Genomic DNA, 70,114 nt, shown 5'->3' on the forward strand with positions numbered 1-70,114 from the left:
AAAGTCAAGGAAGTGCACTTCAAAATTTTACATAAGATATATCCAAATAATTCTATGATATCCAAAGTTGTGGCTATTGATGATATATGCGTTTTCTGTGAAAAAGGTGAGAATCTATCCCACTTGTTCTTTTAATGTAAATTTGTGTCAGAATTTTGGGGAAACCTTGCAAAATACTTATTTACCATTATGAACACTACCTATGTTTTTGACATGAAAGATATAATATGTTACTATCGCAATGAGAACAAAACCACTGAAATGACTGTGATTTTTAAAAATTCTTGTTGCAAAATACTTCCTACACAAACAAAAAATCCAAAATTATTTTTTTGGATTGAATTTAAATATTTTATTAAAACATTAACCCTATTGAACAATAACAAGAATAATATTTTCCTAAATCATTATAATAATATATTTTCATAGTGATTACAATTGCACTAGAATTGTTTTTTATTTTTATTTTTTTTTTGTTCCAATATTTTCTCCTTAATTACCAGCGTTCTGTTTTGTATGATGTAAGAATGTAAATTGTTGATCTGCATTTTGAATAAATAATAATAATAAATAAAATAAATAAATAAAAACACACCATCATATATATATTTATATTCTGGACTCTGGACTCAGAGCTAGAAACACAAGCATTTCGCTGCACCTGCGATAACATCTGCAAAATATGCGACCAATAGCATTTGATTTGATATAACGATTCAGGAGTACGTCATCCATTAAATTATTATATCTTGTGTCGTCAAGACACTCTGTACAAAGGTGGCGACAAAGTCTGGGTAAAAGCTGAAACATTTTTACGTAATTAATTTCATTATGCTTTTGGCCAAATTTCATATACACAAATGTACATTTACAAACAGAAAACCACATTTTCGTACCCTACAAAAATAAATTGAACTGTATTTTAAGACGGTTAAATGCTCTACCAACAAAAAAGCTGTTAGAATTGTAAGTATGTGTATGTCCCTGTGGTAATTGTGTAGGTCCTTGTGTAATTGTAATGTGATATTGTACCCCCTAGCTCTATTGCCCATTGTTTGTAATCTATGTATGCTTGTGTTCCCTCATGTGCTTTATGTATTGATTTGTTGTTAATAAAAAATAAAAAAATAATATAATTTAAAAAAAAAGACAAAGTCTGGGTAAATGCCATTTGAGGACCTGATTTGACTGATGTGAAAGGCAACCAACGGTATGTCTTATCTGACCGCATTTCTGTGTTGCACCAATCACAGAGAGAGTTTTGTCCCTGAATCCACGTCATCTGGTAGTAAGACAAAATGGACGCACTCAGCCTGGTACTGTTAGCGCTCTCATAACATGCATTTCATGCTATTTATGTTAATATTTGTGATTTGAATGACACTATGATATTGATGTATCAGGGGTAGTTACCTCTGTTAGCCCAACAATGTAGAAGGACACAGTTTAACTAGCCAGTTCACAGAATTAGTAGCTAGCTAGCCGGCATGTTATGATTGTTGTCAGATTGCAACTGATCAGTCAGCGCTTGTCGTTCAATTTGTTTGGCATCATGTTCACTGAACAAAATACAACATTCTCTTCATCAGGAACCCACTCTGTACACCGTGAAGGCTGTGCTCATCCTGGACAATGACGGGGAAAGACTGTACGCCAAGGTAACTAGCTAATCAACAGCGACGAATGAACTACCAGCACCTGCCCCCACAGTAAATGTGCTTCAAATCAAACCTTATTTGTCACGTGCCGAATACAACAAATGTAGCCCTTACAGTGAAATGCTTAATTACAAGCAGGGGCACGGGTGTCAAGTTAATATGTACATGTAGGTAGAGTTAGTAAAGTGACTATGCATAGATAATAGAGTAACAGCAGCGTAGAAGGGGGAGCAATGCAAACAGTCTGGGTAGCCATTTGATTAGCTGATCAGGAGTCTTATGGCTTGGGGGTAGAAGCTGTTTAGAAGCCTCTTGGACCTAGACTTGGCACTCCAGTACTGCTTGCCGTGCGGTAGCAGAGAGAACAGTCTATGACTGGGTTGGGTGGGGTCTTTGACCATTTTTTGGGCCTTCCTCTGACACCGCCTGGTATAGAGGCCCTGGATGGCAGGAAGCTTGGCTCCCGGTGATATACTGGGCTGTACGCACTACCCTCTGTCGTGCCTTACGGCCGGAGGCGGAGCAGTTACCATACCAATCAGGATGCTCTTGATGGTACAGCTGTAAAACATTTTGAGGATCTGAGGGCCCATGCCAAATCTTTTTAGTCTCCTGAGGGGGAATAGGTTTTGTTGTGCCCTCTTCACGAATGCCTTGGTGTGCTTGGACCATGTTAGTTTGTTGGTGATGTGGACGTCAAGGAACTTGAAGCTCTCAACCTGCTCCACTACAGCCCTGTTGATGAGAATGGGGGCGTGCTCGGTCTTAGTTTTCCTGTAGTCCACAATCATCTCATTTGTCTTGATCACGTTGAGGGAGAGGTTGTTGTCCTTGCACCACACGGTCAGGTCTCTGACCTCCTCCCTATAGGCTGTCTCATCGTTGTCGGTGATTGTGACCACTGTTGTGTTATCAGCAAACTTAATGATGGTGTTGGAGTCGTGCCTGACTGTGCAGTCATGAATGAACAGGGAGTACAGGAGGGGACTGAGCATGCACCCCTGAGGGGCCCTGTGTTGAGTATCAGCGTGGCGGATGTGTTGTTACCTACCCTTACCACCTGGAGGCGAGGGAAAGCTTTGTAAGCGTCTCTGCTTCACAGCATGTCAATATTCATCCAGCTGCATGAGTAGATGCAAAGTAGCCAAAATAGTTTTGTAATTTTACATTCAGCTGACTACCTGGGTAACAAATTGCCTGTGTGCTCAAACTATGACTTATTTTGTGACACTGTCAGTGCTTGACCTGGACTGAAATAGGTTCTGGTACTAATTTTGGGTGCTGGTACTGTTTTATATTTAGGTGCAGGAGCTCTTCAAGCTCAAGCAGTATAACATTTGAGTTTCAAGTACTCTGCTCCGGTGAGCTCCTGCCCAAGTCAAGCACTTGACACACAGTATTCACACCTTGACTTTTTCCACATTTATTGTTACAGCCTGAATTTAAAATGGATACAAATGAGATTTTTAACACATACATTTTCCCTGACACCCAAAAGTACTCGACACATTTTGAATGCTTAGCAGAACAGACAAATTGTCAAATTCACACACTTATTCAGAGAACGTCCCTGGTTACGCCTTCTGCCTCTGTTCTGGCAGACTCACTAAACACACATACTTTGTTTGTAAATTATGTTGGAGTGTGCCCCTGGCTATATGTAAATAAATAAAACATTAAGAAAATGATGCAGTCTAGTTTGCTTAATATAAGGAATTTGAAAGTATGTATGCTTTTTACTTTTGATACTTAAGTTTATTTAAAACCAAATAGTTTTAGACCTTTAGTCAAGTAGTATTTTACTGGTTGACTTACTTGAGTCATTTTCTATTAAGGTATCGTTACTTTTACTCAAGTCTGACAATTGGGTACTTTTTCCACCACTGCCTTTGAGTATGGTGAAGTTATTAATTATGCTTTGGATGGTGTACCATTACACCCAGTCACTACAAAGATACAGGTGTCCCTCCTAACTCAGTTGCCGGAGAGGAAGAAAACCGCTCAGGGATTTCATCATGAGACCAATGGTGATATTAAAACAGTTAAGAATTGAATGGCTGTGATAACTGAGGATGGATCAACAACATTGTAGTTACTCCACAATGCTAACCTAAATGACATAGTAATCGTCATCGGCAAGGACTAGGACATTTTTGTAGGATAAGAAGAAATAGAATAGAGCTAAGCACAGGCAAGATCCTAAAGGAAAACCTGACACTGGGAGACATATTTACCTTTCAGCAGGACAGTAACATAAAACCCAAGGCCAAAAATACATGGGAGTTGCTTACCAAGATGACATTGAATGTTCCTGAGTGGCCTAGTTAGTTGACTTAAATCCGTTTGGAAATCTATGGCAAAACTTTAAAATGGCTGTCTAGCAATGATCAACAGCCAACTTGACAGAGCTTAAGAGTTTACAGAAAGAATAATGGCCAAATATTGTACAATCCAGATGTGCAAACCTCTTAGAGATTTACCCCAAAAGACTGTAATCGATGCTAAAGGTTATTCTAACATGTATTGACTCAGGGGGGTTGAATACTTATCTAATCAATATATATTATTGTTTATTTACATGAATCTAAAAAAATAACATGCATCCCATTTTGTAACAACAAAATGTAGGAGGAGGCAAGGGGTGTAAATACTTTCTGAAGACACTGTATGTGTTCTCCGTTTGACTTCTGCCCCACAGTACTATGATGAAACCTATCCCACTGTGAAAGAGCAGAAAGCTTTTGAGAAGAACATCTTCAACAAGACACACCGCACAGACAGTAAGATGTTTTTTTTCAACCTAATTAATCATATGCGCTTCAGTTTACATTATGGTCACAGGCTTCATTACTTGCTATTCCATCTCTTGCCAAAGGCTTTGAGTGCTGATCTGTTCTCAATTGTATGAAGGCTTCTGTGTATAACTGGTATAATGAAGATGTTGTATCATAGACTGAACTCTCTCCGCTTCTTTACCCAGGTGAGATAGCGCTCCTAGAAGGTCTTACCGTTGTGTACAAAAGCAACATTGACCTCTACTTTTATGTTATTGGCAGTTCACATGAAAATGAGGTAGGCTGGTGGTGGTACTCTAACAAAACACACTGAAACATTGCCTATGTTGGGTTGTTTCTCCCACAAAACATTCATACGTTTTGTTATTTGCTCCCCCAGTTGATGCTTATGTCAGTGCTTAACTGTCTGTTTGATTCGCTCAGCCAGATGCTAAGGTAAGACTGCACTTTATTTACACTGAACAAAAATATAAATGCAACAATTTAAAGATTTGACTGAGATGCATACCATTCATATAAGGAAATCAGTCAATTTAAATAAATTCATTACGCTTTAATCTATTGATTTCACCTGACTGACCTTAAAAATAAAAAGTAGGGGTGTGGATCAGAAAACCTGTCAGTATCTGTTGTCTGCTGTTTGCCTCATTCAGCGCGACACATTTCCTTCGCATAGAGTTGATCAGGCTGTTGATTGTGGCCTGTGGAATGTTGTCCCACTCCTCTTCAAGGTCTGTGCGAAGTTGCCGGATATTTGTGGGAACTGGTCCACGCTGTTGTACACGTCGATCCAGAGCATCCCAAATATGCTCAATGGGTGACATGTCTGTTGAGTATGCAGGCCATGGAAGAACTGGGACATTTTCAGCTTCCAGAAATTGTGTACAGATCCTTGCGACATGGGCCTGTGCATTATCATGCTGAAACATGAGGTGATGGCGGCAGATGAATGGCACGACAATGGGCCTCAGAATCTCATCACGGTATCTCTGTACATTCATTTTCTATCGATAAAATGCAGTTGTGCTCGTTATCCGTAGCTTATGCCTGCCCATACCATAACCCCACCTCCACCATGGGGCGCTCGCCTACATGACGACATACACACTGTCTTCTGTCTGCACGGTACAGTTGAAACTGGGATTCATCCATGAAGAGCACACTTCTCCAGCATGCCAGTGGCCATTGAAGGTGAGCAATTGCCCACTGAAGTCAGTTGTGACGCCAAACTGCAGTAAGGTCAAGACCCTGGTGAGGACGACAAGCATGCATATGAGCTTCCCTGAGATTGATTCTGACAGTGTGTGTAGAAATTCTTCGGTTGTGCAAACCCACAGTTTCATCAGCTGTCCTGGTGGCTTGTCTCAGACGATCCCGCAGCTTAAGAAGCCAGATATGGGTGGTCCTGAGCTGGAGTGGTTACACTTAGTCTGCGGTTGTGAGGCTGGTTGGACGTATTGCCAAATTCTCTAAAGGGATGTTGGAGGCGGCTTATAGTAGAGAAATTACAAGCATTTCACTACACCTTCCATAACATCTGCTAAATGTGTATGTGACCAATAACATTTGATTCGATTTAAATGTAACATTCTATTCTCTGGAAACAGCTCTGGTAGACATTCCTGCAGTCAGCATGCCAATTGCACGCTCCCTCAACTTGAGACATCTGTGGCATTGTTGTGTGACAAAGCTGCACATTTTAAAGTGGCCATTTTATCGTCCCCGGGTTTTAATCAGCTTTTGATGTAACACACCTGTCAGGTGGATGGATTATCTTGGCAAAGGAGAAATGCTCACTAACAGGGATGTAAACAAATTTGTGAACGAAATAAGCTTTTTGTGTGGGGGTTTTTCAGCTCATGAAACATGGGACCAACACTTTACAAATTGCGTTTTACAGTTTTTGTTCAGTGTAGTTGAATAAGCAACTGAATGAGACATTTGTAACACTTTGTTAGTTTCCATAGAGAGGACAGGATGTGTGTTTTAAGCTCCCTTTCTTTGTCCTCCTGCAGGAAAAATGTTGAGCGGCGGGCCTTGCTGGAGAACATGGAGGGCCTGTTCCTGGCAGTGGATGAGATTGTGGATGGGGGGTAGGTAGAGTACTTATCTCACCCCAAAGCAGGGGTCTCTGGAGCTGTGTATTCTCCTCTAGTATGTCCTTTGACTCCCTGACCAAACCAACTTTTCCATCTAGACTGGATGCTTTCAAAAACAGACATCACACCATGGAGTACAGCAAAATTATTCATCCCCCTTGGCGTTTTTCCTATTTTGTTGCATTACCATCTGTAAATTAAATGGACGTTTGTTGGGATTTCATGTAATGGACATAAACAAAATAGTCCAAATTGGTGAAATGGAGAAAAAAAAAGCTGTTTTAAAAATATAAAAAATCAGATTAAAACATTTGTAAAAAATTTCATGGAAAAGTGGTGTGTGCATATGTATTCAGGAGCGGATTAATCAGAGGGGCAACAAAGAGACCAAAGATAACCCTGAAGGAGCTGCAAAGCTCCACAGCGGAGATTGGAGTATCTGTCCATAGGACCACTATAAGCTGTACACTCTACAGAGCTGGGGTTATGGAAGAGTGGCCAGAAAAAAGCCATTGCTTAATGAAAAAATAAGCAAACACGTTTGGTGTTCGCCAAAAGGCATGTGGGAGACTCCCCAAACATATGGAAGAAGGTACTCTGGTCAGATGAGACTAAAATTGAGCTTTTTAGCCATCAAGGAAAACGCTATGTCTGGCACAAACCCAACACCTCATCACCACGAGAACACAGTTTTTCATCAGCAGGGCCTGGGAAACTGGTCAGAATTTAAGGAATGATGGATGGCGCTAAATACAGGGAAATTCTTGAGTGGAAACCTGTTTGCCTTCCAGAGATTTGAGACTGGGATGGAGGTTCACCTTCCAGCAGGACAATGACCCTAAGCACACTGCTAAAAGCAACACTCGAGTGGTTTAAGGGGAAACATTAAAATGTCTTCGAAATGGCCTAGTCAAAGCCCAGAACTCAATCCAATTGAGAATCTATGGTATGACTTAACGATTGCTGTACATGAGCGGAACCCATCCAACTTGAAGGGGTTGGAGCAGTTTTGTCTTGAAGAATGGGCAAAAATCCCAGTGGCTAGATGTGCCAAGTTTATAGAGACATACCCCAAGAGACTTGCAGCTGTAATTGCTGCGAAAGGTGGCTCTACAAAGTATTGACTTTGGGGGGGTGAATAGTTATGCACGCTCAAGTTTTCTGTTTAGTTTGTTTCACAATTTTAAAAAATATTTTGCATCTTCAAAGTGGTAGGCATGTTGTGTAAATCAAACGATTAAAACAATAATTATAATAAATTTCATTCCAGATTGTAAGGCAACAAAATATGGAAAATGCCTAGGGGGGTGAATACTTTCGCAAGCCACTGTAGCCAAGATAAAGAGGAAGACCAGAAGCAATTCTTTGGCAACCTGGGTCGTTCCACAAAATTATTCCCTTTTTGATATTTTAAGTATAAATTGTGCACCAATATTGCCTTTTCAAAGCCTGTTATATTGACCACATCGAAAACATTTTTTTTTTATAAAGGCTTGCTGAAGTGCCACAATTCAGCGTTTTGACATGTCTCTCTGTGACTTCTATGACGAGCTTAACCCACTTAACCCACAACATTTCTCCAGGTTCTCTCCATAGTAAAGCCCTAGTTATTTTGTTGCTTTGAAAAAGTCATTTCTGAAGATTATTATTTATTTCACTTGATTAATGATTAAGGGAAAATAAACCTATCCCTCATTTTTAAGGTCAATCCTGTTACTCTTTTTAATGTAATGAAACAATAAAAATTATAGACAATTAAACATCTAATAGTCAAATCATAGTGTAAAAGCAGGTGAACTGGTTCTAACCCTTTTGGAAATGTCTTGTGTTTTGTGGTGGAAAACTAAGCAGGTCGAGCAGAACATGCCAACCCTGTTACCAATAGCTAGAAATGTTTTTTGAAGCTTGCATTCAATTGCCCCTCCCTGTTGCACACATCATGCTTCCATTCCCCCTGTCACAAGGGGATTTATGGCAGATTTAAGATGAAATCGTCAACCCTGTTCGTTTATTTTACTTTACTATAGTTATTTTATTTATCTAAAACATACCCACAGATGGATTTTACCAGTTAAATACTCTATTACATAATTTAAGGTTTCTGAGACTGGATAGGCTCTCAGTCCAATATAAATCAACCATCCTACTAGTCCATATCTAGGTGATACAATAGTCCCTCGAAGTAAGGTTATTTAGGGTTAGGGAGGATGCCCATTTTGCTTAGCATTTAGATGTCAGCCATTGAGAGTGATCTATGCTCTTCTGTCTTCCAGAGTCATTCTGGAGAGCGACCCTCAGCAGGTGGTGTACCGTGTGGCCCTCAGAGTAAGACCATTGATCCTCCTCAGTCAAACACCATGGTTCTGTTATCATGGAGTACTGTACTGCCCAGTCAACAACATCTTAAATTGATCTGGACTATATTTCTCTCATGTTTACAGGGGGATGATGTTCCTTTAACAGAACAGACTGTGTCTCAGGTAATTGCGCTTCTTATTTACGAGAAAATCTCATATTACCTAGTAAACCTAACCCTAACTTGTTAAAATTGTGTACAATTTATTTTAGTACTACTAATGATTGGGTAGGTGCTTACATGAGTCTTATTTCACACATGTACAAGTGTGTATTATACACATGTGAATTGTAAATATTTTTTGGGCATATCCCACGTGACACCCTTGGAGATTGGGGTCACGGCCAGGGACCAGCCATTATTGACAGCGACCCTGGAGCAATTAGGGTTAAGTGCCTTGCTCAAGGGCACATCAACATATTATTTTCCACCTAGTCGGCTCCGAGATTTGAACCAGCAACCTTTTGGTGACTGGCCCAACTACTTAACCGCTAGGCGACCTGCCACCTAGTGTACTGGAATTTAAACGTGTGTTTGATAGTAATGTGATTTGGATATCAGTGAACAACATGGCTGAGTGATGACTAGGTGGTTTGTCAGGCTAACAATCTTTAGCACATACTGTAGCTTATGCTTCCCAGCTCTTTTTATCCCTAAAATGCCCTCATTGTCTGTTAGCTATTTAATTGTATTTCTCTCCAACAGTATATTAAGCTACTACATTAGCTTTATTGTAATGAAAAGGGAAGAGAACAGAGGGGAGCGTACCCAGTGTAGCTGCTAATGAGGCTCCACTGTTAGCTAGGCGGCGTGTCTCCACACCTGGCAGGCTCTCTGAGCACTACGCTGATGGATGCTCCCATCTGACAGGCATTTTACTGGCTGCAGGTGTCTCCCTCTCCCACTCTGTCCATTAATCGTCATCGCCAACCCTGGGCCCGCACGCCTCATAATGGTTACTGAGAGACTTTAGTCTGCAGAATTAAAATGATTCATTCAATGATGTATCGTTCCTGTGTGTAGTAGTATTACTGGTGTCATCACACCACCACTCTTCCCTCACATCACAGTAGGAAAGTTCTGGAAGCTTCCTTCAGTGTTTTATACTGTATATATTTTTTTCTACCTGTTGTTGGATTTTGAGGTGATGGACATTTACCAAACTATACAGTTCTGCCTTTTGTGGGTTGCTAATGGCTTTTTATCTTCTATAAACAGTATTACAGGGACACTTAACCAAACCGAGTTCTCCTCACTCTGTTTTTCTCTTCTCTATTTCAGGTGCTTCAGTCTGCAAAAGAACAGATCAAGTGGTCCTTACTGCGATAGGAGTGTTGTCTCTGCTGTCACATACACACCTACCAACACTCACTCACCTGATAACATCATTCCTATTCCTGTGTGTCCCAGAGATCAATGCACTGAAGTCTTCTGATTGAGCCACCAATCAGAACCAGCCAGGCCTACTGTGGCATTTTCTATCCTCCATTTCCTGTCTTGATTATCCATTCCCATGTGGTGGGAGATCCAGAGCTCTTATCTCCCAGACAACAGGATTCGTTTTTTGTTGTCTCAACTCCACACACCCTTACTCTCTCTATGGCTGTTGGTGATTCCAACCTTTTCTATTACAGTACCAACAAATGTGATCTGACCAGTATGAATCACCCAGTATTCACCTATTCCTATAGGATTTTGCCTATTTCAGTGGGCATTTTAGTGGGCACAGCTGTTAGCTGTGTTAATAATTATATGGTATATGAAACATGACTATTAGTAAAACACTGAGCCATCTCCTTGCTGTGCTTGTGTCTCTTTGTATACAACCTTTATTAGAGATTCCACTAAATGTGGCAAGTTTTTGCTTGTGTAGTTGTGCATGAAGCATACATTTTGTAATTTAAATGTGATAATTACAATGATATGCAGGCTTTCTTTACATTGCGTTTCTCTTGTCGTTGTGAAAAGAAATTGGATCAAATAAACTTTATTTAAACCAGCAAGCATTTGATTGGTTTCTCTTGTTTGTGGTGCAGTAAAATATTTGTTTGTTGGGGAAAAGTTTGAAGCTATCTTTTGCCGCAGTAGGGCAGATGCTGCAGTTGAAAGGAATTACATCGCCACCTGCTGGGAGACAAAGCCACTACAGTGCACATGTCAGAGTAGTGACAGAGGACATACTAAGATATTTAAACAAATCATTCATACTGACTTGTGTCCAATCCGATGCATGTTGGAAAGTTGCTTAACAGCAGATTCGGACACCGTACGCATGACACCTCAATAGAAAGTAGGCATGACGATCACAACAGATCTATGCTAGAATGTGTTAGATTTTAGGAATCCCTGGTATACTGACAGCAGATACACATTTTCTTCCTGTGTGTGTGTTTCAAAATGTCAAAAGTTGAGACTAAAAGTGTGTATGAGGTTTGCATACTGAGTGTGCAGAGGGTAGGGAAAGGTCACAGGGAAGCGCTGCTGCCATCCTTTTAATTTTCATCAGGGAACGTTAGTGACACCTCCGAGCCGTCAAGGACTCATTTCTCATCGGCTAATTACCCCGGCAGAGCCATAAAGAGGCAGAGAGGTAATTTATATTGATTACACAGAAACCAGGATAATTGACTGAAATGCCACCGTTTGGCATGCTCCTATGTTTTACATACACACAGACCGGCAGCATCTGAGTGTGTGTGTGTGTTCTGCAGGTTGGTGCCTGTATCTAATAACAGGGAATGTTTACAAGTGTGTGAGTTGATGTATGTCAGAGGTCTATAATTAATGCCTATGATATGTGTATTATTGACAACGGGAATGTCCCATGGTTGATGTTCTCGTCTGTCCGTTCAGGTCAGAATGAATATCTTCAGTGTCTACCATGTCTTTATGTTTGCATCTGTCTGTAATTGTCCCACTTTCAAATCTTGACTTGTGCGTGCGTAAACTCAGGGGGAAAAAGCTTGTGCTTATATATATATATTTACCATTTAAACTAGTGTCACCTGCACTATATACTATTAAACAATTCAGTGATCCTACACATTGATTCAGTGATTCTACACATTGATTCAGTGATCCTACACATTGATTCAGTGATTCTACACATTCATTCAGTGATCCTACACTTTGATTCAGTGATTCTACACATTGATTCAGTGATCCTACACCTTGATTCAGTGTCGAACAGTGAAAAGTGTGGCGGCATAGATCTTCGTTAATCTTAGCTCATTTGCAAAGCCAAATAAATCAAGGGTTTTGGTTGACATCATTGGATCCACCACCATTAGTGGAAACGAGATGATTGAATGGCCACACTGTGCTATCAGGGATATTGGAGCAGGAGTCTGCCTGATTGCATTCTGCTCCCATCTGTGTTGCTGTTATTATGGCCCTGGAAGCTGTGCAAACCCAAGGCATGTGATAAAGGGGAGAGAAAGACATTCGTTAGGGGATGTGTTTTGCATAAACAAACCCGGAGGTGCGTGTGTGAAAGCAGGGTGAAATGGGATTCTGGGATTGTGTAGCAGTGTGGGCAATCTTAATGTTCAAAGTCAACGTATAACGGTTGTCGTCAAACAGGGATTTTTGTGTGTGTGTGTGTGTGTGTGTGTGTGTGTGTGTGTGTGTGTGTGTGTGTGTGTGTGTGTGTGTGTGTGTGTGTGTGTGTGTGTGTGTGTGTGAGAGAGAGAGAGAGAGAGAGAGAGAGAGAGAGAGAGAGAGAGAGAGAGAGAGAGAGAGAGAGAGAGAGAGAGAGGAGAGAGAAATGGGATTCTTGGATTGTGTAGCAGTGTGGGCGACCATAATGCCACAGCATAATGGTTGTTGTCACACAGGGATTGCGCGTGTGTGTACCTGTGTAGCTTTTATGAGACGTGGGCCTGGGGCCGATATGCAGCTTCTCCCCACAGTTTAAACTGTGCTTTATGACTGTGGCTGTTTCTTGTTGTTTACAGATTCTCACTGTCAATTCGGGCCCTGGGACGGAGAGACAGCCAAAAACAACACTATCACCACAACGTTCCCCCCTCCCTCAACTCCCTCCCTCCACTCGTTCCACGGCTATAACTTACCACTCGAGCCACCAGGCGCCCCAATTCTACAGAAAAACGTGTAGCAATACCACAAGTAGTAATGTGAACATAAATTACTCTCAAATCTCATCTGTGGTCGCAGTGCATGTAAATGTACTTGCTTGTAATGTTGTGTGGTTGCAGATGTACAAGTTGGTTAGACAAGAGGGAATAGCAAGCAAACTGGCCAGTTGTTCCCTATTCCACCCAGTGTATTGCAGGAGCTGCTGGAGAGACAGAGGGAAAAGTAATTTACTATTAGACAAAGCGGGGCAGGAAAAGATACATTTCCATTAGTTTGAAAGATCGAGAAAGAGAGATCATACATAGACATACGATGACAATGCTACCATGCCTGATGTCTACACATATCAGTCACACACTCAAAATCAACATTTTGGGGGGCATAATGTCAGAGTAATGCTTTCTGAACTCCTGTGGCGATGCATAGCTGCACCACACCCCGAGTCTGGGAACCCAGAGGAAAGGAATTCCCTGCATCAAGTATGACTCCGAGACATGAAACTAGAACATATGGGCCTCAAGGATTAAAGACTGGAATTTATATTCATCATTATGGGATCGGTGTATAAAACTCACGGCTACACTGCCATTATTCCATTGCATTTATACTGTTTTATTGTATAGGGCATTCTTTTATTTACTAACCCAATTGGGATTATGGTTGGTTGGAGTTTGTTATGTCTGTTCACTTACTAAATGATCAAAAAACAGTAGTTCTGTAACTGATTAGGAGATGGTGGCCAACTAATGTTGAACAGAAACTGTTCTTGTTATAGTCATGATCCAGTGAGCTGTATTACATTATCTTTGTGTGATCAAACAGAAAATAGTGATAGGTTTATGGTCACATCTTGTATATGATTGTGGATATGTTCTTGGATGTTATACACGGTGAAGGCTGCCGCTTCGATGTGGCTGGTTTACTGGGTCTTCCTATTCGATGGTCACATGCTCAGGATTGTTTCTGTCATAAATGCCTCCTCTCTCTGGCTCCATGCCCAGAGATCTGTTTTCGTGGGACTCTAACACAGCCAAGGAAAGAAGAGGAAGACAACAAAAAACACTGCCATTTTCCTGTATGTTTCTCCTCTTAAAGCCACTCTCTTTTCTCCACCCCTCCATCCCCCTCATCCTGCTCCCTGTGGATTCCCCAGCAGCAATGCAGTACCCATTAACAGAGCCCACCCCCCACCTCTCAGACAGATTTACTGCCATTGCCACGCTATTGGCCGCCAAGCTGACAGAAGTGATTTAAAGCTTGCCCCTCATTGGTCCTCGCATGACAAGCAAATTTATTGCTGCACTACGATTCGCTGCCGCCTGCCTTTGATGTGAATTACGGCCTTGTCTGTGATAGGACACAGGAGCAGTGTCAAGTTACTGTCGTAAAACCTGAGTCCCTCTGGGGGAGGGGAGCGGGGAGGGTGTCGTGTGGTATGCCTGAGTCAAGACTGAGGACGAGAGGAGAGAAAGAGATGGAGAGAGACAGAAAGGCAGACACCAAGAAAGAGAGAGAGAGGAGCAGCATGGGTTGCTGTATTTTCCAGTCTGTTATTATTTTCTTTTCCTGCAGCCTTTGTTGAAGTCACGCACCACTCAGAATCCCCTAGGACACAACTCAAAACTCATTCCACGGAGGGCTAGATCTGCGTGTTTTCGCACCACCCTTGTACTTGATGGATGAATTAAGGTCACTAATTAATACGGAACTCCCCTTACATGGTTGTCTGGGTCTTAATTGAAAGGAAAAAACAAAAACCCGCAGACACTCGGCTCTCCGTGGAATGAGTTTGACACCTCTGCCCCAGGATGTGGTTTTCATACGGCCTTTATACCTCTTCAAGAGTAGAGTTTTCAGTATAATTTAATATTCTACAGTCAATCCTTGTGCATTAACTGTTTCTGGCCTTACATTACAGGACTTTCCCTTCTATACTAAAATGCCTTTGTTCCTATTTTTAAAAAAAATTAAAAGCTAGAAATTGAAATGAGGGAGAAAAGAAGGCGTGAAACTGCACTGCGTGTTTTATAGAGGTAGAGATGAGCGCCAGGTTTTATGACTCGGGGGAGTGGAGGCGGTACAGTGTGTATTAAAGTGTAATCAAATGCATATCCTTTAGTGGGGTGCAGGGACGAAAAAAGTCGGTATAAAAGAAATAGAGCCCGGCACACTTATAAGCTCCTCCACGCACCTTTAACGTTTCGACCCTGCAAGGATCTTCTTCAGGTCATTGTGTATTACCCATGATGCACTCTGAGTTTGAACGCCTCTGTTCTTCTCCTCTCCTTCCCTCTGATTCCATTATCCAGTTTATCCTCCCACTCCTTTCCTCCCTCCTGCTGCCTTCCAGCCCAGAGCCATCTTTCCGTGGGCAGCCAGGCAGTGTATGACATATCATATGGATGTGGTGCGAGCTGTAAATGACCGTGTCGCATCGCTGATCAACAGGAGAAAACTACCAAACGTCACTTTTACTCCCTTTTCTATCTGTCTGTTGGTCAGATTATCTTTTTGTTCTGTCTCTAACTCTCTTCAGTTTAGCAACGATCCATTTGCCTGTCAGTGTGTATCTTTTCCTCCATTCCTCTGTTTCTGTAGACATACCCCCCCCCCCCTCACAAAAGTTCCCAAAACATTAAGACATTTCATATATCATATTATGTATATATATATACAGTGTTGTAATGATGTGCAAATAGTTAGTACAAAGTACAAACTGAAAAATAAATCAACATAAATATAGGTGCATTTACAATGGTGTTTGTTCTTCACTGGTTGCCCTGATGTAATTGCACACTGGTTTTTCACCCAATAGATATGGGAGTTTATCAAAATTGTATTTGTTTTTTAATTCTTTGTGGGTCTGTGTAATCTGAGGGAAATATGTGTCTCTAATATGGTCATACATTTGGCAGGAGGTTAGGAAGTGCAGCAGTCTCCACCTCATTTTGTGGGCAGTGTGCACATAGCCTGTCTTCTCTTGAGAGCCAGGTCTTTCTTCAGCGGCCTTTCTAAATAGCAAGGCTATGCTCACTGAGTCTGTACATAGTCAAAGATTTCCTTAGTTTAGGCTCAGACAGCGGTCAGGTATTCTGCCACTGTGTACTCTCTGTTTAGGGCCAAATATCATTCTAATTTGCTCTGTTCTTTTTGTAAATTCTTTCCAATGTGTCAAGTAATTCTCTTTTTGTTTTCTCATGATTCTCTCTATTTCTCCTTCCTTCTCGCTGATCACACTAACCACCATGGGCCTTAGTCTATTCATACATTCTGACATGAGGTCCAGTAGACAAACAGTTAGTTCTGTGAATTGCCAATCTTGCTCGAAGGACAAAGTAGGACTTCAATTGGGAGACAATGGGGCCCCTCATTGACCAGGAGCCCTGACTGACGGTAGGAATGACAGAGGCCAAATCAGCTCCAGATTGATACCGGGGCCACAGTGGTAATGGACCTGTCCAAGCCTGAACCCATCATGTCTATTAGTTAAGTGATTTTTACGATGTACCTCCACTTCACATGTGAGTCAAGTATCTCCAACCTGTCAGCAGTGAGGAGGGAGGAAAGGTCCAATGTCTGTAGTTTACCTCTGTCCAACCTTTAGTGGAGAAGATCAAGGAACTTCACAGTAATCAATACATGAAAATATACACCCGCATATACCTACACGTACTGTATGTTCATTGTAAGCTTCAAGTTAACATGGTTTAGGTATGCTAACATTGGATAGACAACTAAAATGACCCAACATCAGCACCATTTTGTGCCTGACGCAGCTGCTGAAATTGAGTAGTCCCACCCGAAATGGCTGTTGTTTTTCACCATCCTATGAGAAGGAAAAGTCTTAACAGAATCCTTGGGATATGCCAACTCTGACATCATCCATTTTACATTGACATTTTAGTCGTTTAGCACAGTGTTTCTCAACCCTGGTCCTCCAGTACACCTTGTTGTTGTAGTCCTGGAAAAACACAACTAATTCAGCTCACTGAGTGCTTGTTGATTAGATGACAAGTTGAATCCAACCTCCAACCTCGACTTCCTCTGCTTCTCAGAGACACGGCTCCATAAAACCTCTCCATGTGCTGCTTTGATTGTGCCTGGCTACAATGTTTTCAGGAGAGACAGGATTGAAGGAAGAGGAGGGGGTGTGATGATTTACATTAAAGAACATATCCGATGTAAACAAATTGAGCGGTCATGTGATAATGAACTAGAATGTATTGGCCTGAACGTTACACTGTCTCCCCAAATGTCTTTTACCCTTATTGGAATGTATAGGCCACCTTCCACCAAAAGTGTGTTTTTTGATCAGTTTAATAACATGCTTAGGGAATGTAATTTTGGGAAAGAGGTCATCTTAATGGGAGATTTTAACATTAATTATGAAGACAAGTCTTGTAGGAAAAACCTCAAATGGATCACTAATACCTTTGACCTTACACAGCTAGTTAAAGGGCCAACCAGGGTGACTTGTTGCTCTAAAACACAGATTGATTTGGTGTTCAGTAATAAACCAGAGAGAGTGACTAAATCATTCAATATGGTTACTGGGCTATCTGATCATAATCTGACACTTATAGCCAGAAAGCTGTCTAAGAGCAGGTTTAACCTCTCTACTGTTAGGAAGCCGGATTGACTAAGAATACCTAAGAGTGAATTAAGCTATTTTGAAAACGCAATTAAGGGAATTAACTGGAATGATCGCTTGTCCTATACAGATGTGAAAGCTGATAGTCAGGTTTTTCTATCCACAATCCAGACTACAATAAATGGTTTCCTATAGAAAATCAAATCCAAACCTGGCCAAAAGAGAACTCTTCCTTGCCTAAATTAAGAAATCTGGAAATTGATGAAAGAACGAGATTATGCTCTAAAAATAGCCCTAAGATCCAAATTGGAGCATGACAGACGTAGGTTTACCATGTTGAGAAATAAAGTGTTGAAAGAAATCAGACAGGCCAAGGCAAACTTTTTTATTAACATAATTGGTGAAGCAAAGGGAAATTCTAAATTGATTTTGGAGAATCTAAAAAAGTGAAAGACCATAGTAACACTGCAAAAAGACTAGAAATCATGGTGAATAACAATCTAACACAGGATGCAATCGAAATAGCAATAGCCTTCAATTCCTACTTTATTGACTCTGTCAGGGTACTGACACAGAACCCCTCCACTGGTTTCTTAGGCTCAGTGCTAGTGAATGACGCTCAACCTGTCTTCATCATAAGGGAGATTTCTGAGTCAAAGGTGAACAAGGTGATTAGCTCACTAAAGAACTCTAAAGCCAAAAATGTGTTTGGACTGGACTCTACCTTTCTTAAAAACTACAAAGAGTCACTCGTTGGCCCCATTGCTAAGGTCACCAACACATCTATTGGTCTCAGGGTGTTTCCAAGAGTATGGAAGTCGGCCATAATAACGGCCATCTTTAAATCGGGCGACCCTGCTGACATGAGTAACTACAGGCCCATTAGTATACTACCTGTGGTGTCAAAGGTTGTTGAAAAGTGTGTAGCAGAACAACTGATTGCCCACCTCAACAATAGCCCCTTCACATTACACTCCATGCAGTTTGGCTTCAGAGTGAAACACTCCACAGAAACGGCCAACTGCTTTCTTCTGGAAAATGTGAAGTCCAAGACGGACAAAGGGGGCGTTGTTGGGGCTGTGTTTCTGGACCTAAGGAAGGCTTTTGATACTGTTAACCATGAGATTCTCATCACAAAATTGTCCAAGTTCAACTTTTCCCCCGATGCCTTGAGATGGATGAAATCATACCTTGAAGGCAGAACTCAGAACTCAGCTGTCGCCCACTCTTAGCTATGATGTGGGCGTGCCCCAAGGGTCAATACTGGGGCCCCTCCTGTTCAGCCTGTACATTAATGATCTGCCTTCTGCCTGTACTGGGTCTGAAGTTCAAATGTATGCAGATGATACAGTGATATATGTGCATGCAAAGAGCAAACAACAAGCTGCACAAGAACTCACTACTGCAAGGGTCCAGGTTACAAAGTGGCTCAGTGACTCGTGTTTGCATCTCAATGTGAAAAAAACTGTTTGCATGTTCTTCACAAAGAGGGCAACAGATGCTACTGAACCAGATGTCTATGTGTCAGGGGAGAAGCTCCAGGTGGTATCTGATTGTAAGTACCTTGGCATCATACTTGATTCCAACCTCTTTAAAAAGCATGTGAAAAAGGTCATTCAGAACCAAATTCAACCTAGCTAATTTCAGATTTATACGAAATTGTTTGACTACAGAGGTAGCAAAACTGTACTTCAAATCTATGATACTCCCCCACTTAACATACTGCTTGACTAGTTGGGCCCAAGCTTGCTGTACAACATTAAAACCTATTCAGTCTGTCTACAATCAGGCTCTCAAAGTGCTTGATAGGAAGCCCAATAGCCATCATCACTGTTACATCCTCAGAAAGCATGAGCTCCTGAGTTGGAAGAATCTTGTGCAATACACCGACGCATGTCTTGTATTCAAGATCCTAAATGGCCTGGCTCCCCCTCCACTCAGTACTTTTGTTAAACAGAAAACCCAAACATATGGCAGCAGATCCACAAGGTCTGCTTTGAGAGGTGACTGTATAGTTCCCTTAAGGAAAAGCACCTTTAGTAAATCCGCTTTCTCTGTGAGAGCTTCCCATGTCTGGAATACACTGCCGTCAGACACACATAACTGCACCACCTATCACACTTTCACAAAATGTATGAATACATGGCTAAAGGTCAATCAGATTTGTGAACATAATCCCTCGCTGTGTATTGCCGCTTTCCATGTTGTCTGTTGTCTGTAGCTTGGTGAGGTGTGGAAACACTTTGTTGTTTTAATGAATTTTGTCTTGCTGCTTATTGTCCTATGTTGCTCTGTCTGTATGCTATGTCTTGCTTGTCCTATGCTGCTCTACGTGTGCTCACTGCTCAATGATTGTCTATATTGTAATTGTTTTTAATAACCTGCCCAGGGACTGCAGATGAAAATTAGCCGGCTGGCTAAAACCGGCACTTTTACTGAAACGTTGATTAATGTGCCATGTCCCTGTAAAAATAAAATACACTCGAATCAGGTGTGCTTGTTCAGGGTTACAATACTGTAAGTCACTTATCCAGAGCAACTTACATTTTAATACTTGTCCTCCATTGGAATCAAACCAACAACCATGGAATTGCAAGCACCATGCTCTTACCAACTATGCCACACAGGACACCCATTAAGATGGCATTTAAAATGGTTAAAGTAAGGGTTAAGGTTAGGGTAACGGTAGGAGTTCACGTTAGGGTTTAGGGTCGTCCCAAGGATCCTTGATTGCTCAAACCATGAGAAGACGACCCTCATTCTCATTCAGAGATTCACCCCGTTTACCATTGATTTATGGTTTAATAACCGATGATGCTGCAGACTATTATTTTTTACAATATTCATTTTGATTTATAACTTTTTATTAGACTAATCTCAGCTGAAAGAATTGCTAAGAGGTCTATCAGTGAAAGTGCCTGCTCGCTTACGTTGTCCTAGTAAATGGCAAATATAACAACATGATAAACATGCATTGGCTATGATATCATGGTTTCAATACTGCAGGGAAGCAATCAGGAACCACAATACAATATGATATAATATATACCATTTAGCAGACACCTTTATCCAAAGAGACTTAGAATCATGCTTGTATACATTTTGGTATGTGTGGGTAATTTAACAACATTTCGTTCCATCTCATGATTAGCCAATCATACAGCAACTAGCCTTAATCACAGACACAATGGGACGAGTAGTTGGGGTAGCAGACAGTATTAGAGGCAATAACATTAGTTCCCCAGTAAGTAGGTGGTGTTATGGCAGTCGTTTTTCAAGCTCTACAACACATGGAAAAAGCAGCAAGGGGAGTCATTTTCCCTTCAGTTAGGAATTTACACAGCTTTTAAAAGCATGTGAAGTTACAGTTCTCCATTAAGCTGACCTCTCTGCTCCCCCTCCATACACTAGTGTTGACCAGTCTAAATCACGGTTGAAGTTGAAGCTAATGCACGCTCACTTTAAGATAACTCAGAGGGTTCTCTCACCAATCCACTATGTCACTGCTGAGTAAACAAGCTGACACTCATAAGTCTTTTCTAGATCAGGCACAGAGTGGTTGGTTGTTGATATACAGTGGGGTCTGACATGATTGACACCCTTGATAAAGATGAGCAAAAATGACTGAATAAAATAAAGAATTCAAATACTGAGCTATGTTGTATGCAAAAAAAAAGAGGGGAAATTACATTATTTTACACTAATACAATTGATCAGAGAAAGATATTTTGGTTAACAAGTAATACTTTTTCTCTCTAAAAGAGGTTGGGGTCAAAATTATTGACACGCCTATTTTCAATACCTCACCCTGCGAAGATAATGACACTGAGCTTTTTTCTAAATGGTTTTATGAGTTGGAGAACACATTGGGAGGGATCTTTTACCATTCCTCCATACATAATCCTACCAGATCATTGATATCCTTTGTCTGCACTTATTGACTGCCATCTTCAATTCAAACCACAGGTTTTCAATGTTTCAATGATGGAGATGGCCATTGCAGAATGTTGATTTTGTGGCCAATAAAAATTGTATTTGTGGATTTTGATGTGTGCTTGGGGTTATTGTCTTGATGAAAGATCTACTTGCGTCCAAGTTTCAGCCTTCTGGCAGAGGCAACCAGGTTTTTGGCTAAAATGTCCTGGTGCTGGGTAAAGGTCATGATGCCGTTGACATAACAAAGGCCCCCCTTACCAGTGGAAGCAAAATAGCCCAATAACATCAAAGATCCACAACCATTCTCATGAATTCTCATTTTGACACCAAACCCACCACTGGTATTGTTGGCCAAAGAACTCTGTTCTCATGTCATCCAACAAATGTAAAAGCCTGTAGTTTGTTTAACGGCATTGGCACATGGAATGGAAAAAGTGCTTTGGTAAGATGACATGAAAAGCGCTCCACCCACCGGTGGTGGGTTTGGCATCAGTTTGGCGTCGAAATGAGAATGCATAAGCAGAGAAGAACCCAATACCTACTGTAAAATATGGTGGTGAAACTTGGCAGCAAGACAATAACCCCAAGCACACATCAAAATCCACAAAGAAATAGTTAATTGACCACAGAATCAAAATGTTGCTGTGGCCATCTCAGTCTCCGGACTTGAAACCCATTGAAAACCTGCGGTTTGAATTGAAGAGTAGCAGTCCATAAGTGCAGACTAATGGTATTAAGAATATTAAGGTAAGTTGACTGACATTCTCATTTAAAGCAACGACCTGGGGAATAGTTACAGAGGAGAAGAGGGGGTATGAATGAGCCAATTGGCAGCTGGGGCCGATTAGGTGGTCATGATGGTATGAGGTCCAGATTGGGAATTTAGTCAGGAGACCGGGGTTAACACCTCTACTGTTACGATAAGTGCCATGGGAACTTTACTGACCACAGAGAGTCAAGACACCCGTTTCACGTCCCAATCCGAAAGACTGCACTCTACACAGGGCAATGTCCCCAATCACTGCCCTGGGGCATTTTTTAGTCCAGAGGAAAGAGTGCTGGCCCTCCAACACCACTTCCAGCAGCATCTGGTCTCCCATCCAGGGACTGACCAGGACCAAACCTGCAGTGGGATGCAGGGTAGTATGCTGCTGGCCTAAGATCCCTCCCAATGTGTTTTCCAACAATTACAACATTTTAGAAAAAGGCTCAGTGCCATTATCCTCGCAAGGTAAGGTATCAAAATGTATTGAAAATAGGGGTGTCAATCATTTTGACCCCTGCCTTGTTAAACTAAATCTCTTTCTCTAAGAAATTGTATTAATATAAAATTATCTAATTTCCCCTTCTTTTTTTTTTTAGCAATATAGCTCAGTAATTTAATGATTTATTTTGTAGCCTAGATCTTCTGGGCCTTTGTGGCTTGACTTTCTCTCTCCTCAAATTCCACAATCTCTTCCTATCTCATTTCACCCATTTGTGAAATGGACCAGATAGCTTTCTACTCTCTCATAATGTTTGGGGAATTTACAACTAACATGTTTTTATCTGTGTCTTTGTGTGAGTGTGTGTAAATGCTGTCATGAAGCCACAGACCCCTCCAGGACATGTATCGACGAGCTTAAATATAATCTTTAATTACCACAGACAGTAACCATGGTGATACCGTGATAGATGACCTAGGGCCAATCACTGTAGTTACAGAGCTTCTGATTCATTTATTAATTAACCACTAAATGAGAGGCCACCCCTGGACCTTATGGTGGGAAGAGGGGTGGGGTGTCTGGGTCTGAGGTGCTTTTAAAGAATGACTCATGATTTATGACAGTGAGGGATCCTGGCTCGACCATTGGGAAAGGAAAGGAGGGTTTAACCCTTTCTAATTTCAGAAACGTCTGAAAGGTCCATGAGAATAGATAAATAAAAGCTTGATCAAAGTTCTAGAATCTTCCCCACGGCAATATGCCAAATGTCCAACCAAACTGTCTGCAACCTTACCAGGTGTCTGTTATTTAGCGAACCTCTAAAAACAATACCCAGACACCTCCCACTGGGCACACACTGGTTGAATCAACATTGTTTCCACATCCTATCAATTAAATTACATTGAACCAACGTGGAATAGACGTTGAATTGACGTCTGTACGCAGTGGGCTGCTTTATGAAAAGACGCACACACCCTTCCCCCCTATCAGCAGACATAGGTCTCCCCTTAATCAGGAAGGCTCTGTGTTAAGTGCTCAGAGCTCCAGGGTGCTGTAAATTACAGTGTATGGCTGAACCCACGAGAAAGGGAGAGACAAAGGGATGGAGAGAGATATAGAGAGAGGGAGTGCCCTCTGTGAGTGATGCCTCAGTGAGCTGGTTTCATTAGAACCCCAAAAGTCTGAAAGCATTGCAGTCAGTGTTGAGGTCACCTGAGGTGGTGAGGCTTAAGATATCCTTGAGAAGGAAACAAAGAAAGGTGTGGCCTCAGGGGTATTCCAGAAAGCAAGATCCTTTTAGTTAGATCTCGAATGAACTCAGAAACCATGGAAACAAATACATTTTCCCCAACTAACCTTCTTTGTTGAAAGTTAACTCAACACTATCCTGAATATTATGGAATTTTCTGGAATAACCCTCTGCACACATACTTTATCACAGCACCGTACAATAAGGACCATTAAATTGGATGTTGGGGGCATTCCCAGGACATAATATACACTATATATACAAAAGTATGTGGACACCCCGTCAAATGAGTTGATTCAGCTATTTCAGCCACACCCATTGCTGACAGGTGTATAAAATCGAGCACACAGCAATTCAATCTCCATAGACAAACATTGGCAGTATAATGCCCTTACTGAAGAGCTCAATGACTTTCAACTTGGCACCGTCATAGGATGCCACCTTTCCAACAAGTCAGTTTGTCAAATTTCTGCCCTGCTAGAGCTGCCCCGGTCAACTGTAAGTGCTGTTATTGTGAAGTGGAAATGTCTAGGAGCAACAACGGCTCAACCGCGAAGTGGTAGGCCACACAAGCTCACAGAGCGGGACCGCCAAGTGCTGAAGCACATAAACATTGTCTGTTGCAACACTCATTAACAAGTTCCAAAATGCCCCCGGAAGCAACGTCAGCACAATAACTGTCCGTCGGTAGTTTTAATGAAATAAGTTTCCATGGCAGAGCAGCCGCACACAAGCATAAGCTCATCATGCGCAATGCCAAGCGTTGGCTGGAGTGGTGTAAAGCTCGCCACCATTGGACTCTAGAGCAGTGGAAACGAGTTCTCTGGAGTGAGGAATCACGCTTCACCATCTGGCAAATCTGGGTTTGGCGGATACCAGGAGAACGCTACTTGCCTGAATTGCCAGTGCCAATTGTATGGTGGAAAAGGAGCAATGGTCTGGGGCTGTTTTTCATGGTTCGGGCTTGGCTCCTTAGTTCCAGTGAAGGGAAATCTTAATGCTACAGCATACAATGACATTGTAGACGATTCTGTGCTTCCACCTTTGTGGCAACAGTTTGGGGAAGGCCCTTTCCTCTTTCAGCAGGACAATGCCCCCATGCACAAAGCGAGGTCCATACAGAAATGCTTTGTCGAGTTCGGTGCAGAAGAACTTGACTGGCCTACAGAACCCTGACCTCAACCCCATCGAAAACCTTTGGGATGAATTGGAATGCAGACTGCGAGCCAGACCTAATCGCCCAACATCAGTGCCGACTTCACTAATGCTCGTGGCTGAATGGAAGCAAGTTCCCGCAGCAATGATCCAACATTTAGTGGAAAGCCTTCCCAGAAGAGTGGAGGCTGTTTTGGCAGCAAAGGAGGGACCAACTCCATATCAATGCGGCAGCGTAGCCTAGTAGTTAGAGCGTTGGACTAGTAATCAAAATGTTGCAAGATTGAATCCCCGAGCTGACAAGGAACAAAATCTGTCATTCTGCCCCTGAACAAGACAGTTAACCCACTGTTCCTAAGGCCGTCATTGAAAACAAGAATTTGTTCTTAACTGACTTGCCTAGTTAAATTTTTTTAAATGCCCATGATTTTGGAATGAGATTTGTATAATTGTACTAGGTCTAAGGCACTGCATCTCGGTGCTAGAGGCATCACCTCAACCCTGGTTCGATCCCAAGCTGTATCACAGCTAGCTGTGATCGGGAGTCCCATAGGGCAGCGCACAATTGGCCGGGGTAGGCTGTCATTGTATATAAGTTGTTCTTAACGGACTTGCCTAGTTAAAGGTTCAATTAGAACAAAAATGAAAAGAAAAACAGGGCTCATCTGGGAGACTATGGTCTCAGCAGTGACTCCCTATCAAAATGAAGGTGAATAAACAGACCTTTGAGTAGGACACCCCTGACTAACTCCCTGCTTCAGTCCTTCTCCTCCTCCCTGCCATCTCATTATGTTCAGCCCTCCTCTGCAGGTGTTGATTGTTTGAGGGGGATGTGGGGTGAAGGACCAAGGTCAGTGTTTCTGGGGAAATACATTCAAAAATAACTTCCTGATCACAAAAACGGTTTAATTGAACCCAAGGCGGGCCATTTAATTTGACAAGAAATGGGTTGCAGTTATATCAACTACGCCTTTCGAATTCATGCCAACACATGAACACCAACTACTGCTTGGTATAGGCTCTCTAGAGGACGCCACAAGTCATCCCAGTTACATTTTAGGATCAGCATCAATGTTTTTTATTTTTATAATCAGGCCCAATGAAGAGTATATAACTAAGCATAGCAATGTTTCAATAAAACCCCCAAGAACAAATGATTCTATCCAGACAGTGGTGCCATATTACCCCAGTCCCAGATCAGGTTTGTGCTCTTGCCAAGTCCATTGCTCATTGTCAAGCCAAACATGCTTGGCATGACACTAAGTGACAAGTTGACATGATAGCACATACCGGCAGTCAGGCTAGTCAGTGTCATATTGTAGATTCCTGATAATCATTCCGTGTTCATTTCATATTTCCTCTCAACTTTGGCACCCTCCTGAGGACACATATGCATACACTCCCCATCACGCCATCGATTCTAGACAGGACTGTCGCGATTAAAACAGACACAAAACCCACGTCTTTTACAAAGTCTTTTTATTTCAGCATAATGGTAAGAAGCCTCTCCCCTTACTCCATACAATTAAAACTAACTGGATCACAAGGTTTATTTTAGTTATTTTTGATGCACTTATTTTGCCTACACAAAAGAATAATCAATATAAGATCCCATCTTAACTGGAGGACCATAACTGCATGCAAGACTAACAGAGAAAAATAAAAGGCTAACCTGTGATAGCTACTGTAGATGCTGTTGCTTACCTCTAGCAATATCATTTACTACAAATAGAAGGGGATTTGTATGAAAACAGTCATTGTCTTGAGGTACTACCACCTCTAATGTTTAAATTACTAGATGCCCTGGGCCCTCAACACAGTACTGATCCAAATGGTTCTGTCCATCTTCTTTGTCAAGTTGAGGAGTAAGAGGCTCTGTCTAAAGACTAAAATCTAGTACTGATTTAAAAAAGAAAAATATCCATATTCCATGTTTTTTTGTCTTTTGTTTTTATCACTCCAGTGTTTACAATACTTTCAGAAATGAAATAAAAAAAGGTCCTTGAAACATTAACAGAATCGTCAAATGCGATGGGGAAGAGAGAAGAGCTCTTCTCTAAATCGCTCCATCCTTTGTCTGATGCTTAGAAGAAAAAAAAACATTTCACTGTATTAACTGATCAGACAAAGAGATTCTATTGCATTTTCACCATAAGATTGATAACAATACTTAAAAAGACAAGAACATAGGGATTTCAAAGTTCATGGCAACCCGCCTTGCCCTATGGCCTCACAGGTGGGCAGTCGTGGTCACTGGTGGCATCTTCCCCACATTTCTTAGGGAAAGGGCTTGCCAAATCATACAGTAAGCTGGAGTCTCTTAACCCTGGTACTAGGAGGCACCTGTGTTTGCTGGATGGCATCCTCTAATCACCAGGCATAATTGAACAGTTCAATCTCTTAACTACTGCCGACTGTACATCGCAACATTTCTGGAATATACATACGGTATTACTAAATTAACAAAGGTACATTGTTTCACTAACAGTAGTAGCATGGTGATATAGAGAAACATTCATTGAATCCAATGATTCGGTTGAAGTGAAATCCAGCACACACAGGGAGTTCTCAGGGCCAAGTTTCAGAGAGCCCCTCCTAGGCTGCTCTACTAGTCCAGACAGGCTGCTGGGGAACACCACCAACAGACCCACTGACTAACCCACATAGAAATAGATAAAATGTCAGAGTAGGTAGACATTAACTAGAGCATCTCCGTGCTCTGTAACCATTACAATTAGAGGGGGTAAACCACAGACATGTTTAAAAGTTTGTTACATGTTACAGAGTCATTCATTACAATATTATTTAGCACTACATTGATTATTTAAGAGTCAGATCTTATTTGGGTTAAGGCTAACCCCAGAAAGAACATAACACAAATCCTTTATACACACACATACCCCACATAACTCAGGGAAAGGCATTTGTTAGTGTGTAGTGAAGCAATTGCTGATTTAGCTATGACAAAATGATCGATATGGCCTGTAGCTGGCCAAAGCACTGCCTGACTGATATTCGCACTATTAGCATCTCACTGGAATTGTCAAACTCCCAGGGTTACTGAATGATTACACAAGGGGTTACATTATTAACAATAATAACCAGCACTATATCAATTATCTCAAAGAACAGAGGAAGGATTTGCCAATGGCACTATAAGCCTATGCCTTATAGTGCCATTGCAGTAAGCAGTGTTCTATAAGGTTGACAGCTTTGGAAAAATATACCCCGCTTGTAAAAGGCAGTGGCTCGTCCTTATAATCGTATAATAATAATTAAACCATTAATTCAAAAAAACAAAAAAGGCAAATGAATAAAATACAAAACATAAAAAAATATGCACGCTCTAAGGCCACAAGATTTTGTATACCTCCTGCTATCCTCTCAACGTGAGGATCTGTACAAACTTGCTGAAGCTGCCATCTTGTGCCGTTGTTTTCCACGTACATCTGTAATGGAACTGACCGTGAAAGAGCCTGCGATCTTCTCACATAGACCTCTGTACATACGTACACCGATAAAGGGTGTAATGGGAAATGGTAACGCCGTCATCCTGCCTGTGCCACTTCCTGAGTCATCAGCACATCCTCTATCCAATAAAACATCCTCTGACCTGACCCTTCACCTTTGACCTGTTAGGACGTCCTCCACTTGCTTATACCGTCCTAAATTAACTATATGGAACCCCTTTTTCTTTAACAGTTCTGACACCTGTACCAGTCTGACAACTTCTCCATGTTTCCCCCTTTCACAAACTACATGTTCTACATTTTCCACAGACATCCTCTGTTGTATACTGTTATATATTCATGTATATATATATATACACACACACACACACACACACATTCATCATTACCATGGTGTAACGACAAACAGTAACCCCACCCTCCCCAAGAGTACCACCAAGTGCACAAACAATAAACCTAAATAATACAAAACTTAACTTTGAGAAAGGATCTGATATATTAAGAACAAAATAGACTAACTATCGAAGGAAACTCGCTCTCAAAAGACGACAAAACACAACAAATAAAACCAGGTAACTGCCAAAATAAAGGAAACACCAACATAAAGTGTCTTAATAGGGCATTGTGCCACCACGAGCCAGAGCAGCTTCAAAACACCGTGGCATGGATTCTACAAGTGTCTGGAACTCTAGCGCAGGGATGCGACACTGTTCTTTCACGCGAAATTCCATCATTTGGTGTTTTGTTGACGGTGGAGGAAAAATCTTTCTCGGGCGCCGCTCCAGAATCTCCCGTAAGTGTTCAATTGGGTTGAGATCTGGTGACTGAGACATACACACACACACACTTTAAACCCCTATGCACATTTGAGACCCGTTTCAAAGTCACAGATCTCTCCTTCTAGTCATAGGAGCTAAAATAAGGGGCAACTGAGCATTTTCACACATGACCCTAAGCATGATGGCATGTTAATTAAGTCAGGAACCAAACCTGTGTGGAAGCACCTGCTTTCAATATACTTTGTATCCCTCATTTACTCAAGTGTTTCCTTTATTTTGGCAGTTACCTGTATTTGTCCCTCTGTCATAGTAACCTCAGGACTGGAGCTGCAGGATCAGTCTTTGCCAGAGTGTGGCCACTGAGCGCAGGGCTGCATGACAAAGACCCCGTGGCAAGTCCTGTCTCTCTGTGGAGGTGGTAGTCGTGTATGTGTGTAAGTGTATGGAGGGACGATGGGGGTGGTGGGAATGTCAGTCAGACAGCCAGCCGACCAGGAGGGGGGTGCAGGGGGCTCCAAGTTGGTGGAGCGGGCGGGGGCTCCTGGGAGTAAGGGCGGGGCTCGCAGCACGGCTGGTTCTCCACCTTGGCCACACCCCTGCCCTGGCACAGCCGTCGATGTCGAAGCAGCCGGTCCGTCCGCGAGAAGTTCTACAACACATACACAGAGGAGGATTTATTCAGCATTCATTTAAAAAATAAAAAAAACAGATGAGTGTGTGGACACATGCCCAATACAACTAAACCCACTGTGTCTGTTTGGTCAAATGGGACTCTCTCATGCATGGAGACTCGTGTGCGCCTGTCAGAGTATGTGCACACATTCTCTTACCTGCTGGCACTGCTCATACGGAGAACACTGACGCGGGCAGGCATCTGTTTGTTTTGGTATGTGTCACTGTGTGCATCACCAGTGAGATACGTTATCTTACGTGATGGCACTGTTCGCCCTCAAAAATTACTTTTCTACCCTGGTAGGGCACATCTTTGCTACAAGTGCTGCATAGGTATGATGCGCGCCTGTATCAGTATCAGTATGTATGTGTGCTTCTGTGATAACAGTCTGCTATGAGCTGGCACTGCTCACCCGGCGACAGATGTTTTGTGACGTAAGAGGACATTTCCATGTGGGTCCACGTGTTCATGCGTTCCTCAGTACCAGCACGTAAGGCGTGTTCTGTTATGTGCTGGCACTGCTCACACTGAGAAGGTATCTTTCCAATGCGGGCGGCCGTGTGTGTGTGTGTGTACGTGCCTGGGTGTGTGTGCCTAAGTGTGTGTGTGTGTGTGTGTGTGTGTGTGTGTGTGCCTGGGTCTGTGTGTGTCTGGGTCTGGGTCTGTGTGTGTGCCTGGGTCTGTGTGTGTGTGTGTGTGTGTGTGTGTGTGTGTGTGTGTGTGTGTGTGTGTGTGTGTGTGCGCAAGTTCTCTTACCTGCTGGCAGCGCTCACACTGATAAGGCTTCTCTCCGCTGTGGACACGCTTGTGTCTCTCCAGATGGTAACGCTGGATAAACCTCATGTCACACATGTCACAAGCAAAAGGCTTCTCCCCTAAAAGAGCACACAAACAGATTCATCACATCAAATCCACAGAGTCCAACCACAACAAACTGTATATGATTTGCTCTTACTAAAGTCTCCTGGTTACATTAACTGCATCTACAAATGTTTGTTAAAGTGATGGGAAACTAGGTTTCTTTAGTTCTCATGACAAAAGTAAGTCCATTTCTGGACAGGAATTAAGCATGATAGGAAACTACACTTCCGGTAACATTTTAAGATGTTTTGTCATCAACTCATTATGTGTAGATTAGAGTGGAATCTCCGTTTTTGTATTTTTAAAAAATGATATTCATCATACCAACTCGATGCCCCTGAAACGTTTTACTTGATAGTTTGAGGCTGGTTCAACATCCCATCAAATGACTTGACAATCCAAACTCGAGTTTGTTGTGGTCGTATGTTTTTTGATTAAAAATAGCCTTTCTTGGGGATAAGGGTATGGTAAATGGGCGCATACCCGTATGAGTGTGGCTGTGTCTCTCCAGGTGGTTACGCTGTATAAACCTCATGTCACACATGGAACAAGCATACGGCTTCACCCCTATACACACACAGAGCAATACATTAGCTCTCATTCTCCAATGTGTACAAACAAAACTGAAAGAGCTCAAGCTCGCTCTACAAACACTATTCTGAGAGAAAAGTTGGCTACCATAAGCATGTTACAATTACAGTAAGTGCTTTTTGTCATGTCACAATGTGGACAATCTATTACAAGGACGTGAAGATGCTGCAATCTAACTGGTTTTATCAGCTCAAATGAAGACTACTTTTGATATTTAAATTGTTGCATCAAAAAAACACGAGTAGCTAAATATGAACAATCAACGCATGCAATTGTGAACTAAGCACCGAATAAAATTACATAATAAAATCTGGAATTGTGTGTCAATAAAGCCATTGCAGAATGCATTAACCCACCACAAAATAACTAGCTCGAAAGCCAAATATCGTAAAGTAAATATCACTAAATAACGTACCATGTGTGTCAACATCGAAAACTAACCATTTTACAATGTTAGTTGTAGTTACAAGTTAACAGAAATGTACACTAAACGATCATTGTCTAGCTAAGTAGCTCGACAATCTCTCACAAGCCTAAAACGCCACAATGTTTTAAAATATCAATGATTTAAGCCGACATGGAAGTGCCTGGTCAAGACACGTTGGAAACATTTCATTATTCTAATAAATTATGTATTCATTATCTTGACATCCAAATGATACATTCGCAATTAGCTGAAGATCTTTAGGGGTCTGGCTTTAAAAGGGCATTTCTTAAACAGATAATATGGAACATGTACTAGAATGTATTACAAATAGCGTTGCTGCAGTGTTTAAAACTTTAAAAACTAAATACTCATTTCTCGTTACAAAATGATGTAGACGAGAAACTGTTCTTTTCTAGAACTCTTCCAATACTTTCATCTGTGAAAGTCCATTACTAACATCCTTTACTAGCTTCTAAATGTGTGATGGATACGGTGAGCGGGCCCATACCCGTGTGAGTGAGGCTGTGTCTTGTCAGGTGGTAGCGCTGAACAAACCTCATGTCACACATGGTACAAGCGTAAGGTTTCACACCTGAATGCACAGAGCATTGAGATATTACTTTTGTTCCTCACACTCCAATTGGAAGTTTAAAGTACAGTATGTCCATTTATGCTTCAATTTAACCACTCATTTCAATCCATGCAATCATTTACAGGGGGATTCAGACGGAAGAATAAGGGAGATGTTTTCTCCAACAATTATTTTTTTTTACTATGTATTTTTCAAACGCTTTAGTCCACAGCCACAACACATCACATGAGCTGATGATTGTAGTCTAAACGGTAAAAATATCCCTTCTCATCCAGACTTCTGGAAATCAAACCTAACTTGAAAACAATACTTCCCCTATATTTCTTTGTGCATGACGACTAGCATATACATCCTGAAAACCCTGTATAGTGGGGTTCAGGTGTGGCCTGATCTTGGGCACAGTGGGTACGGTGAACGGACCCATACCCAAATGAGTGAGGCTGTGTCTTGAGAGGTGGTATCGCTGGTAAAACCTCTTGTCACACATGGTGCAACCGTACGGCTTCACCCCTACACACACACACACACACACACACACACACACACACACACACACACACACACACACACACACACACACACACACACACACACACACACACACACACACACACACACATCAATACACAACTTTGTACCTCGTTAGTCTTCCACTATTAGGTTCACCACACATTTCAGACACAAATACAGCACAGACAATATACACCAGGTGCTGTTATCAACCTTCTGCCTTCACGCAACAGAACTGGTGTTGCCATCTTTTTGTGGGGAAAGCAAACAGGTATTGGTAGCGCAATATATCACTAGAAATTGTAGACGAAGTAGAAAATTGATTTGTGTGATAATGTCAACACAAATTTGTAAGGCATGTGATCATCAGCACAGTGAGTGCGTATGCTGCTGTTCTGAATAGGCAAATTCACTGCAAGCAAGTCGCTGACTTTCTGAACACTCTCAGAGTTAAAACTCAGAATTGCTTAAATGTTGCTGAATATTCCTTAGTCATGTTTAGGGGGGAAAGGAGAGGGGGATCCAAAAGATTTAGTGCAAAGTGGCTAAGTTCGCAACACTGAGCTGAATTGGATGTTTTCAGATTGTAGACATCTTTAACCGATTCTGCAGGTTCCCAATAACAGCAATTCCAAAAACACTCATCATAACTGGTTTGAAAATACACCTAACCTTTTGGAAGACATCTCGACAAATGTGAATTATTCCAATTGAAAAATTATTGAGGCATGTTTTACTGTGTGGTCAGTGTAGTTATTTTCGCCAATTAAGATTAATGCATTTATTATGCTTTAGTCCCCAACACATGTCATGGCCTGATGACATTTGGTTGTAAAACTAGTCCTTCTCATCCTTAAGATAAATTACATGGATTTCTTGGGGTAACGAAACTGAACATCTAAAACAACATTTCACCTATATATTTATTTTAGCACAACTAGCATATCAATTCTGCCAACCCTGTGTACTGGGGTTCAGGTGTAGCCTAATCTTGGGTACGGTGGGTACGGTGAGCGGACCATACCCAAATGAGTGAGGCTGTGTCTTGCCAGGAGGTAACGCTGGTAAAACCTCTTGTCACACATGGTGCAACCGTACGGCTTCACTCCTATACACACACAAGAGCATCAATACATTACTGTTGTGCCTCACACACCATATTAAAGTCCAATATTAGGTTTACCATAAACTCCAAGCACAAAAACAGCAGGACTGACTATATACCCGTGGCTATTATGAACATTCTGCCTTCACACAACAGGACTGGTGTTACCAACTTTTTTTTAGGGGAGGGGGGCTGCACAATTTGTCACTAGAAGTTGTTAGATGACAACAAATAGCAAGGAATGTGAACATCACATAGCCGGTTGCTAATTCCTGAAACCTCTCAGAAGCAAACCCTCTGAGAATGCCTTGAATACTGCTGAATTTGTCTTAGTCACTTTCAGGGGGTAGAAATGGGAGGAGGGATCCAAAACTTTGCTAGATCTAGTGACTCTAGCGCAAAGTGGCCAAGTTGGCAACACTGAGCAGGATTGAGTGTTTTCAGATTGTAGAAATCGTTAACAGTTTTCAATGACCTCCATTTACAATAACACATAACTGTCTGGTTTGAAGAAGAAAAAAAACACATACAAATCCTGGAAGACATCTCCACAACCATCATTTAAAAAAAGACATGTTTTTCTAAACTTACTGAGGCATGAGTTACTGAGTGGTCAGTGGAGTTTCTAGCTTTTATCAAGAAGACATCATGTGCTGATGTCATCCGGAGGTGATATTAGCCCAACAGAGTCATCCTTAAAGGGTAATTAAATTCTGGACTTATTTGGATATTAAAACCTATAATAAAATAAACAATATATTTCACCTGTACATTTCTTTGTGCATGACTAGTTTATAAATCCTGCCAACCCTGTATACTGGGGTTCAGGTGTAGCCTGGTCATAATGACAGGAGTACAGTGAGCTGAACCATACCCATGTGAGTGACGTTGTGTCTCGCCAGGTGGTGGCGCTGATAAAACCTCTTGTCACACATGGTGCAAGCATACGGCTTCACTCCTACACACACACACACACACACACACACATACACACAGAACATCATTGTATTATAGCAATTGAAAATGTTCGAGCCGATTAATATGTGTACGCGTTGATTGTTTATTGACCACTGTTGTTAATCTATGCAATTATAACAGAGGATTCACACTGAAGAAATGTAAATTACACCGCCACTTCGATAACTCGCGGTGGTTTTGGGAGTCCAACAAAGCACAAGTTAATGTTATATTTTTGGATATACGTGAATTGAGGCTGAGCAACAAAATGTTATCTTTATAGAACACCATTTTAATTATGGTAGAAAATATAGGGTTTAGAATGTAGAAATATCACACTTAATGACAAGTTCACCATCTCATACCTAAAACACCACGTCACACAGAATACAAGACAACTAATCATATGTAGAGAGTGCCGTTCTGTTATCAACAAGCTGCTTTCATGTAGCAGAACTGACCCGTTTTCAGATGGTAAACCGACTTCAACTACTTTACAAAAAGGTTTTATTTTTTATTTTTTAAAAGAACTTGCTCAATTCAAATATTTTCGGGTTGAAAATAAACTATTAGATAACGCAAGTTATCTGAATCCGCATGCTATTGAGGTGCGAGTTATCGAACAGTCGGTGTAGTTGTTTTTCCCCGAATAACAAAACACATCACATGAGCTGATGACAACATCTGGTAGTAATATTAGCCCTTCTCATCCTCGAGGGAAATGGAATTATGGGCGTTTTGGATATCAAACCTAACATGCAAACATTTCACCAATAGCCTTAATGACATACCCATGTGAGTGACGCTGTGTCTTGCTAGGTGGTGGCGCTGGTAAAACCGCTTGTCACACATGGTGCAAGCGTACGGCTTCACCCCTATACACACAAAACAATATATTACTTAGGTTCTCAAAATTCATCCACTAAAAGTACTCCAATATTGTGTATCAATTTAAGCGCCACTGCTTTCCATCAGAACTTATGGGAGATTGTGATCAAATATCTTATCGGCACATTTCTTTGTGTATGATGACTGGCATTTAAATCCCGCCACCCCTGTAGACCAGGGTTCAGGTGTAGCCTGATCTTAATGACACGGGTACAGTGATCGGCCCCATACCCATATGAGTGATGCTGTGTCTCCGCAGGTGGTGACGCTGATAAAACCTCTTGTCACACATGGTGCAAGCGAACGGCTTCACCCCTACACACACACAGAACATCAGGTTATTTTTTGGTTCTCACTCAGTCGATATTATTGAGTTCAGTTAAAACTGTATATTAAAATGACGGCATATAAACATCTGATGTGCTTTATTAGCCGGTGGTACATCTGGCCTTAGTGGGTGTGAACTTACGAAGTGACGCATTTGTAATAGTTTGATCTTAGCAAACCAATTTGAGGCATGGCTCCAAATCAGAGACGTGTGTTGTGTTAGCGAAATATACAAGACCTGCAGGTTATACATCGTCAAAATCTGTGGTCAATGTGTAGCGCTTGTGGGGAAAACCAACTATCCGAAAGGGGAAAAAAACAGAAAAACAACAGAAAGGACTGAAGCAGCCAGCCACATTTCCCAGGGCTTTCTCCCGTTGTTACTATTGGGTTAAAGGGTCTGGTGCGTGAGTATGTATACCAGGGTTCATGTGTAGCCTGATCTTAATGGACACGGGCATGGTGAACAGACCCATACCCATATGAGTGATGCTGTGTCTCCGCAGGTGGTGGCGCTCATAAAACCGCTTGTCACACATGGTGCAAGCGAACGGCTTCACCCCTACACACACAGAACATCAGGTTATTTTTGTGTCTCACTATTCATCGAGTGAAGTCTTCCAATATTAAAAAGGTCAAGTATATACATGTATACGACATTGATTTCCTATTTTAAAATTTAAAAAAATAAATCACTGGATGTCAATAATTTACAGGTTATTTACCCTGAGGATTCAAAATACTCCGCCACCTCAATAGCTTGCGGTTGTTGGGGTTTTATTTTTTAAAAAGTGTTGACAAGATGCGTGAATTAAGGGTAGCCAATAAAATCTGCACTTGGATGACGACAAGTTTGTGATATCTTACCATTAACTTCACACCACATAACAGTATGACCCACAATATGTACCAAGCTGCATTATTGTTATCAACGTGCTAATTTCAAGGAGCAGGATTGGGTGTGTTACGGTGTTTCCGCGAGACAAGAAAACCAATTATGGTAACACTTGATCAATTCAAATATTGAGTTGAACGACAATTAAAAATACAAATTTGGAGAACCACGATATAGCCAACATTCATCATATACTAGTTACAGTGCCCTGGGAAATTATTCAGACCCCTTGACTTGTTCAACATTGTTACGTTACAGCCTTGTTCAATAAAACATTCTCAATCTACAAACAATACAGCATAACGACAAAGCAAAAAACGTTCCTTTATTTTTAGAAATTTGAAGGAAAAAAGGTAAATATTACATTTACATACAGTATCAATCATAAATGGACACACCCATTCCAGGGTTTTTATTTTTACAATTTTCTACACTGTAGAATAATACTGAATACATCAAAACTATGAAATAACACATATGGATGGAATCATGTAGTAAACAATAAAAAGTTAATCTAAAATATATTTTGATTTGTTTCTTCAAAGCAGTCGTTTTGCCTTGACAGCTTTGCACCCTTGGCATTCTCTCAACCAGCTTCATGAGGTATGCACCTGGAATGCACTTCAATTAACAGGTGTGCCTGGTTAAAATGTTAATTTGTGGAATTTCTTTCCTTCTTAATGAGTTTCAGCCAATCAGTTGTGTTGTGACATGGTAGGGGTGGTATACAGAAGATAGCCCTACTTGTAAAAGACCAAGTCCATACTACGGCAAGAACAGCTCAAATAAGAGAAATGACAGTCCGTTACTTTAAAGACATGAAGGTCAGTCAACCAGAAAATGTCAAGAACTTTGAAAGTTTCTTCAAGTGCAGTTGCAAAAACCATCAAGCGCTGTGATGAAAGTGGCTCTCATGAGGATCGCCACAGGAGAGGAAGACCCAGAACTACTTCTGCTGCAGAGGATAAGTTCATTACAGTTACCAGCCTCAGAAATTGCAGCCCAAATAAATGCTTCAGAGTTCAAATAACAGACACATTTCAACATCAAGTGTTCAGAGGAGACTGCATGAAATCAGGCCTTCATGGTTGAAATGCTGCAAAGAAACCACTACTAAAAAGGACACCAAAAAGAAGGAGACTTCTTTGGGTCAAGAAACACAAATAATGGACATTAGACTGGTAGAAATCTGTCCTTTGGTCTAATGATTCCAAATGTGAGATTTTTGGCTCCAACTGCCGTGTCTTTGTGAGACGCAGAGTAGGTGAACGGATGACCTCATGTGTGGTTCCCACCATGAAGCATGGAGGTGGTGTGATGGTGCTTTGCTGGTGACTGATTTATTTAGAATTCAAAGTACACTAAACCAGCATGGCTGCTGCAGCGATACACCATCTCATCTGGTTTGCGCTTAGTGGGACTGTCATTTGTTTTTCAACAGAACAATGACCCAACACATCTCCAGGCTTTGTAAGGGCTATTTGACCAAGAAGGAGATTGATGGAGTGCGGAATCAGATGCTCTGGCCTCCACAATCACCCAACTTCAACCCAATTGAGATGGTTTGGGATGAGTTGGACCGCAGAGTGAAGGAAAAGACGACAAGTGCTCATCATATGTGGGAACTCCTTCAAGACTGTTGGAAAAGCATTCCAGGTGAAGCTGGTTGAGAGAATGCCAAGAGCGTGCAAAGCTGTCAATGGCAAAAGGTGGATACTTTAAAGAATCTAAAATGTGTTTTGATTTGTTTAAAACTGTTTACTACATGATTCCATGTGTTATTTCATAGTTGAGGTCTTCCCTATTATTCTACAACGTAGAAATAGAGAAAAGAAAAACTGTTGAATGAGTAGCTGTGTCCAAACTTTTGACAGGTACTGTAAGTATTCAGACCCATCACTCAGTATTTTGTTGAAGCACCTTTGGCAGCGATTACAGCCCTAGAGTCTTCTTTGAGTATGACGCTACAAGTTTGGCACACCTTATCTGGGGAATTTTTCCCATTCTTCTTAAGCTCTGTCAGGTTGGGTGGGGAGCGTCGCTGCACAGCTATTTTTAGGTCTCTCCAGAGATATTCGATCGGGTATAAGTATGGGCTCTGGCAGGGCCACAAAGGCATTGCGACTTGTCTCGAAGCCATTCCTGCGTGGTCTTGGCTGTGTGATTAAGGTTGTTGTCCTGTTGGAAGGTGTTCGTTTGCCCCAGTCTGAGGTCCTGAGCAGGTTTTCATCAAGGATCTCTGTATTTTGCTCAGTTCATCAATCCCTCGATCCTGACGAGTCTCCCAGTCCCTGCCACTGAAAAACATGCTGCCGCCACCACCATGCTTCAACGTAGGGATGGTGCCAGGTTTCCTCCAGATGTGACGCTTGGCATTCAGACCAAAGAGTTTAATCTTGGTTTCATCAGACCAGACCAATCTTGTTTCTCATGGTCTGAGTCTATAGGTGCCTTTTATGCAAACTCCAAGCGGGCTATCATGTGCCTTTTATTGAGGAGAGGCTTCCGTCTGGCCAATCAAAGTCCTTATTGGTGGAGTGCTGCAGAGATTGTTGTCCTTCTGGAAGGTTCTCCCATCTCCGAGTTCTCGGTCACCTCCCTGACCAAGGCCCTTCTCCCCCGATTACTCAGTTTAGCCGGGTGACCAGCTCTAGGAAGTCTTGGTGGTTCCAAACTTCTTCCATTTAAGAATGATGGCAGCCACTGTGTTCTTGGGGAGCTTCAGTGCTGCAGAAATGTTTTGGTACCCATCCCCAGATCTGTGCCTCGACACAATCCTGTCTCTGAGCTCTACAGACAATTCCTTCGACCTCATGGCCTGGTTTTTCCTCTGACATGCACTGTCAACTGTGGGACTTATATACCACAGGTGGACTCTAAGCTGTACAAACATCAAGGATGATGAATGGAAACAGGATGCACCGGAGGTCAATTTCGAGTCACACAGCAATAGGTCTGAATATTTATGTAAATAAGGTATCTGTATTTTATTTTTAATACATTTGCAAACATTTCTAAAAACCTATTTTTGTCATTATTTTTAGGATATTGTGTGCAGATCAATGAGGGGAAAACAATATTTAATCCATTTTAGAACAAGGCTGTAACAAAATGTGGATTTTATTTATTTAACCTTTATTTAACTAGGCAAGTCAGTTAAAAACAAATTCTAATTTTCAATGACGGCCTAGGAACCGTGGGTTAACTGCCTGTTCAGGGGCAGAACGACAGATTTGTACCTTGTCCGCTCGGGGATTTGAACTTGAAACCTTTCGGTTACTAGTCCAACGCTCTAACCACTAGGCCACCCTGCCCTGAACAGATAAAGTCAAAAGGGTCTGAATACTTTCTGAAGGCATTGTATATTTTATTGGCCATCCTTAATATGCACAGTGGTTGGCATTTAAACCCTGCCAACTCTGTATACCAGGGTTCAGGTGTAGTCTGATCTTAATGACACGGTCATGGTGAACAGACCCATACCCATATGAGTGATGCTGTGTCTCCGCAGGTGGTGGCGCTCATAAAACCTCTTGTCACACATGGTGCAAGCGAACGGCTTCACCGCTGTACACAGAGAAAATAGTGTTTTTAAAGTCTCTCTCCATCGACTTAAGTCTTCCAAAATTAAGCTTAGGCGTGTATACATTTACTTCTGATAAACCACTGATATCAATGGTGATGTGCTGGAATGGTTCTCGTATTGTACAGTTGCTGAAGTCGTAAATATGACACGAGTGCGTACAATGACATTTCATCTTGATGGCAAAGAACCAACGTTGCTAGATTGCTAACGTGGACAATGTGTCAACCCAGACATTATGGGCCAAACTAGCTACATTACTGTAAATGGCTTCGCTTTACCACATTTGGTCAAAAAGTGTCAAATACAGGGACGATATGTCGCAACTCAGAAATTCGGGTATTTTTATACTGGCCCAAGTTTCCCACCACTCCAACTTGGAGGGTGGTTCAAGTGGTTATTTCCGAGTTGGGAAGTCATATTCTTTTATTTCTAAGAGCAATCGAACGCACCATAACTTCCAGGTTATTCACCTTGAAGAATCCGATTACACTACCACCTCAATAGCTTGCGGTTGTTGGGGTATATTAAAAAATATATATAAAAGAAAGGTGTTGGCAAGTTGTGCGAATTAATGATGGCCAATAAGGATGAGGCAATTTTACTAGGTGTCACCCACAGAGCTGAGAATGCAAGAAATTGCACAGATGAGAAGTTCATTATATAATACCATGAACTTCACACCACATTTAGTATGATCAACAATATCCAAAGAACACTTATCAACATCCTGATTTCAAGCAGTAAGATTGGGAGGGGGGGTCAGATTGTAGCACAATAAAATTCTACAACCAATTGTTTTTCATCATAAACAAATTATGTTTTCTTAGCCATCCTTGAGTCGTGCAGTAGCTAGAATATAGGCAAAATCGTTCCAACCCTGTATACCAGAATGGACCCATACCCATATGAGTGACGCTGTGTCTCCGTAGATGGTCTCGCTGGAAAAACCTCTTGTCACACATGGTGCAAGCATACGGCTTCACCCCTATACACACACAGAACATCATATTATTTTTATGCCCCACTGTCCGTCAATTAAAGTCCTCCAAAATTAAGATGTATGCATTTACAGTTCATTCGGAAAGTATTCAGACCCCTTGTCTTTTTCCACATTGTTACATTACAGCCTTATTATAGATTTTTTTATATCCCTCAATCGACACACAATACCTCATAATGACAAATAAAAAAAAAAAGGTTTTTAGAAATGTTTGCAAATGTGTTAAGAAAAAACTGAAATATGACATTTACGTAAGTATTCAGACCCTTTACTCAGTACTTTGTTGAAGCACCTTTGGCAGCGATTACAGCCAAGTCTTCTTAGGCGTGATGCAACAAGCTTGGAACATCTGTATTTGGAGAGTTTCTCCCATTCTTCTCTGCATATCTTCTCAAGTTCTGTCAGGTTGGATGGGGAGCGATGCTGCACAGCTATTTTCAGGTCTCTACAGATATGTTAGATCGGAGAGACCTGCTAGTCTCTCAGTCCCTGCCACTGAAAAACATCCCCACAGCATGATGCTGCCACCACCACCACCATGCTTCACCGTAGGGATGGTGCCAGGTTTCCTCCAGACGTGACACTTGGCATTCAGGACAAAAGGGTTCAATCTTGGTTTCATCAGACTAGTAAATCTTGTTTCTCCTTTAGCTGCCTTTTGGCAAACTCCAAGTGGGCTGTCACGTGCCTTTTACCGAGTGGCTTCGTTTGGCCACTACCATAAAGACCTGATTGGTGGAGTGCTGCAGAGATGGTTGCCCTTCTGGAAGGTTCTCCCATCTGCACAGAGGAAATCTGGAGCTCTGTCAGAGTGACCATTGGGTTCTTGGTCACCTCCCTGACCAAGGCTCTTCTCCCCAGATTGCTCAGTTTGGATGGTCGTACAGCTCTAGGAAGAGTCTTGGTGGATCCAAACTTCTTCCATTTAAGAATGATGGCAGCCACTGTGTTCTTGGGGACCTTCAATGATGCAGAGATGTTTTGGTACCCAACCCCAGATCTGTGGCTTGACACAATCCTGTCTGAGCTCCATAGACAATTCCTTTTGCTCTGACATGCACTGTCAACTGTGGGACCTTATAGACAGGTGTGCACCTTTCCAAATCCTGTCCAATTGAACTTACCACAGGTGGACTCGAATCAAGTTGTAGAAACATCAAGGATGATGAATGGAAACAGGATGCACCTGCGCTCAATTTCAAGTCTCATAGCAAAAGGTCTGAATACCTATGTAAATAAGAATAATAAATATCTGAAACCTGTTTATACTTTGTCCGTACAGGGTATTGTGTGTAGATTGATGAGGAAATGTTTATATTTAATCAATTTTAGAATAAACCTGTAACGTAACAAAATGTCAAGGGATCTGAATAGTTTCCGAATGCACTGTATACTTATAATAAATATCTTATAAAAACACTGATGTCGATCCACACAACTTCCCGGGTATTGGCAGTTTAGAATCTGATTACACTACCACCTCAATAGCTTGCGGTTGTTGGGGTTCATCAAAAAGGTGTTGACAAGGTGTGCAAAATTTAGGATTGGCCATTCGTTTATGATGAACCACAATTTGACAAGGCGTCCATCCACAGAATGTAAGAAATTGCACTTCATGATCTCATACAACACAGATTAAGGGATTATATTATCTGGTGGTAGTTCTAGGCCTTCTTAAAGTGCTTAAATTTAGGAAGTTGCGAAAATAAAGTGGTTTTCTAGTGGCGGCTTATGACCTAGTTCTACTGGGAACGTCGCAAGTACAACATAGCAATGATGCAATACAACACTTTATCAAAGGCGTTAACTTGCAAAGGACTGCAAATCACGATAATTATTGATCAAAGTCCTAAATCGTTATTGAATGTGTGCCTGCAATTTTTTTTTTACTAACATCCTTAACTAGCTTCTATATGTGAGAAGGGTACGGTGAGTGGACCCATACCCGTGGGAGCGCTGAACAAACCTCATGTTACACACGGTGCAAGCATAAGGTTTTACACCTAACCCCACAGAGCATCAATATATTATTTTAATGCCTCTAATTTTTTAGGTTTAGTTATATGTATATACTTGGATGGTAAATCAAATTGGTAGTTAACTACTAATTTCAATACTAGCCACAACGTAATAGGTATTCACAAAACTCTTTCAAATGTTACCCCCAATGAAGTGAGAGATTTTTTTATGCCCCCCCCCCTCCCCATCTCATGTTTTAGTCCACAACCATAACACATCACATGAGCTGATGATGTCACCCAGTGGCAAAACTAACCCATTCTCATCTTAACAGAATTAAAATTAAGAACTTTTTGGGGATATTAAAACAATATTTTTTTTGTGCATGACTAATTCATAAATCCTGCCAACCCTGTATACTAGGGTTTAATTACAGGGAAAAGGTGAGAGGGTGCATACCCATATGAGTGAGGCTGTGTCTTGCCAGGTGGTAGCGCTGGAAGAACCTCTTGTCACACATGGTGCAACCAAATGGCTTCACCCCTACACACACACACACACACACAGAGCACCAACTTCAGTATAAAAAAGTTCAACTGCCAAAAATGATCAATCTTAAAGGAATAATCCACTCAAATCTTTTGTTATTTTGTTCATTTTTTTCATTAGTGCACTGATGGTCCAAAAATGTTTTGCATTTCAGCAATCAAGTTCCGATATAGGACTTTCAAGAACGAAATGATCACTTTCCACATCATGAAGAAGTGTTTCGCATCACCATGTTGATGTGGCACGTGACAAATAGCTTTTTGAAAGACCTATATCTTGAAAACTTGATCGCTGACAAGCGAAACATTTTGGGACTATATCAACAGTGGACGAACGGAGAAAAAAAGACCAAAAGATTTGAGTGGATTATTTCTTTACCTTTAGTGCAGCTAAATAAGCTTAGCGCAGTTTGTCTTGTTCACCAGACAATTTTATTTAACAGAAAATCGTGTTACAGCAGTTGGTCAAAAAGGTACAATCTACTAATCCAATTGGGACTCGATTTTAGCGCCCAATGAGTATTAGGCAGTTAATGTTCAAAAGGGCAATGCTAAGAAAAGGCAATGCTCTAATACACCACCATAATACAAGGCAAAATCACTGTTGTAGCCTAAGCGTGGCTACTAGCTACCGATGATTCCAATCGTTTACCTAATAACAATTGCAATTTTGCGGAGTTCGGTTAGAATTTGGGGTGAAAATGACAGTGGACACATGGCTTCACATCATGCTGTTCATATGAACATTAGATGTGAACATTTTAAGCAGTTGGTACATATTTAAACATAACACATTGACACAACCATGTGATTTTTGGCATGCTATTGTGACGTCTCAAACGCCTGAAGCGGTCTGGTTCACCTGCTATTCTAAACGCCATCAAAGATGGCTTCCATAGGACATTTTTGGAAATACAGTCAGCCTGAAGTTGTGGCTCTTCGCCAGACCTCAAGCTCAATTCCAACATGGGGGTTCAAAGGTTTTAAAATCGGAACTGGGACATCGATTTACAAATGTTTTGCAATGATTTGGGGGTTTGATTCAAATCTATCAGTCCTCTAAACTGGTTAGCTTGGAAATCTTTTGCCTACATAAAACAATATTCAAGATCTTTCTCTAAGATCTGACAGGAATCAAGGCTAAGTATTGGTAGTGCTGTGCTGGGACAATAGTCTGATTTTGAAATAAAATGCCTTTAACAATACAAACTCGAGTTTGATGCAGTCATATGTATGAATTCAATTCCATTATACCCCAACATGACACCGACAACTCATGTAACCACACATTGCAGTGGGGCTCATGCATGACATTTGCAATGTCAGATTGAAGCGAGAGGGAGATTTAAAGTGAGGACACATACCCGTATGAGTGAGGCTGTGTCTCTCCAGTTGGTAACGCTGAATAAACCTCATGTCACACATGGAACAAGCATATGGCTTCACTCCTAAACACACACACACAGAGCAGACAGATATTAGCCATCTTTGTCAGTTTTAAAATATGCATTCCCTGATTTAAAAAAAAAAAAAAAATCTAGACATTAACATGCTGGATTTCCTGTCTACAACTTAAATAATTGTATAAAATCACTTCGAGGGGAACTAATGGAAAAAAACAAATTGTGCAACTACCCTTAAGAGTACTTGCAATTACATTTCTCAAATCATACAATGCCTTTCTCTAAAGCTAAAAAAAACATCACTTAAATTAATCTCATCTGGTGATAAATCACTCCCCTTATTAAAAATACGAGTCAATTATATGAGAAACTTCGTTAGGAGATCACTGACTAGAAAAAACCTGGATGTATAAAACACAACACACCACTCTTAATATTTGATAACATGGAGATTGAGATTGCTCTTTCCAGTGGACAGTAGTTTCCAACAAAGCCTCTTCATTCCATTCACTTTGAGATTAAGAAGGGGTTACCAACACAAGGACAACCAACACTGAATACCCTGTATAATTGAATATCCAGAGTGCTAAAAAAAAAAAAAAAGTGGCCTAACCCTACAAATACGTTTTGTCAGAACATTTGACAATGCTGTTGGGGACTTAACATGTACATTCAACTGAATAATGTTGCGTCACTAGCTCCAGTGAGGTAGCAGTGAGCAGACGCCATACCCGTATGAGTGAGGCTGTGTCTCGATAGGTGGTAACGCTGGTAGAACCTCATGTCACACATGGAGCAAGCGTACGGCTTCACCCCTACACACACACAGATCACCAGTCATGTCAGTATATAAGGCTTGTTAAGAGCATCATGCATATATTAACTGGGTTTGTATTGTGCCAGACACAAACATATGGACAAACATTTTTGAAAACTCAGTGGCCTATTTTAAAAGTAGTGGCAGCGGTGGAACGTGTCCATAACATTGCAAAACTAATTAAAGCTGTTCCTATAGAGCTTCTTGGAGTCCATCTGCAATATTTCGTCGTTTGTACGAATCCAAACTCGATGGTCTTACGTAAAATTATTTCACTGGAGTACCTAAATATGTGAGATGGGTACGGTGAGCGGACCCATACCCGTATGTTTGAGGCTGTGTCTTGCCAGGTGGTAACGCTGGAAAAATCTTTGATCACACATGGAGCAAGCGTATGGCTTCACCCCTATACACACAGAGCACCAACTTTAGAGAAGTCTGCCTCTTGCCCTATGTTTAAGTAGTCCTGAACACTCATCGAAGAAAGCCTGATGCACCAGAACACGGGCAGCAATTAAAATGATCTGAGACGTCACAATAGCCATGCAAAGCTTACACTGAGACATTCCATTATTCAACAGTTGATTCGGGAAAGTATTCAGACCCCTTGACTTCATCCAGATTTTGTTAAAGTTAGCTTTATTCTAAAAATGGATTAAATCATTTTTTCACCTCATTAAACTACACACAATAACATAGCAAAAACAGGGTTAGAACGTTTTGCTAATTTATTACAAATAAAACACTGAAATATTACATTTACATAAGTAATCAGACCCTTTACTCTGTACTTTGTGGAAGCACCGTCAGCAGCGATTACAGCCTCGAGTTTTCTTGCGTATGTCGCTACAAGCTGGGCACACATGTATTTGGGGAGTTTCTCCCATCCTTCTCTGCAGATCCTCTCAAACTCTGTCAGGTTGGATGGGGAGAGTTGCTGCCCAGCTATTTCCAGGTCTCTCCATAGATGTTCGATCGGGTTCTGGGCTCTGGCTGGTACCCCCAATGGACATTCAGAGACTTGTCCCGAAGTCACTCCAGCATCGTTTTGGCTATGTGCCTAGGGTCATTGTCCTGTTGGAAGGTGAACCTTCACCCCATTCCGAGGTCCTCTGGAGCACGTTGTCATCAAATATGAGAAACTTGGTTAGAGACCACTGACTAGAAAAAACAGATGTATAAAACACATTAACACACCACTCTCTAATATTTTATAATTCTTTCCCTTGAGCCTGACTAGTCTTCCAGTCCCTGCCACTGAAAAAGATCCCCAGAGCAGAATGCTGCCACTATGCTTCACCGTAAGGATGGTGCCAGGTTTCCTCCAGACGTGACTCTTGGTATTCAGGCCAAAAAGTTACATTGGTTTCATCAGACCAGAGAATCTTGCTTCTTGGGGTCGGAGTCCTTTACGTGCCTTTTGGCAAACTCCAGGCTGGCTGTCACATGCCTTTTACTGAAGAGTGGCTTCCGTCTTGCCACTACCATAGAGGCCTGATTGGTGGAGTGCAGCAGATATGGTTGTCCTTCCGCCGATTCCGCAGTTTGGCCAGGCAGCCAGCATTAGGAAGAGTCTTGGTGGTTCTAAACTTCTTCCATTGAAGAATGATGGCGGCCACTGTGTTCTTGGGGAGCTTCAATGCTCCAGAAATGTTTTGGTACCCATCCCCAGATCTGTGCCTCGACACAATCCTGTCTCGGAGCTCAACGGACAATTCCTTTGACCTCATGGCCTGGTTTTTCCTCTGACATGCACTGTCAACTGTGGGACCATCTATAGACAGGTGTGTGCCTTTCCAAATGTCCAATTGAACTTACCACAGGTGGACTCAAATCAAGTTGTAGAAACATCAAGGATGATCAATGGAAACAAGATACACCAGAGCTCAAATTCGAGTGTCATAGCAAAGGGTATGAATATCTATGTAAATAAGGTATGCCTGTTCTTTAATTTTAATACATTTGCAAAAATGTCTAAAACACAGTTTTCAATGTGTAATTATGGTAGTGTGTAGATTGACGAGGGAAAAAAATATTTGATCAATTTTAGAACAAGGCTGTAGCATAACAAAATGTGGAAAAGTGAAGGGGTCTGAATACTTTCTGAATGCACTCAAAATATTTTAAAAGGGCTATAATGTAATTAAAAACAATTACCAGCATAACTCAGTCATTTGAGTATACAAATATAGCTTATTAATGCACTATCCTACTAAAGGGTTGGTTTGGCAATTTACCAAGACACTGAAATTGCCAAGATAGTGAATCCAGAGATATTAATTGAAAGCCACAAATTGTTAGGCGGTTCTAAAACCCTAGTTTGTTGTGAAGTACAACATAAGGAACCTGTGTATTGGTGCTTAAGTGCAGCATCAGTGTTTATAGCCCATTGTTAAGAGGGGTACGGTGTGCGAACCAGTACCCGTATGAGTGAGGCTGTGTCTCGCCAGGTGGTAACGCTGGAAGAATCTCATGTCACACATGTTGCAAGCAAACGGCTTCACCCCTATGCACACAGAGTATCAATATATTAGCTAGTGTTCCTATTGCATAAAGTGGAACACAAAACAATACCCAACTCCCAAACTATAACCATATACATTTCACACAAATGTAAGGACTGATTAGTTCTAGTACTAGAGGTCAAATGTTTGTTGCCATGTCTTAACCCCTGGGGACAAACACTCCAGTGTGCATTTAAGGTTAAAACAAGAAAATGTTTTATGCCCAATCAAATTCAATTTGGGTTCAATGGCAACAATTGGGAATTAACTACAGAAATGTTAGCTGGCAAAGTGTAAGAGAGGAAACCCTTCACTGACATCAAAATAAGTTTTTACCTAAAACAAAATTGTCATCAGTAATAATCTGTACCAACTTCAAGCCATTATCAATTACAATAACTAGCCATGAACTACGACCAGTAAGTAAGGCTTGGACATCAAGAGACCATTCCCTCTGTTGGCAAGAGACTGACTTTTGCCCCATGAGTCTGATAGTTTTAAACAATTTAAATACATATACAGTGCCTTCAGAAAGTATTCACAGCCCTGGACTTTTTCCACATTTTGTTGCGTTACAGCTTTAATTTAAGATGGATCAAATAGAGATTGCGTTTTTACTGGCCTACACACAATACCCCCATAATGCCAAAGTGGAATGATGTTTTAGGATTTTTTATATATACACATTGATTAAAAATGTAAATCTGAAATGTCTTGAATCAGTAAATATTCAACCCCTTTTATGGCAAGCCTAAAAATGTGCTTAATTAAGAAGTCACATAAGTTGCATCTTTGTACCCCACACATACAGATAATTGTAAGGTCCCTCAGTCAAGCAGTGAATTTCAAACACAGATTCAACCACAAAGACCAGGGAGGTTTTCCAATGCCTCACAAAGGGCACCTATTGGCAGATGGGTTAAAAAAAATAATTTGATAAATAAAATAAAAAAACACATTACATTTCCTGAGTGGCGCAGCAGTCTAATGCACAGGCATCTCAGTGCTTGAGGCGTCACTAGACACCCCGGTTCGAATCCAGGCTGTATCACAACCGGCTGTGATTGGGAGTCCCATAGGATAGCGCACAATTGGCTCAGCATCATCCGGGCCCAGTGTAGGCAGTCATTGTAAATAAGAATTTGTTCTTAAATGACTTGCCTAGTTAAATTAAAACAGTTACACTTTGGATGGTGTAGCAATACACCCAGTCACTATAAAAGATAGACATCCTTCCTAACTCAATTGCTGGAGAGGAAAGAAACCACTCAGGGATTTCACCATGCTGCCAATGGTAACTTTAAAACAGCTTGGAGAATACTGAGGATGGATCAACATTGTAGCTACTCCACAATACTAACCTAAATGACAGAGTGAAAAGGAAGCATGTACAGAAAAAAATATTCCAAAACATGCATCCTGTTTGCAATAAGGCACCAAAGTAAAACTGCAAAAAATGTGGCAAAGAAATGTACTTTAAAGTCCTGAATAAATAGTGTTCTGTTAGGACAAATCCAACAACACATCACTGATTACCACAACCCATATTTTCCAGCATTGCGGTGGCTGCATCATGTTATGGGTATGCTTGTCATCGGCAAGGACTAGAGATTAGGGAGGGTATGGCCGGTAGGGATATCCTTGTCTCATTGCGCACCAGCGACTCCTGTGGCGGGCCGGGCGCAGTGTGCGCTAACCAAGGTTGCCAGGCGCACAGTGTTTCCTCCGACACATTGGTGCGGCTGGCGTCCGGGTTGGATGCGCGCTGTGTTAAGAAGCAGTATGGCTTGGTTGGGTTGTGTATTGGAGGACGCATGACTTTCGACCTTAGTCTCTCCCGAGACCGTACAGGAAGGAGTTGTAGCGATGAGACAAGGTAGTAGCTACTAACAATTGGATACCACGAAAAAGGGGGAGAAAAAGCGGGTAAAGAAAATGCTAAAAAATAAAACTGTACTGTAGGAATGGCATTTGTGCTGTAGGCTACAGGCCCAAAACATTATCGCTGCATATTAGCTTTGCTTGAATTGCCCTAAATGCATTCTTGTTCTTCTCACACCACTTTTTAATTATATTTCAACATTTGAGGTAGGCAATATGATCACACCGGTAATAGACCAGTTAATGTATTACTGGTGAGGCATAGCTAAGTGTGATTACTACAGGTATGATTACAACCTCTGATGGGTTTAGAGCAGGGCTGCGCAACCCTGCTCCTGGAGAGCTACCCTCTTGTAGGTTCACACTCCAACCCTGGGTATAACCAACCTGATACAGCACATCAACTAGCTAATTATTAGATTCAGGTGCGCTAGATGAGGGACAGAGTGAAAACCTACAGGATGGTAGCTCTCCAGGAGCAGGGTTGGACAGCCCTGGTTTAGAGCTGGAGGTAGTCACCCCATACAAGTACTTGGACAGTGTACCGTCTAGCCATACTCCCTTCTCTCAGCACATATCAAAGCTGCAGGCTAAAGTTAAATCTAGACTTGGTTTCCTCTATCGTAGTCGCTCCTCTTTCACGCCAGCTGCCAAACTAACCCTGATTCAGATGACCATCCTACCCATGCAAGATTATGGAGACGTAATTTATAGATCGGCAGGTACGGGTGTTCGAGTGGCTAGATGTTCTTTACCATTCAGCCATCAGATGTGCCACCAATGCTCCTTCTAAGACACGTCACTTCACCCCTCTGTAAACTGGTCATCTCTGTATGCCCGTCAATGCTTATTTATAAAACCCTCTTATCTAAGATATCTACTGCAGCCCTCATCCTCCACCTACAACACCCGTCCTGCCAGTCACATTCTGTTAAAGGTCCCCAAAGCGCACACATCCCTGGGTCGCTCCTGTTTTTAGTTCGCTGCAGCTAGCAACTGGAACGAGTTGCAACAAACACTCAAACTGGACAGTTTTATTTCAATCTCTTCTTAAATAATTTTTTTTTTTTTTAAAAAGACTCAACCATGGACACTCTTACTGACAGTTGTGGCTGCTTCAAGTGATGTATTGTTGTCTCTACCTTCTTGCCCTTTGTACTGTTGTTTATGCCCAATAATGTTTGTACCATGTTCTGTTGCTACCATGCTGTGTTGTCATGTGTTGCTGCCACCATGTTGTGTTGTCATGTGTTGCTGCCACCATGTTGTGCTGTCATGTGTTGCTGCCATGCTATGTTGTTGTCTTAGGTATCTCTTTATGTAGTGCTGTGGTGTCTCTTGTTGAAATGCGTGTTCCGTCCTATATTTTTAATGCAAGCCCCCATTCCCGCAGGCGGCCATTTGCCTTTTGGTAGGCCGTTATTGTAAATATGATTTTGTTCTTAACTGACTTGCCTAGTTAAATAAAGGTTCAATTTTAAAAAGTGAAACAACATTTAAATAATTTGCTTTATATTTGTATTTCGCTGGGCTGATGGAGCCAGACTCAGCAGAGGGAAGAGGGCAGCAGACTAACGGTCCGCCTCTCAACATCCCTCCACTCTCTCTTTCCTCCCCTGACACTGACCAAAGAAACGTTCTTCCAGCTGATGGTGAAACTCGAGCTGCACCGCATTGTTTCTACCTCATGCAAAAATGTATGCCGTAACGACAAATAGAAAGTGTTGACAGTGCTAAGGAAAAACGTAAACATGAACTCACTGATAAACAGCAGCGCTTTAATATAGACATTGACAGGCTCTCTCTAGTCATGGTTTTAAAAGTTCAGAATGGGACATGTCTCCTACTCGGCGTGCAAGGCCGCTGAATCGGGTGCATCTACTGCCAACAGTGCGAGATGAAGTCAAATAATTGGAACGCAAAGGCTTATCGTACAGAAATGTTTGGCGATCGAACAGTTGGTTTGGCGATCAGAACATTCACCCTCTAGGAACTGTTCGGAGTGGCCGAGTTACAGCTCTATATAAAATTGTCTTGCAAATCTATGGCAAGACTTAAATGGATGCCTAGCAATGACCAACACCCAATTTGACAAAGATTTAAATGAAGAAATGTGCAAATATTGTACAATCCAGGTGTACAAAGCTCTTAGAGACTTACCCAGAAAGGCTCACAGCTATAATCACTGCAAAAGGTGATTCTAACATGTATTGACTCAGGAGTGTGAATACTTATGTAAATAAGATATTTCTGTATTTCAGATTCAATACATTTGTAAACATTTCTAAAAACATGTATTTTGTGTAGATGGGTGAGAGGGGAAAAAAATGTAATCCATTTTGAATTTAGGCCACAACAATGTGGAATAAGTCAACGGGTATGAATACTTTCTGAAGGCACAGTAACTGTATATTAAGTTTGCATTTCTACCTATATGAAGGCCACATGGTTTTTGTCCGAGCATAAAGATCTTTGTCACATCCTGAGCTCTCCCGAAGCTGGCCAACTGCCATGCGGTCTTTTTGATTTGACACTCAATACATTTCTACTGCGAGGCTGCTCTATGACAAACAGGAGTAAAATGGCTCGCTTGTTTTATGTGAGATGGGTACGGAAAGAGGACTCATACCCGTATGAGTGAGGCTGTGTCTCTCCAGGTGGTAACGCTGGAAAAACCTCATGTCACACATGGAACAAGCGTACGGCTTCACCCCTATACACACAGAGCATACAAATATTAGCTATTCAATCTGCACAGAATTTTTTTTTAAGAAAAAAAAAAGGATGTATTCCAAATTGCAAACTGTCCACTCAAATGAATGAGTAGGATTATTGGTTATATTTACAAGGATAAACATATGGCCAAATGATGAACACACCCATAATACTTGACTATGATCCGAATGCATCTTGCTTTTGGTCAAATGAGAATTTCACAAATATCAGATAACAAAAAAATCTAAAGCAAATAGTTTTCACGGTAAATTAAAAATGCAAACGTGTAAAGCAGTGTTTTATTTTCCAATATAGGAGAAGCTATAGACCACTCTTCAAATGGTCTACTTACCAACATTACAAAATGTCTCAGAAAATCATAGTCGCTTGATGTCCATGCAGTAAATTCTATTCAAAATATCATACTGCATACAAAAAGCTACTGCTAAACTAGCAACACCTTCACCTACTAAAAGCAACATTTTCCTAAAACTGTGACCTTTGTGCAGCCTCCTATGGCCAATCTATAAACATTTGTACCAAATAGATCTTTCATTTGTACTCTCATTGGTGTTGGGGGACCCATTTGTACATTTGTGATAACCCTCTCCTTCACATAGTTGAGGTGAAAGGAATGTTGAGCTTTGTTGGAAATTACTGTCCAAATGACAAAAGAACACTGAAAACCCTGTACACTTGGGTTCCGGTGCAGCACTACAGGTGTAGCCTGTTTAGTGAGAGATGGGTACGGTAAGAGGACGCATACCCGTGTGAATGAGGCTGTGTCTCTCCAGGTGGTAACGCTGAATAAACCTCATGTCACATATGCCACAAGCATACGGCTTCTCCCCTAAACCGAAGAGTACCAGTTTTAGTGAAAGGTCCCCACAGAGAACACCAAAAACTGTGAATGAAAATCTGACACTAGACAATCTCTTTTTGGAGGCCATCTCAAGATTAAAATCACTGGTCACTTAATTCAAACGCGTGTTTCTGCTGGCCTTATGTATTTTCGTACTGTATTAGCTAAGCATGTTAAACATCTCCCTAACTGGTAATGGAAAACTTCCAGTAGTAGGCCATTGTGGTTGGGACACATACCTGTATGAATGAGGATGTGTCTCTTCAGGTGATATCCACTCCTAAATGCTCCGTAACAGTGATCACAGATGAAGTTTTTCTGCACTTTGGATATTGGACAGTTACCATTCTCGTCCACAACAACCACCTAGGCAGGATATGACAGAATAGTGGCTCAGAATACAATTGTAGGCCTAAATACAACATACAGAAGAAGAAAAAAAAATTGCAAATGTACACATCTACTAAATCACCACAACAAGCATGTTGTATAGAAGGAAACATATGATACAATCATTTTAGTATGAGAAAAGCCAGTGCTGACAAAGGCTGAATTAAATGAAGGTAGTACAGGATTAAAACAATGTTTTGGCCATTTAAAGCAAAACCTAGAGAAGGGTTAACCCCCTCCCACATGTTACTGCTCCCCCCTCAAACACAATAACAGTTATTGTGTTCCCCTCCCCCCTCTTTCCTCTCCAGAGAACCCCACCCCCTCCACATCTCATCTGCACTCCTCCCCCCACACAAAATGTGCAAACTCAAAGGCACCAACTCAGCGAGAGACAAAAAAAGTCAGTCACACACACACAGAAGCACAAAGCGAGCCAAACACCCACAAACACACCTTCAGACCGTTTTTATAACACAATCTCTCCTAAACACACGGAGGCTGTTTTGCTTTAAAATTCAGAGACACTGACCTTCCCTCCCCTCCCGTCTTGCTCTCTCACTTTACAGGGCGTTCCTGACTTCCTGTTCTTCTTTTTCAGCTGCATGTCCTCGTTGGCCCTCATCTCCTTCTCGTCCAGCAGGCGGGGGGCGTGGAAGTCAGCCTCCTTCCGGATAAGCTGGGGAGCACATACAAGAGGGAGAGGAGCCTGTGAATCAGCCTTCCCGGTGGAGATGGTATGAAGCTTAAAATGAGAAATGACCTTACAGATAAGGCCTACATTTCAAGACAGAAACAAAACAAGAACAGAATGCAAGGAATGTTTTCTAAATGTGTGAAATTTAAACATGAACCACAGGAGATTTTAGAATCGTTTAGATGATTATGCTGGGAAAACGAATAATAATGAACAGTAAAAAATAAAATAAAAACATTGGCAAAAGAGAAATACAGAAGGTAACCTATGACTACTTTTAAATGGTGTATATATTCTGGCAGCCTCTTTAAATCATTAATGAAGACTTATTTAGGCATATTAGCAGGCCACAGTAAGTTACTTCTGAGACCTAGCCAATGGGAAATATATCAATTTCTAATTTGTTGTTCTTTCAGTGGGTGACAATGATAAACAACAAAGTTCCCTAATCCCCCTCTGCATTTCCCCAGCTCCTCCTAACCAGGGGTGGGCAGCTCATTCCAGATGGCAGGATCATGTGGCTCTGAGGACCGCGGTCTAAACCATCCCTCTGGGGTGGTGGACCATGGCCGAGTGGAGCCATCATCTTCTTGGGCGGACCGGCCATGGAGCTGGCCTGCATCAGGGCCATACTGGAGAGAACAGCCTCACAGCCAAGCAACCCCGCCTAGGAACAGAACCGAGCCCGAGTCAGGGAAATCTAGTACCAATCAGACATTTTGAAAAATATATAAAACAGAACCAGTCTGGGTGTAGAGGAGCTAAACAAATGAGAAGACAAACACGCAGACTGTCAGAGGCCAAGTTACAGTTACACAAGAAACAGTATGAAACCCAATGATAAAAATTAAAATCAAGCACTTTACATTTTATGACGACCACATCCTGAGTGACAAAAGATACTGTATAATGTTGCCCAATAGTAGGCATGTTGTTTGTAGCCATTTTATATATTTTTTTGTTGGAAAACTAACCCATTTCATATGGTCGCGGACTGAGCTGCTGGGCAGGTGTGACATTGCAGTGGGAACGGTGTATGTGAGGGTGGGGATGGGGGCGGGGACAAGGTCATCCAGGGATCCGTCAATCAGGATGGTCAGTCTGACGGGGGGCCACACCCACCACACTCATCTAGCACTAAAACTGAGGAAGAGGAGGATGTGGACAATACATAAAAATACATTCAATAATAATGAAATGATTTTTAAAAACAATAAAACCAGCAATGAGTCACAGATTGTAACTGCACCAACCACACAAAACCCAATTATAACTCAAAAACTAGCATCTCCATAATAACTGTAGAAGGTCATTTGGTTTACTCCTTGTTTGTCACTGTCATCAGGTCACTTTGCTAGCTATGAAATATGATCCTGAAAGAGCTGCGCCTACAAGCCCTGAACACGGGTCACATTAATACAACACATCTAGCTAATATCCAAAATGGGATGGTCAAGCAATTCAGTAAGGGACCCAATTCCAATTGTGTACATAATCATATAGCAAACAGGTGTAAAAACTATAAACAGTATAGCTAGCTACCATGAATTTGGGACAAAACGCTAATACTGTAGATAGGTTAACCTGACTACCATGATTAAGAATAGCCATACAGCTGAAAAACATTTTACTAATTAAACCAATGGCACCAACATTGGCAAGTTAATGGCTATAGCCAGAGCCATGCATTTAGATATTCCTGATTTAAAAAGTTGACCTAACTCTCACTAGCTAAATATATGCAATGTAATAACAATAGTCAAATAATATGGCTTTGGCTAAATAATGATCCAGGGAAAGTCGAAAGCTATCTTTTAGCAACCCCATAGCTAGCTAACATTATTACATGCAGCTAGCAGCAACATTGATACACTAATGTCTAGTTATCGTTGCAAATATGAGCAGTTTTCCCTGGATGCAGCTAGCTACTGACTAACTTCGTAATTGGCGAAGTTAACGAAATAACTAGCTAGTGTGGGAAGGCAATGGACAATCAAGTAGTAATATACAGTGAAACACATTTAATAAAACGTAGCTGGTTAGCTAAAGTCTGCTAGCTAGCCTGCAATGGTAGAAATACTAACGTTAGCTACTTGAAGTTACATTTAAATGGCATAACCCAACAATTAAAATGATTATCTCGTAATCTTATGATCATTTAAAATTTATTGCACTAATCGCTCAGGTTAAGAGTCTGCTAGTTACAAAATTGTTAATGTATTCATAGCCTCTCGATGATTTGTATCAGAGTTAACTAGCCGCTAGCCAAAACAGAAACAGATAGCTAGCTAATAACGACGTAGCTAACGTTAGCTAGTAGTGGCTTCCACGTAAATCATCACATTTTACTAACTTCAGTTGCCACCCATCAACAAATCTAAATATAATTTTATCTTTAGGCAATTTCGATATGATTAGATCCGGATAAATACAGCCAACTATATAAAACAAGTTTGAGGATTGCGATCAGATTAGCCACAAAACGACTAAGCAGCTAGTACAGCAAGATTTCCCGATAAAGACATTCATTCGTGATGGTCGATGCGTACTCCCCCTCCCCTGTTGTCAAGCTAACAAGTCGTGTCAGTCACTGCTTTTTTGCTTAGAGACGGAGGCCGAATCTGTCAAATATCGCCTGATACACGACTAAACATACAACAAGTGAAACCATTTGTGATATTCAAACGTCGTTTTTTGGTGTTTACCTTTAAATTTTCCTCGTTTGTCGTGTTTCGACGCCCGTGGCCTGAGTTCCAATTTCTTTCAATTTACAAACACAGGAAACGCCACCGGATGTGCTCCCCGAGGAGAACCCTGCCATGTGATTGGAGAAAATGGGTATATACGTCTGCCATGTTGGAAGGTGAAAACGTTACTCCATTTTAGTTCGGATCAATTAGTAGCCTGAACCACGTATAATTTCAGTTTAGAAAGACGTATCTTTTCCCTGACAGTGCCTGTATTTATACACGTAGATGTTCAGCCTTCCCCCTAAAAAAAAACACCAGCAAGGATTTTGTCTGAATAATCTCTCAATCTGTTGGTCAGATGCACACAGTCCATTCGAGTGTAAATTGAATTACAATTACAGCAAAAACATAAACGCAAAAATCTTAAGTGTTAGTCCCATGTTTCATGAGCTGAAATATTTCCATACATACAAAAAGCTTATTTTTCAAAAATGTTGTGAACAAATGGGTTGTTAGTGAGCGTTTCTCCTTTGCCAAGATAATCCATCCACCTGACAGGTACCAAGAAGCTGATTAAAGAGCATGATCATTACACAGGTGCACCTTGTGCTGAGGACAATAAAAAGCCACTTTAAAATGTGCAATTTTGCTGTACAACACAATGCCAGAGATGTCTCAAGCATTGAGGGACTAATATATTGTACAATTGGCATGCTGACCGCAGGAATGTCCACCAGAGCGGTTGCCAGAGAATTTAATATTAGTTTCTCCACCACCAGAGACCACTAATGTCGCTTTAGAGAATTTGGCAGTACATCCAACGAGCCTCACAACCGCAGATCACGCGTAGCCAGACCAGGAGCTCTACATACGGCTTCTTCACCTGTGGGCTCGTCTGGGGGGGAACTCATTCTGATTGGCTGGGCCTGGCTCCCCAGTGGGTGGGCCAATGCCCTCCCAAATCCACCCATGGCTGCATCCCTGCCCAGTCCTGTGAAGAAGAAAAAAACATCAAGCGGTATGATGAAACTGGCTCTCCTGAGGACTGCCACAGGAATGGAAGACCAAGAGTTACCTCTGCTGCAGAGGATAAGTTCATTAGAGTTACCAGCCTCAGAAATTGGAGCCCAAGTAAATGCTTCACAGAGTTCAAGTAACAGACACATCTTAACATCAACTGTTCAGAGGAGACTGTGTGAATCAGGCCTTCATGGTCGAATTGCTTTAAAGAAACCACTACTAAAGGACACCAATAATAATAAGAGACTTGCTTGAGCCAAGAAACACGAGCAATGGACAATAGACTGGTGGAAATTTGTCCTCTGGTCTGGAGTCCAAATTCGTTACAACCACTGAGTCTTTGTGAGATGCGGTGTGGGTGAATGTATGATCTCCACTATTTCCCACCGTAAAGCATGGAGGAGTAGGTGTGATGGTGTGGCGGTGCTTTGCTGGTGACACTGTCTGTGATTTATTTAGAATTCAAGGCACACTTAACTACCACAGCATTCTGCAGCAATACGCCATCTCATCTGGTTTGGGCTTAGTGGGACTATAATTTGTTTTCAACAGGACAATGACCCAACACACCTCCAGGCTGTTTAAGGTCTATTTTACCAAGAAGGAGAGTGATGGAGTGCTGCATCAGATGACCTGGCCTCCACAGTCACCCAACCTCAACCCAATTGAGATAGTTTTGGATTAGTCGGACCGCATAGGAAACACAGCCAACAAGTGCTCAGCATATGTGGGAACTCCTTCAAGACTGTTGGAAAAGCATTCCAGGTGAGTTGGTTGAGAGAATGCCAAGAGTGTGCAAAGATGTCAAAGGCAAATGGTGGCTATTTGAACAATCTCAAATATAAAATATATTTAGATTTGTTTAAAACTTTTTTGGTTACCAAATGATTCCATATGTGCCATTTCATAGTTTTGATGTTTTCACTATTCTTAAAAAATGTAGAAAATAGTACAAAAATAAAGAAAAACCCTTGAATGAGTAGGTGTTCTAAAACTTTTGACCGGTAGTGTGTGGGGCGGCAGATACCCTTGCGGTTAAGAGCGTTGGACCAGTAACCAAAAAGTCGCTGGTTCGAATGTTGATATGTGCTTGAGCAAGGCACCCTAATCACCCCTGTAAGTCGCTCTGGATAAGAGTGTCTGCCAAATGACTAGAATACGATAAGGGTAGGCTATACCATGTCTCAGAATCAAGGATTGCCAGGTTTTGAATAATTCTCTATCAATAGGCATAGGCCTATGCAAACACTTTTACAAATAGTTATCCAATAACCTTTGTGTTTTTATCAGCGGGATATTTGTAAACAGCGTATTCTCCAGTGTTAAATTTAACACCGGTCCAGTGTCTATACTGGTCCCCACTTTTCAGTGTTAAATTAACACACTGCTAGTAAAGCCGTATCTGCATATTTCCCAGACTGCCTTGCCATCCTGGTGAATTGTAGAGTTTACAACCCATGGTTGTATTTGTTAGTGAAAGAGACATTCCTGCTGCAGTCATTAAGGTTTTGATTTGTGGGCTTTAAACAAGTGAAATCCTTAGTGACTATGTTATCATTAAAATTACATGATTCAACACAATATAACTATTTGATAAGGCATTAATTTGAGGGCTTAGTTTTACCCTATTACAGGTGCCTGAAATTCACGTATTTCAGGCTTGTAAGTCACATTATGATAGCTTGCAAAGTGATGTGTAATTCCTATTGGAATCAAATGTTGTTTGTCACATGCGCCGAATACAAGCCCTTAACCAACAATGCAGTTTTAAGATAAATAAGTGTTAGGTAAAAAATAGATAAGTAAAAAATAAAAGTAACAAGTAATTAAAGTGCAGCAGTAAAATAACGGTAGCGAGGCTATATACAGGGGGTACCGGTACAGAGTAAATGTGCGGGGGCACCAGTTAGTCGAGGTAATTGAGGTAATATGTACATGTAGGTAGAGTTAAAGTGACTATGCATACATAATGGAATGGTCTGCCTATCCATGTGAGTGACGCAGGCTCGGTCTCGACCTTTAAGTCTTTATTGAAGACTCATCTCTTCAGTAGGTTCAGTGTAGTCTGGCCCAGGGGTGTGAAGGTGAACTGAAAGGCACTGGAGCGACGAACCGCCCTTGCTGTCTCTGCCTGGCCTGTTCCCCTCTCTCCACTGGGATTCTCTGCCTCTAACCCTATTACGGGGGCTGAGTCACTGGCTTACTGGTGCTCTTTCATGCCGTCACTTGAGTGGGTTGAGTCACAGAAGTGATTTTCCTGTCCTGGTTGGCACCTCCCTCGGGTTCGTGCCGTGGGGGAGGTTTTCGTGGGCGATACTCAGCCTTGTCCCAGGATAGTAGGTTGGTTGGTGGTTGAAGATATCCCTATAGTGGTGTGGGGGCTGTGCCTTGGCAAAGTGGGTGGGGTAATATCCTGCCTGTTTGGCCCTGTCCGGTGGTATTGTTGGATGGGGCCACAGTGTCTCCGACCCCTCCTGTCTCAGCCTCCAGTATTTATGCTGCAATAGTTTACATGTCGGGGGGCTAGGGTCAGTCTATTATATCTGGAGTATTTCTAATGTCTTATCCAGTGTCCTGTGTGAATTTAAGTATGCTCCCTCTAATTCTCTCTCTCTCTTCTCTCGGAGGACCTGAGCCCTAGGACCATGCCTCAGGACTCCTTGCTGTCCCCAGTCCACCTGGTCATGCTGCTGCTGCAGTTTCAACTGTTCTGCCTGGAACTCTGACCTGTTCACTGGACGTGCTACCTTGTCCCAGACTTGCTGTTTTGGACTCTTTCTCACTCTTTTTATTTCATTTTTTGTTTTATCTTTATTTAACTTGGCGGGTCAGTTGAGAACAGATTCTTGTTTTCAGTGGCAGCCTAGGAACAGTGGGTTGGCTGCCTTATTCAGGGGCGGAGGGACAGGTTTTTGCCATGTCAGCTCGGGGATTCGATCTTGCAACCTTTCAGTTGCAGGTCCAATGCTCTACCTACTAGGCTACCTGCCGCTCGCTTTACCGCACCTTTTGTCTCTAACTCTGAATGATCGGCTATGAAAAGCCAACTGACATTTACTCTTGAGGTGCTGACCTGTTGCACCATCTACAACCATTGTGATAATTATTATCTGACCCTACTGGTCATCTATGAACGTTTGAACATCTTGTCCATATTCTGTTATAATCTCCACCCAACACAGCCAGAAAAGGACTGGCCACCCCCAGAGACTGGTTACTCACTAGGTTTCTTCCTAGGTTTCTGCCTTTCTAGGGAGTTTTTCCTAGCCACTGTGCTTCTACATCTGCGTTGCTTGCTGTTTGGGGTTTTAGGCTGGGTTTCTGTACAGCACTTTGTGACATGGGCTGATGTAAACAGGGCTATATAAATAAATGTGATTGATTGATTGATAATAAACAGAGAGTAGCAGCAGTATAAACAGAGAGTAGCCATTTGATTAGCTGTTCAGGAGTCTTATGGCTTTGGGTTAGAAGCTGTCAAGGAGTCTTTTGGACCTAGACTTGGCACTCCGGTTCCACTTGCCGTGTGGTAGCAGAGAGAACAGTCTATGACTAGAGTGGCTGGAGTCTTTGATCTTTATACTATATCCTCATTACACTATTGTAAACAGATCAATTTAGCAAATTTCATGTTTGTGATTTGTTCTTTCTTTACTTCATTGTGTTTATTAATTTATTATACCTTTATTTAACAAGGTGAGTCAGTGAAAAACAAATGCATATTTTCAATGACAGCCTGGGTATCATTACATTGAGTAATGATAGAATTCACAGACCAGCCCACATGGATAGTCTCTCATTAAAGCTCCTACACCTCCTGTATTTTCTGCATGTTACATCAAATCAAAACTCTCACATCCAATAAATATGTATGACCATAACTGTGTTTTACCACCAGATGGCACTAAATACCACATTTAAACTAAGCTAACTATATTATACATGGTTATAGAGCTCACCAACTTGTAGTCCTTAAACCCAGAAATTCTTGAACGAACCTCTTGTTCGTTCAGCCTATGGCGAAAATGAATGGGGAAAGAATAGGGTTTTGAGAATCAATATGAGGTCTGAGGTTAACACAAGCATGAGATAATATCAGTCAGTTAACATGACCGTTATGAAGTCTTTATGTGCTTTCACATGCTTTTTAAAATTGCATTGATGCTTCAAAATTCACAAAAAGCAATGTTAGCTGAGGAAGATTATCTCATAGAACTCCCGAGCCTGTGTTTACCACATACCTTATTTTTGGCATGTATCCAAAACCCCTACAAAAACGGCAATAATTTCAACATAGCCTTTGTCCAATGAACCATTCTTACAAAATACACCATTACTATTTCTCTCTATGTGAACCATAGCAACATTGACAACTCAAATGTCATTTTTGTAACCTTTAATTAACTAGGCAAGTCAGTTAAGAACAAATTCTTATTTACAATGACGGCCTACCGTGGAACAGTGGGTTAACTGCCTTGTATAGGGGCAGAACGACAGATTTGGTTACCTTGCCAGTTTGGGGATTCAATCGGTTGCTAGCCCAACGCTCTAACCACCAGGCTGCCTGCCTCCCCGGGAACATAAATTGTTTTAGGATAAAGATCACTTTATTTGTCAAACAGAAATGTGGGTGTAAGTGCCTAGCTCAAGGGCAGGCAATAGCATTTAGGATTTGACACACAGACCCAGTTGATCTTTCTTTTCAGACCTTGGATTTGAACTGGAAACTCTCCAGTTGCTGACTCACCTCTTTAATCACCAAGCTACCTGCCGCCTTCTTTCTTCAGCTCTCCTTTTCTATTTTATTGCTTAATAGGCATGTATGAACTTGTGTACCAAAACTAGTGAGTAATACAGCCATACTCCCTTTTAATCAGGTCTAGTAGTAGTAGGAGGAAGCTGTGACAGTATAATCTATAGTCTTTCAGGCCATGCCTATCTATTTATCAGACATCAAAGGCAAGAGACCTTTATGGTTGTGTTTACACAGGCAGCCCAATTCTGATATTTTGTAAACTTATTGCCAAAAGAGCTAATCTGATTGGTCAAAAAAACAATTAGTGAAAAACAGTTATGAAAACTTAGGACACTAAAGCTTCTTTGGGATAAGGGGCAGTATTTTGACATCAGGATGAAAAGCATGCCTAAAGTAAACTACCTGTTACTCAGGCCCAGAAGCTATGATATGCATATAATTGGTAGATTTGGATAGAAAACACTCTAAAGTTTCTAAAACTGTTAAGATAATGTCTGTGATTATAACAGAACCGATATGGCAGGTGAAGCCCCGAGGACAAACAATTCCAAAATACCACTATTTTCAATGGCAAGTACTTTAATCATAATGCCAAGTCCTCCCAGATTGCAGTTCCTAGGGCTTCCACTAGATGTCAACAGAGTTTCAGGCTGGTTTTTGGAAAAATGACCCGGAAATTGTAGTTTTTCTAGGTGGATCCCATTTTGGCTGTAGTGTTTCCAAGCATGTGGATGAAAGTGCGTTCTTTCTTATACTATTCTCCGTCTTAAATTTGATCATTTATTTGCGTATTAGGATACCTAAGGTTTGATTATAAATGGTGTTTGACTTGTTTGGAAAGGTTTATTAGTAACGTTTGGTATTCATTTTGTATGCATTTTAATGGAGGGAAACTGGATAGATTTATGGATATAAAAAAGGACATTATCAACAAAAGGACCATTTGTGATGTAACTGGGACCTTTTGGAGTGCCAACAGAAGAAGATAAGGTAAGGCATTTTTTAAATTGCTATTTCTGACTTTCGTGTCGCACATGCCTGGTTGAAATATGTTTTCATGTGTTTGTAAGCGGGCGCTGTCCTCAGATAATCGCATGGTTTGCCTTCGCCGTAAAGCGTTTTTGAAACCTGACATGGCGGCTGGATTAACAAGAAATTAAGCTTTATTTTGATGTATTACACTTGTGATTTTATGATTTGAATTTCATTTGAATTTGGCGCTCTGCAATTTCACCGGATGTTGTCGAGGTGTCCCACTAGCGGAACGCCTTTCTCAAACAGGTAAAGAGGCCTTTCTACTGACTCTGAAAAACACCAAATGAAAGATGCCCAGGCTCCCTGCTCATCTGCGTGAATGTTCCTTGCTGCAAGGAGGCATGAGGACTGCAGATGTGGCCAGGGCAATAAATTGCGAGACATCTAAGACAGCGCTACAGGGAGACAGGACGGACAACTGATCGTCCGCGCAGTGGCAGACCACGTGTAACAACACCTGCACAGGATCGGTACATCCGAACATCACACCTGCGGGAAAGGTACAGGATGGCAACAACAACTGCCCGAGATACATCAGGAACGCACACTCCCACCATCAATGGTCTCTCAGCCTGTCCGTAACAGGGCTTGTAGGCCTGTTGTAAGGCAAGTCCTCACCAGACATCACCGGCAACAACATCGCCTATGGGCACCAACCCACTGTCGCTGGACCAGACAGGACTGGGAGAAAGTCCTCTTCACTGACGAGTCTTGGTTTTGTCTCACCAGGGGTGATGGTCAGATTTGCGTTTATCGTCGAAGGAATGAGCGTTACACTGAGGCCTGTACTCTGGAGCGGGATCAATTTGGAGGTGGAGGGTCCATCATGGTCTGGGGCGGTGTGTCACAGCATCATCGGACTGAGCTTGTTGTCATTGCAGGCAATCTCAACGCTGTACGTTACAGGGAAGACATCCTCCTCTCTCACATGGTACCCTTCCTGCAGGCTCATTCTAACATGACCCTCCAGCATGACAATGCCACCAGCCATACTGCTCGTTCTGTGCGTGATTTCCTGCAAGACAGGAATGTCAGTGTTCTGCCATGGCCATTGAAGAGCCAGGATCTCAATGCCATTGAGCACGTCTGGGAAGTTACAGGTCTGTGAGAGCCAGAAATCTTGCTTGTTTGTAGGTGACCAAATACTTATTTTCCACCATAATTTGCAAATAAATTCATTAAAAACCCTACAATGTGATTTTCTGGATTTTTTCTTCTCATTTTGTCTGTCATAGTTGAAGTGTACCTATGATGAAAATTACAGGCCTCTCTCATCTTTTTAAGTGGGAGAACTTGCACAATTGGTGCTGACTATATACTTTTTTGCCCCACTGTAGGTATGTGTATGTATGTGTGTGTATATGTATGTATATGTGTATGTAAATGGATATATATATTTACCCAAAAAATATATGGGGGATTGGAAATGATGCAGACAATTACATTGATGGAAGCAACAATCTTTCCGCAATATTAACCTGATCCACCCCTTATATAACAAAATATAAAAAATAAAAAACTCTGCCATACAGATAATTATTACATTTCTGGCAAACAAATAAAATACTCAAAAATTCCTTCTATTTGAGCGTACTTTTACTCTGTTGATGACAATGCTCACACAACTCTGTTGCATTAGGCAGCACTTTAATCCATTCTTGCTTTCGTCACTCTGCACAGTGACCGGTTTCGAGACGTCATTGCACCTCAGAACAGGCGTGACAGACACCAGACGCTTTATTTCCTGCACAGCCTGCTCATGTTTAGGCAGCCAGTGCCACACACTGTTCTTGTCCAGGAGATGGCGACGTGGCTCACACACCTCAGACAGGTTGGCCAGGTGTGTCATAAATCCAATGAAATGCTGTACTGCCTTGGCATCAGTGGGCGTGGTCTTCTCTGGGTCTATTCTCAGTCCCTCGGAGGATAGTAAGTGTCCATGAAACTTAACTACTTACAGCTTGAACTGCAGCTTTGGCCCACTAAGCCTGAGTCTCACCTCCCTGCACCAATTCATCATTCCGTGCAGGTTCTTTTCGTGGTCACACTCCGCCTCTTCATCAGAGTCCCCGCATCCGACAACAAGAATATAATCTGCAATTGGCTCGATGCCTCTGACGTGCCCCAGCAGGTCATGTTGCTCACGTTGATAAATATCAGGGGCCATGGACAACCCAGCCATCTCATCCTCCCCCATGGCATCCAGACCATCATCATCCTGCTGCTGTCGTTGAAGGCATCTTTGGCATCCACCAGCATAAATATGCGTGATTTAGGCCGTGTTTACAACACATCCTCTAATGTTGCCATAAAGTAGACATTGTCAGTGCTTTGTTAGGGGGTTTTGGATCCCATGCATAATCTGATATTTTCTTTCTTGGCAACTACGACCATGTTGCTTATTCAGGGCGTCGGCTCAGTGACTGGGGTGATATGTCCATCACATTCATATTTCTCCAGTTGGGCTTTCACTCATGTCTTCAAGGCTACAGGTACATTCCGTGGTGCAACTTGTGTCCAGTTTGAAGCACAGAGTCCACTGGATCTTCGAAAACATCCTAATAAGCGCTCAGCAGCTGTTCGTTGAGGCACTGATCCACTTTGTTTAGCTACGCTGGTATTGTGATAGTCATGAGTCCTAAGCGCTCACGTGTAGAACCAGAGAGTAGTGGATTTTGGTATATCTCAACAACTTCAAAGACTAGTTTGCGCTTAACCCCTTAATGACACAGTCTGCATGATATCACCCAATTGATCTCATTAACCCTCCCGAGTACAGCTTCAGTAGTGTGTTGCTTGCCTCCTCATGCACTTCTCCGTAACCTACTAGAAATCCCCTAAAATAATTTATTCACACTTAATAGACAATCAACAACAACGTGTTTGGTGACAACAATATCACAGACAAGGCAAATTGTAGGCTATAACATGGGACACAACATTACAGTAACATAGATAAATACATATTTATTTATGTTAAACATTTGGTTCACATGTAGGCAGGCCTATGTAATTAAATCGTAAGGATGTAAGGATGAAGATGTATTTAATATGCTCTAAATAGTCATCCACCTAAAAGAGTAAACATGCATTGATAATAACCAAAGATAGGTGGCAAAATCAACCATAAAAAAATTATCATAATAAACAGTACTAAAGTTTTTCTCCCATAATACTTTGGTTTCGACTTCAAGTTGCATTTAGTGAGGAGCAACTGCTGAAATTTCCAGTCGACTGCAGTTGAAAGTTAATGATCTTTAAACACATGGTTGTTGTAAAGGTCATGCAGTCAAAATGTAGTTGAATGTCAGAAAATGTTTATACCCATAATGCTTGAACGCCCCCAATGTCTTGCACAATACATTCCAACTAGGTGTAGGCATATGGTTCTGGGTGTGACCAGGTGGTGATAGGGCACCCTGATTATAACGACTGTGGTTGCCATGGCCACAACTATTTTTACGGATGTTACGTAGACCTGCATTTTCAAGCCTATAAACAGTGAAACAAAACTATTTTAGGGTTTCAAATGTCTTGGTGTCATTGTACAAACCTATCCATACTAAAGGATTATATGATTTGTTGCCCTTCACTGTGAGATATTTTTTTCTTAGGCAAAATTAGTAGTATTGCAGTAGTTGAAGTTCCAAAAATGTATTCCAAACGTTCCAAAAACAGGTATAGCCTAATGTGTCACAAGTATAAGTTGTGAAAAAGTATTAATACGAAATAAAAGTGTGTTCGAATTTATAGGAGTGTCGACTAATAAAAATGTGGCAACTTTTTACAAGCATAATTGAATCACACTTAATAAGCAATAGTGTAACCATACACATAGCGCAATGCAACTATAAATACATGTCACACGCACATGTCATGAACAAAACCACGTGTGTCGTTTGTCCCTCAAATTGGCCAATGAGGTACAATCTCTGGGTTTGGTTTGAACTACTTCCTCATATCTGAGCAAGTCTGAGCTCATATAACTTCTGTGCGTCAAGACTGAGCATATCTGACTTCTTCGCTTTAGCTACAGAGAGATACAGTTATTTGGACATTACAGGTTGTCAGCAACAGTGCACCCCTGACCATTTCAGGTGCAAATAATTGGAATCGCCTTTAATGTCAACGGAATAATGTCGATCTTCAGAAATGTAAGTACATACAAAACCTACATAATTGATTATCGAATTTATTATAGCCAACTGCTGCTCAGAACAAAACATATTATAGCCTGCATTCTGCTGCTCATAACAAACCAAAATAAATCCACAGTCCTGCTGTTCAATGGTCATACATAGATATTTTATCATGTTTAACTTATGTATACAATGAAAGTGTCTTATCCTATCATAACCTAATCTAGGGCTGCATTTTGTAATATTGTTGATGTTTTTGGTGTCAATACTGTGTAACAATGTAGTCTATAGTTTTAAAAATATGGCAACCTTACATCTATAGCTCTGTCTATGAAATGAAGTTCAGTTACATTTCCCTCTCCTTCTGTTTATTTGAATAATTGTTGTCTTTCATTTGTCCCTCCCATGTTTTGTTACATTCAATCAAAAACCATGTAATTACAGGTCTATAAAATATAGTGTAGGAATTAGTAAAACAGTAGGCTGAATTAGTATTACCAGTTTTATACTATAAGGCTAATAGTGCACATGCAGTAGTTGCAGTAGGTTATCAGCCGATTGTGAGGGCCCTATGCCTAGGTCCTAGTCCCAAATATGTTAATTGCCTAAAGATGCCCCTCTATATTTTACAATGCTGCATGTTGCTGATAGAGGACAGTAAAGTGGCTACCTTTAGCAAGGCACACACCTCTTCTACTGCCTGTTACTAAAGCCACTGGGTTAACCCTGTCTTCCCCTTTCTAGATTCTCTTGCATTCTCTGCTGGCCATAGCATATGTAAATCTCTGCATTGGACAGCACTGTCCATCCTGCCCTCTAGGTACATTTCATCTAAGCTTTATTGTCCTACAAATGATGGTTTTATGTTTCAATCATCATTTCAATCTGTTTTGTT

At 41.4% G+C, this 70,114-nt stretch overlaps 2 protein-coding genes across 51 annotated transcripts; one reads left to right on the forward strand and one right to left on the reverse strand.

Moving 5' to 3' along the window:
* The first annotated feature begins 1,197 nt into the window (after window positions 1–1,197).
* LOC118388657 (coatomer subunit zeta-1) lies at window positions 1,198–10,911 on the forward strand. Its single transcript, XM_035777938.2, has 9 exons — window positions 1,198–1,316; window positions 1,590–1,658; window positions 4,357–4,438; window positions 4,639–4,730; window positions 4,833–4,888; window positions 6,469–6,546; window positions 8,826–8,877; window positions 8,994–9,032; window positions 10,190–10,911. Exons 1-9 carry the CDS (start codon window positions 1,299–1,301, stop codon window positions 10,235–10,237), a joined length of 534 nt encoding a protein of 177 aa, XP_035633831.1. The 5' UTR covers window positions 1,198–1,298; the 3' UTR covers window positions 10,238–10,911.
* A 15,693-nt stretch (window positions 10,912–26,604) lies between these two features.
* On the reverse strand, window positions 26,605–58,570 carry LOC118388658 (gastrula zinc finger protein XlCGF57.1-like). 50 transcript variants are annotated; one of them, XM_035777939.2, is made up of 24 exons: window positions 58,285–58,557; window positions 56,554–56,722; window positions 56,061–56,246; window positions 55,415–55,561; window positions 54,732–54,858; window positions 54,397–54,480; window positions 53,545–53,628; window positions 48,953–49,036; window positions 46,853–46,936; window positions 46,445–46,528; window positions 45,675–45,758; window positions 44,222–44,305; window positions 41,705–41,788; window positions 40,701–40,784; window positions 36,801–36,884; window positions 36,227–36,310; window positions 35,899–35,982; window positions 35,025–35,108; window positions 34,070–34,153; window positions 32,962–33,045; window positions 32,452–32,535; window positions 31,409–31,492; window positions 30,821–30,939; window positions 26,605–30,040 (listed from the first exon to the last, which is right to left on the reverse strand). In XM_035777939.2, exons 2-24 carry the CDS (start codon window positions 56,596–56,598, stop codon window positions 29,867–29,869), a joined length of 2,226 nt encoding a protein of 741 aa, XP_035633832.1. In that variant the 5' UTR covers window positions 56,599–56,722; window positions 58,285–58,557; the 3' UTR covers window positions 26,605–29,866. The 50 variants fall into 50 exon arrangements, with proteins under 50 accessions (XP_035633832.1, XP_035633833.1, XP_035633846.1 ...); XM_035777940.2 differs by lacking the exon at window positions 58,285–58,557 and adding an exon at window positions 57,933–58,145; XM_035777953.2 differs by lacking the exon at window positions 54,397–54,480 and having other exon boundaries at window positions 58,285–58,570.
* Window positions 58,571–70,114: the final 11,544 nt, after the last annotated feature.

Source organism: Oncorhynchus keta, chromosome 10 (genome assembly GCF_023373465.1).
Source record: "Oncorhynchus keta strain PuntledgeMale-10-30-2019 chromosome 10, Oket_V2, whole genome shotgun sequence".
Taxonomy (NCBI): Eukaryota; Metazoa; Chordata; class Actinopteri; order Salmoniformes; family Salmonidae; genus Oncorhynchus; species Oncorhynchus keta.

What these genes read in the sequence shown, in the direction of transcription:
- LOC118388657 (XM_035777938.2), top strand. An exon ending in GCAGTTCACATGAAAATGAG is followed by an intron (nt 4,731 to 4,832) that starts GTAGGCTGGTGG and finishes TTGCTCCCCCAG; the next exon opens with TTGATGCTTATGTCAGTGCT. An exon ending in TCGCTCAGCCAGATGCTAAG is followed by an intron (nt 4,889 to 6,468) that starts GTAAGACTGCAC and finishes GTCCTCCTGCAG; the next exon opens with GAAAAATGTTGAGCGGCGGG.
- LOC118388658 (XM_035777939.2), bottom strand. Translation starts at nt 56,598, where the DNA reads ATGTCACACCTGCCCAGCAGCTCAGTCCGCGACCATATGAAATGG. An exon ending in ACACAGCCTCATTCACACGG is followed by an intron (nt 53,629 to 54,396) that starts GTATGCGTCCTC and finishes CTGTGTGTATAG; the next exon opens with GGGTGAAGCCGTACGCTTGT. An exon ending in ACACAGCGTCACTCATATGG is followed by an intron (nt 40,785 to 41,704) that starts GTATGGGTCCAT and finishes CTCTGTGTACAG; the next exon opens with CGGTGAAGCCGTTCGCTTGC.